Here is a 62,576-nt window from a genome sequence, read left to right as displayed (position 1 = left end):
AACCTGACTCTCAGTTGCTGTTTAGGAAAGTTCTAAAGTGCTTTGTGTCCTTGACCCAGGTGACTGACCAGCCTGCAGGGCTGGGGGAGCTGGGTACAAGTGTAAATACACTTTCAATGCAGTGACTTATCAAGCAGTAGGATTGACATAAGAGAAGCTGTTGTTCCATGAAACACAGTAAAAGCAGGGTGGAAATACATCAGGTGTTTTCAAAGCAGTATTTCCCAAGGGGAATCCTGGTCCAGCAGTGAATCACAGAAGTAGGTTGGAAAGCACTGGACAGTGAAGTTTCCCTCCTAAACAAAGGAGGGCAGGGAAAGGCAGCCCTTTTGTGCATCTGGAAATTATCCTAGGCCCCAGTTCAGAGTTTAACTGTGGAATGTTTGATATTGATGAACTTCAGATTTGTGACTTAGATAAAAATTATATTCACAGAATCCCAGAATATCCTGAGCTGAAGGGATCCCCAAGGATCACCCAGCCCAACCCTGGCCCTGCCCAGACACCCCAACAATCCCACCCTGGGCACCCCTGGGAACTCCTGGACCTCGGGGCCGTGCCCATTCCCTGGGCAGCCTGGGCAGTGCCACCACCCTCTGGGGAAGAAGGGAAGGACTTTTTCCTGATCTCCAGCCTAAGCCATCCATGGCCCAGCTCCAGCCCTTCCCTGGATGCTGTCCCTGGCCAGGGAGCAGAGATCAGAGCTTGTCCCAGTCTGGAATTTCAGGAGGCCCTTGGAGTGAGCTGTTTTCCTTCCAAACCGAGCAGGATTTTGGTCTCTGTTCTGCCTGTGTCTGGCCTCCTGCCCAAATTCAGCATCTCTGTGTACACAAATACTCATCCTCTGGGCATTGCTCCTCGTGCACCTGCCAGCAGCACTCTTCCCTCTGCCTTAGCAGGTGAGCTGATCTAATGATACAGGAGCACCTGGTTCCCAACCCTGCAAATTCAGGGCTTTCTGGCAAATAGCACTTCATTTAGGTAATGACACTCTTACAGCTCAACAATGATGGCTTTGTGTCCTTCAGACTTATTCAAATATCTCTGCAACCTTATTCAATGACTACACCTTGTCATTCAGACCCCAACAGAGGAGTTTAACATTTTGCTAAAGGAAGCTTTCTCTGTGCTTTGGTTGATTTGCCCAGGAGGTGGAAGTGCAACTATTTTGATAGAGCTGGACTGTGTACTAGGATGAACACATATTTTCATGAAATCTCTCAAATGTCATTTTAAAAGTCATTGAGTGTGCTCTACAACAAAGCAGGCAGAATTACAGAGCAGAATGCCTTTTGTGAATGCTATTGTAAATGTGTCACAGCTCATTCTGGCTTTTGCATGTGGGCTTATCTTCAAATAGCATCCTGCTGTTATGATTAGTGATTGCTATCGTGAATAAAATCTCTTTGGTTTCTGCAACAAAATAAACCACTTTATATATAGAACCCACTGTTGAATAGGACCCTAAATATTTATTTTCCCATTCTTATTGCCAAATAATCTTCAAGGTGAAGCCTCTTGTCTAATGAAACAATGTCAGCAGTAAAACCAGGACTTGAGGCAGTCATGGTCTAGAAAGAGCAGGCAGCAGCAGAAAGCAAGCTCTTAATGTTACCTGTCTAAATGAAACATCCTTGGAACCCTGTGAGCTTGGAATCAGGCAATTGTGTTTTACTGGGACGAGCTTTGTGGTGTCCCAGTGTCCACCAGCATCACCTCCTGCTCCAGGTAATTGGTAACCCCATGGGAAGTGCCCTGTGTCACCTGCTGCGCTTCCGCAGAACTTTCAGTCTTGCCACTTTCTAACTTTCAGTCTTGCCACTTTCTAAATTATTCGTGTCAACTTTGAGGCTTTTGTATTGGTAGAGCACTCACAAAAATGTTTCTTCATGTGATTTGGCATATACAATACTGTATTACATGATACAGTATTGTATTATTATATATCATAAGCTATATGGCAGGGATTTGGATTAGAGGATCTTTAAAGGTCCTTTCCAACCCACACTCTTCTCTGGTTCTATGATTCTGTAAAATATGAATAATCTAGTTGTACAGCTCACATCTTTCCAAATTAAATTCTGCAAGAGAAAGCAAAGCTTTTTGCCTCTTAGACTCACTAGATTAAGACTTTTTAGGCTTGTGGAGGATTGGATGGAATAGTTCCAGTTAAGACTAACAAGCCAAAATTTAGAAATAGCTGGAGCTAACCTTTGATGAGAGAGGAAAGAAAGAGTCTCCTAAAGCAAGTTCCTAAAGAATTCTCATTTACGTAGAAGTACATGAGAAGGCAAAAATCTCTGAAAGTGAAATAAATTCAGGGCTTCTGAGAAGAAGCCCCAGAAGCACAGCACTGGAGGTGTTGGGCAATGCATGAAAATGAGATACAGAGAAGTAGGAGACAACTTTCACTACATCAGTGTGTTTGCATAACACAGTGAGACTGGCAAAGGGAATTATGCCTTCATTTCCCAGTTTTATGAGAGCCTGCATGTGTGGAATAAAGCTCTGGGAGAAGACAGCAAGGAGAGAAAGGAAGGTTTCCTGTGAGTAATCTAACTTAAAAATTGGAAGTTGTCTTAAATTGTGCATCATCTTTCAGGGTGAATGGTGAATCTTTGTGTCAGCCAGTTTGTTTTGCTGCTGGAATCTGACCATAAAGTTCTTAGACACAAGGTCTGCAGTACTGTGTGTTCAGTTGTGCTTCAGGAGTTCTCTTATCATTATGAATGTCTCTCATTCCATCTGCCTGAACAGATAGGGCTGTGCTAAGTCTGTTATTAATTTTTTAGGTTGTTTCATTCCAGATGAATAAAATATTTAAATTGAATATTTTTTCCCAGCACCTGCAGCTGCTCAAAACCCCAGCACATTATGCAGTTGAATTTAAGCAATAAAGACTACTAACTTAAAACACTTTCGGTGCCAGTGAGCTTTAGGAATGTTGTCTGTGAGAACTGGTAACTGCTAAGTCACTCTTCTTTGAATACTTCAGATCCACAGATACATTGATGTACCTCTTGTGAGTGACTAAATGATCTATTTATATTAATTTGCTTATCATCTTGATTAGCCTGTTGTTCAGGCTTCTAACTGAGCAGACTTTCCATTGGTTTAGTGTCTGCACTCTCAGATAATCTCCTTTTTGCTCAGTCACTGCTGCTGTCCACAGCCAGGCTGGGCAGGGCTTGGAGCCACCTCAAGGTGTCCAGGATGAGCTTTGGGGTCTCTTCCTATGACACGGTTGAGAGAGAAACGGAACCAGAAACAAATTTCAAAAGATGGCCTCACAAATAAGACTAGATACTTTGGAGAAGTAGAACTATGAAAGATACATTGCAGTGAGACCTACAAATAGTAATTTTAAATAATTGATTTTAAGGCACTTAAAACATAGTGTAGCAAAAGCTAATAAGCCAAAAAAATACTTATAATACATTATAATTAGAAATAGTTAGCTTCTAATTGTAGTAGTGTGAATTATAACATCTGTATTGTCTCACCCCTCAGATAAGACTAAAAATAAAATAAAAGCTTTTAAAACACCTCTCAGTTACCCCATCTCTGAGTCAGAAAATACCTTAATCCAACATCTTCCAACCCAAACCCTTCCGGCCCTCCAAGGTTCCATGACTCTGCTTGCTGGCTGAAAACATCAGTAGCAGGAATTCAAGTGTTACACTCCCAAGCTAGCACAGCCCTTGCAGAAAGCTGCACCTGCTTTCCAGGGATGGATTTATGGGGAGCTGCATCTCCAGAGCCTGCAACTCCTCACGTACTAATTCTCCTGAATAAAGTTTTACTCTGGTGGTGTGGGGTTGGGGTTTTTTGGGGGGTTGTGGTGTTTTTTTGTTTGTTTGGAGTTTTTGTTTTGTTTTTTTGGTGTTGGTTTTGGTTTTGTTGTTTGGTTTTTTGGGGGTTTTTTGTGGTTTTTTTTTTTTTTTCCCCCAGCATATCTTGATTAGTGTGACTGTGTAAATCTGTGGGTACATTTGGTGACTCAGTGCCATTACATGGATTTACATGTGCAAGGAGACAAGTTTGCTGCTGGCATCATGGGGCCTTGATTGCCTGCAGCTGTGGAATTTGCATGTGCCTTGGATCCTGGTCACTGGTAAAAATGCAGAAGCATTTATTCAAAGTTCATAAATAGCTTCTCATTTTAAATTTAATAGGAATTTAAACATGAAACCATGAGAATTCATTTCACTAGTGTCCAAAGAGAGCTTAGAGCCTTGTCTCAGGCATTAAAGCAGGTTTTGTTTGCTCCTGATATCCTTTCACTTGGCTTACCAAGCTTGTAACACAGTTTATCTTGCACTACTACAATGGGTGAATTTTGCAGAAATGTATCCCCAAGAAGAACAATTCGATTTACCTCATGATCCCTCCTGGAACTGGTTCTTTCTCCCTCCTTTTTCACTATGTTTTGCTTTACAGACCATCATATCTCTACTGTTTTATACGATTATTTGCCCTCCCCATAAAATAAACATCAACATTTGCATATTCTGTAAGTTACATTTTATGAAACAGCAAAACCTCTAAAGCTTCCCAGCTGAGGACCTGCTTGTTTGGATTTTATGTGTGGAGCAGAAAGGAGGGAAGGAGAGGTTGTTTTGGAGCCCACAGCACTATTTCAGTGCTTGATATAGAACACTAAAGTATTTTGAACTCTATTGTTGAGAATCCCCGTGTGATATAAATCAGAATTATTATCCTTATCTCATCACTGGGAAGGTTGCAGCACACAGAGAAATGATTTGTCCAAGGCCCCTGTCAGGGCAGAGGCAGGGCTGAAAATAGAACCTGTGTTAGAGCAGAGCTCAGTGACACCACCAGCAGGAGAAGGAATGCACACGGGGAATGCTGGCAGAGGGGGGAGTCACACAGGGATGCACTGGGATCAGCTCTGGGCAGCTCCCTGAGGTGCCCTGCTGGCTTCCCATGGAAAAGAATTCACCTGCACTGCTGAAATGTGGCCAGAGCCACTGGGGAAACTCATTACCAGTCAGTGGTCAATAAACCACTTTCAAACTTTAAAAAACCCAAAACAAACAAAAACAACAACTTCTTCTTCTTCTTCTTCTTCTTCTTCTTCTTCTTCTTCTTCTTCTTCTTCTTCTTCTTCTTCTTCTTCTTCTTCTTCTTCTTCTTCTTCTTCTTCTCCTTCTCCTTCTCCTTCTCCTTCTCCTTCTCCTTCTCCTTCTCCTTCTCCTTCTCCTTCTCCTTCTTCTATTACTATTATTACTATAACAGATAAAACACCAATTTCCACATGGAACTGCCAAAGTTCAGCTCCAGGAGCAGCTCTGGAGCTCTGGCACTGCCATGCTCACTGTGCCTGGCTATATAACAACAACAACAATACTACTACTACTACTAATAATAATAATGGTGGTGATGATGATGATGATAATAATTTAATTTTTTTCCCCCTAGCTCATCTGAACATTTGAACACACTTCCAGGAGCCAGGCAAAATCCCCTTTCCTGCTGCTGAGCTGTGCAGCAGAAAAGCCCTGCAGAACCTGCTGGGTTCTGTGCCCTGCCCAGTGCCAGCCCAGCCTGCAGAGCCCTGGCACTCCCAGGGTGCTTCATTCACTGCAGCCCAGCCAGGCACAGCGAGCAGGGCAGTGCCAGGGCTCCAGAGCTGCTCCTGGGGCTGAACTTTGGCAGTCCCATCTGGAAGTTGGTGTTTATCTGTTCTTATTTCTTTCACATGTACCAGTGTGTCACTGTTCATCCAGTGCAGCTCATTACCCATGGAAGTGGAAATCTGATTCCACTGGGTACACTGCAGCAGCAGCAGCAGTGTTATGTATTTCAAGTGAAAATATGTTCCTAAATCTGATGTTTGACAGCTTTTCACAATGATATTGAAGTATTGAGCCATTAAAGCATCACAACTTCTTATCTGGAATAAACTGGTATATGTGTTTACTTTCTGCTGGCTTCTTCCCCATTTATTTAGATTTAGAAACCAAAAATGTTGTGCCTGATTTATCCAAGAACTTAAATATATATCTAAAATTATGCCTGGTTAATTAGTTCCATTTAAAGTTTTTCTGCTCAAATGCATAAGCTTTTCAGCATGCTGCTGTTATGTACTAGATCAGGGCTTTGGGAAGAGAAGGAGATCCATGAAAAAATGCTTTAATTGCCTAAAATTTTAGTCTGTAATTCAAAAGCCTCCTGCTATGTTTAAAGCCCAAACAACAAATGTTTTTTTTTCTAATAATTAGTTGATTTGTACATATTCCTGAAGGATATTGAGATGTTTAATCCAGCAGAAAATTGCTATCTGGTGGACTACAGGGAAAAAGCAGGACAAAATTTTGTTATTATTATTTTTTAAAAATGTAGGCAATTATAATTAGGCAAGAATAAAGCAATATAGTTAAATAATGAGAGAAGCAGAGCTACACAAACCTCAGTGTGTAGCTAGTACTGAAGTCATCATTGAAAACTGAGCATTCCTCCTGTGGCCAGTAAAATAATTCATTGAAATGGCATTTTTTATGATTTAAGCCGTGAGAAGAGGCATTGCCTGGTTGTGGGGTGGTGGGCAGGTCCTTCAGGCTGGCTCTGAGCTGCAGGGGTCTGCAGGGAATGAATTCCTGGGCAGTGGAGGAGGGATGGGAGGAGATGAGCCCTGGGGATCCCTGCCCTGAGCAGAGGCTGCTCCCGCGGGATGGAGCCCAGAAGGGACAATTGCAGGGCTGGTGCATGGCACTGCAGCTCCTGCCCACACCCCTGTGCCCAGCAGGAGCTGCCTTCCAGATGGAGATCACGGCAGGCCAGGGCACAGCCCAGAAAATGCCAGCAAGCAGCACTTACATAACAGCTCTCTGCCCCAGCATCTGTCCCTGCTGCAGCCCGCCGGGAGCCAGGACAGGGGGGGAGTTGGTGCTTTGTCTGTGCACCTTTTTTCCCCATTTGGATCAGAGGATAGCACTAGAGCAGTAAAAAAAAAAAAAAAAAAAAAAAAAAAAAAAAAAAAAAAGGCAAAACATAGATAAATCCTGGAGTGGTAGCAATGTACAGATTTCAGCAGCCTTGTCTGCAGAACAAAGTGTCTGCCCAGAGGGAAGAGAAGGAATTTAAAAGGATCCCCAGTGTGTGGTGGAGTAGGGTTAATGTTAGCAATAAATTTAATGAGGATGTAATTGGTGTGTTTCCCCCAGTTTGGTTTATGTCAAGAAGGAGATCCAGGTAAACTCTTTACTGCTGTTCAGGGTTTAGTGCCCAGGATCACTGCATTTCCAGCCTGTGCCACATGCTGGGTGCACAGGCCGGTGCTGGAGGTGCCAGCTCTCCCCACAGAACCAGGGTGACAGTGGCAAGGAAGAGGAGGAGGAAGTTGGGCTCTGATTTCACTGCTGAAAACAACAGTTTTTCCAACAGACAACAAACCCACATCAGCTGTCCTTTGGTAAAATTCTTGTGGAGGTTAATCTGACTTGGAATGCAGAATTCTGTCCAGAATTTGCATTATTCAGGGTTGGTTTCTGATGTCCCTCCTGCCAAAAGGGAAGTGAGAGCTGCTGTCCCTCTCAGGGAGAGCAGTGTCACCTGTGCTGCTCTCAGGGCTGTGGTGATTCTGTGCTGGGCCACGGGCATTCCTCAGCTTGGCTGCCAGCTCAGGGACCTGGGTCTGACCCGATGTGACACAAAATCCCATCCCTGGAGCTCCCGCAACTCTTGCTGACAAACCCCCAGCAGCAAGGTGGGTGTCTGGTTGTGCAAAAAACAGTGTGACCCAGCAGACTCCTCTCAGCTGCACCATAAATCTGTGTCACACAGAGCAGTCTGCAGGCAGCAGGGGACATGCTGCAAACACACGAGCAGCATCGAGCTCCAGAGCCTGACTGTGCCCTGCAGACACTGCCAGCAGCTCCAGCCCGGGTTGTTATTGTTAGATTGGGAGTTGTTATCTCTGCTAACCTTGGAAATAATTCCAGCACTGGGGAGAGCTGCTGAAAAGGACCCTGACAGAAAATATTTGCTTCCCACATGGATATTGTAAATACTAAGGCACAGATAAAGTAACCTTAAACGAAGGGTAAAAGTCTGGCTCATTGTAAGTCAGTGATAAAACCTCCAGGTTGGAATCTCACAAAATAAGTTTTAGGGCACTGCATAGAAATGATAATATGAAGAGAAAACAATTTTTAAAAAATAAATGAAATTCTGGAGCAGTTGATGAAAAGTGTTTCAAACTAAATGCTGTGACCTTGAGACACAAAATAGTTAAATATCCCATTTCCAGAAATACTCTCAGAGGTCAGTCTCAGGCTGCAGGGACATAGGCCATGTTCTCTGGTCTAGAACACATGGCATAGCTGGATATTGAATTTGGCAAACTGGGGAGGTGCAAAATGCCATCCCAGCAAGCAGAGTCCACGTGGATGCAGAAATTGCTACCCAGTCTCTGGCAGTGATGCAGAGGAAGCTGATGAGCCTGTCCTGTTCCCCTTACAGAGAGAAGACAGCTGGGATCCTCCTTGGAAAGAGCGAAGGACTCCTTGGAAAGAGGGAAGGGCTGGTTTTACCCAGCTGTATTCACAGGCAGCACCCGAATGTCTGGAGAGAGCTTTTGTTCAGGAGGCTCAGCCTTGTGAGATCCAGAGGAAGCTCTCCTTTGGTGCCCCCCATCAGCTGGGCTTAGCAAGACAAGACACAAGTGACTGCTTTGCAAACACAATCACCTGCAGGGTGTTGTTAACTTTGGGGTTTTTTTGGTTTTTTTTTCTCTGCTGGCAAAGGTACAAGCCCTTGGGGACAACTTGCTGGTCTGCGATTTGCACTGAGGACATTTCCCTGCGTGCCACTCCAGCCCACAGTGACAGTCCCACTGTCAGGAATGCTCATGGTTGCTGTGCTGTGCCCTGTGCCAGTACATCCTGGTGCTGTGCTAATCAGCCCTGAGCATTACAGAAATATCCCCTGCCTCTTCCTGATCACTGCTCAGAGCTGCTCTGTGAGCATGCAAGGAACAAATAATTTTAATTACAAGGTATTTAGAAAGCTAGTAGGATGAATTGGTATTTGTTGTTCTTTGAACTTTAGAATTATTCTGCTAATAAGTGCATTGAATCTTTTTTAAGGTTAGAGAAAGTTCAGACTGTGCAGATGCATCTGGAGTGCCAACACCCAGCCCACAGAGTGCCAGCACCCTCAGTGACACTCTGGGCACTCTGCTGAAAGCTTCCAGACCTGGGGACTGCAAAACAGCCAGGTGGTGCTCATTGCATCAGGGCTCTATTTATATGAAAGCTGTTCCTTACAGGAGAGGAAGGACTTATGTCTTCTTCAGGATGTTAAAGCCAAAGGATGTGTCAGCACTCTCTGATCTCCATGGGGCTGCTACATCAAGTTCTGCTGTGAATGGCCTTTTCTCTACTTATTTAGGATTAATGTAATATAACTTTCATTAGTTTTCCTGTTTGATTTGCATTTATCTTCCTTTTCATCAATGGTGAATTTCTGCTAGGGGTTCCATAATCATAATTTTGGTTCATCTAGGTTGGACTGTATCTGGAGCTGGAAGTGCTAAAGGTTGGAGTTGATCATCTTAGAGAGCTTTTCCAGCCTTAATGCTTCTATGATTCTATAAACATTAGGGCTGTAGAGACCACGAATGATCATTTAGTTCTGCTTGCCATGCAGAGGAGGATAAGGTAAAGCTAGACTGCTCTTTAGAGAGCTTTATTTAAGCTGACTCTTAAAACGAGTGTGGGGTTAGCCACTGGTGGAGCAGTCCCAGGCAGCAGCATGTGTGATGGGTGTCCCAGATTTCCTGGGACCTTGAAGTGTCCCTGGCTTGCTTAGCTCATGGTTAGACAGGAGGGGAACAGAGGTGGGTTTTCTGCTTTTGGAGGGGATGGGGCTGGTCTTGAATCCACCTTGTGTTTTCTTCTGTGGTACAAAACTCTCGCCCTGTTCTTTTGAGTTCTTCTAAGCCTTCTGATGTTTACATTCTTGTAACAAACTTTCTCGTGCACTTTTCTGTAAATACTTATTGGTTTGCATTCTTTTCTGGAGGAGGAGAAATTTGATGGACTGTTGGTTTGTCCAGTGTCATTGGAGAGGTGGCACTTTCACCCTCCAATCCACTGTCACTTTTGGAAATCTGTAAATGTTGGAGTCAGAATTAAACAACCCTCTTTTTTGCCTTGGAGAGTCCAGTGTCTGCCTCTTTCTGTTTCGTGTCCTAGAGTGACACAAAACTCTCGTGTAGAACAGTCAATACTGCATTTACTGAAGTGCTTGGAAAACCTGACTTTGGTGTTCTTGGCCCTTTCAGCACAGCCCAAGCTCTTTCCTTGGTTAGGATTCCCAGCAGTGAATGTTTTCAGCCACAGCCAAGCCCGAGATGCCGTGCTCCAAACGGCGCCCTACCTCCACAAAGTAAACATGGAATAATTGCTTCCTATGTCATGTGTATGGATCTCCTCTTAACACAGTCTGCCATCAGATGCTTTACTCTGAGCTGCCAGAAACCGGATCTATTTTTCCCCACAGTGTTCTGTGAGCACTTACTCATAATTTGGTATTTCCCATTTGCAATATTTTTTTTTGTGGTGAGTTTTATTTTAGTAACATTAAAGCATCTATAATGCATGAAGTAAAATGCAGTTTTCTCATTAATATCTCAGTGAAAAGAGCTAGGAAGGAAAGTGATGAGGGTAGGTGACTAGAAATCAAGGTGTTTCTCTGACAGAGCTTATTTTTTTTTTTGGGAATCAGTGAGGGAATTCCTCAGCAATCAAGACTGGAACTGGCAATCCATGAGCTTTGTCCCTCTGCTCCTGTCCTACCACTGTTCCCACAAAGCTCAGGCAGAGCCTTGAAAGAGCTGGGGTTTGTTCAGTGGAGCTCCCTCACTCACAGAATCCCAGCCTGTTTTGGGCTGGGAGGGATCTCAGAGCCCATCCAGTGCCAGCCCTGCCATGGCAGGGACACCTCCCACTGCCCCAGGCTGCTCCAGCCCCAGTGTCCAGCCTGGCCTGGGGCAGAAAATCCCTTCACATTTTAATTTTATTGTAGTTAACAGCACACCACTGACATTTCCATAACATGACATTTCCAAGTCCATGTCTGGACTTGTCACATAAAGCCCAGTGCTGTGGGAAGATCCTGGATGTCTCCTTGTTCAGGTACAATGTGCATAAACCCTGCTCATGCACTGAAACATCTCTTATAAATTATTAACCTTTCACAGCTCTTACCTTGCTGCTCTTAGAGCAGAGTGTTTCTGAGCTTTGGCACCAAGAGCCTGGGATTTGTTTTTACAGTTGAGATTTGGGAAGTGAAAGAGCCACACTTCCCTGTCCACTGTGAAGGAGTGAACAGAACAGAATAAACAGGTTTTCTGAGGTAGAAGTAGGTTTCATGTTCTGATCTGCACCTGAAACTTATTATATCATTATCTATAATAATCTATATTTCACATGCATACAATAATAATTATAATATATTTGTAACACACAATTCTACACAGGTCGGCACACAACATCAACCTCTTGGCCTCAGTTAGCTGTAGTCCTGTCCAAAACTGCTGGAATTCTAATTAATTTCTCACTGAAATCAATGGAAATGTTTTCATTGATTCTGATTGAGCTGTTTCAAGTGAAAGCATCATCCTGTCCGTGCTCATTTGCAGATGTTTATCCAGACATTTCCTTAACGTAGTTTTCTGGGGTCTTATATTTCCTCTGTTTTGATTTTGGGTGTAAATGTTGTGCGCTTTGGTTTTGATTAATTTTTTGGTATGTGTCAGAATTGTGGAAGTTTCTTCCTAACCTCACTTTCCTAATGATAAACACTGGAAGGAGATCAAACCAGCCCTGTATCTTTAGAATGTATGGCCTGCCTTGATAGCAGCCTATCAGAGAATGTCAAGAACATAAAAAATTACAGCACTGCTCTCCTGCACGTCAAGCAGCTCGCTGGGAAATGAAGAGCCAAGAGGAATTTAAATGCAGTCCCTCAGTGAGCAGCTGAGGCAGAGTGTTGGGAGGGAGGGGAATCCATCCCGACTGGGAGAATCCTCCTCAGTGGGAACTGCTGATTCACAGGCAGGCAGCAGACAGCTGCCAGGGTTTGAGGCACCAGCTGTGCCCAGCTGTTAATGGCTGCCCAGCTGGCACTGAGGGCTGCCCGGGCTGGCAGGGGTGCCCGGGCTGCACTGCTGGCACTCCCAGCACAGCCAGCACTGCTGCTGCTTGGGCTGAGCATTCAGCACCCCCCTGGGGCTGTGGGTCTGTCTGCCACCCTGCTGGCAGAAACCAGCACCAGCCAGAGAGCAGCAGGGCCTGGCAGCTTCTGACAGTGCTGCAGCACCAGTGACAGCTCATTCCTGCAGCGTGGCCTGCAGTGGGGTTTTCCAGATAAACACGGCTGCATCCAAGTTGGGACATCAGGGTCTGCAGTCCAGGGACCAGTGGTGCCTCCCCATTTTAATGTGGCCCTACAGCATGGAAAAGCAAAACGGACCCTTCCCAAAAGCAGGACCTCAAGCCAAAGGTCAGTTCTTTCAAATGACCAAAAATATCCCATCCCAAATGCATCAGTGAGTGTGGGGTCATGACAGTGACATACAGGTGACAGGCAGGACTCTTTCAGATGAAATGGGATAACAAAGAAAGGCATTAAATTGTTCTGCCTTCAGACGGGAGTTCTGGTAGAAGTTTTAATAAAACACCTGTCCCATGAGGCACTCAAGCTCTTCTTTAGGCATTGAGTCTTAAGGAGCAAATTGAAGAAAAGATTCCTGTTACAAAGAAGAACATCCAGAGGAGGCTGAATGCCAGGGAAACAGAGCATCCAGCCTTTGTGACCTGCTCTGCAGCCCTGCTAACATCAGAGGGGCCAGGGACACTTGGAAATGATGGTACAAGCTATAAATATTCCACCTGCTTCCCTGAGTCTTCTAAAACTGTAATTCCTGCCTTGGGCTGCTCATCTGCTTCAGAAAGCAGGAGTCAGTCGTAAACACCAGCCACTTGCCAGAAAGCATCTTGACTGTGGGAGGAACAAATGAGACAGACTTTAGCAGCTATTGTCCCTGGGTTTTTGTGTCTGCCACTGTGACACTTGATTTGCAGCTTGGGAACTTTGCTGTGGTGACAAAAGTCTGCCTGTAATGAGGAGGAGCTGGGAGTTTTTCATCGGTTATTCTCTGCTGAGAGCTGGCAGCTGGTCTTGCTGCTCCCTCGCTGTGCAGAGCCAAGGCAGAGCTGAAACCGTGCCAGGTCCTGGCTTTGTTTTGTGGTGCCTTTTCCCCTGCAGGTACTCTGCTGAGCTCATTTTAAACTATCCTTTGTATTATATTAAAAATAAGCTGGAGTTGTGGAGATTCTTCCAAACGTCATCTCCCGAGCGCCAGATTTCAGTATAGTTTGTTTGATGTAGAAAAGATCCAAAGCCAGCCCAGAAACAAACTGGGAGGTTGTTCCCAAATCCTCTGTCCCATGAGCATTCCGTGTGGAACCTGCTCTTCTCCCTTCCCTGGGACCCTCAGGGGGGCTGAGGTTTTTGGCTGTCCTGAGCAAATGCAGCTTCATGGGGGATGTGCCTGTGCCCTGTGACAAAGTGAATTTGGATTTTAAATGTGGCACCTTCCTGCTCCTGGCATGCCTCAAAGGGAGCTTTTCAGCCATGGAATGAGGCAGCACCTTCCAGTCACTGTGGGCCAAGTAGAAAACTCTCAGTTTTCTGGAGGGTTTGCACATGCGTTTTTTATTTTGTCTCTCTGAAAATTGTTATTTATTTTGTCCTCCGTTTCAAAGAGCTGCGTGGGTGACACCAGATGAGGAGACTGAGAGGGGCCCTCAGCCCTGGGTGTCCCTGTCTGCAGGGAGGGCTCTCAGCAGGGTCCAGGCAGTGGAGGCAGAATTTGGAGCCAATGCTCCTGTCAAAGAGCAAAAGAGCAGCTGTCTGGGTGAGACAAAGTTTGAGGATATATTATCTTAAATTGTTTAAAAATATATATTCTCTTAAAAGAGAATATATATTTGAAATATATATATTATCTGATATATATTATATTATCTTATCTTGCCATTATATTAATTCTATTCTATTATATTAATTCTATTCTGTTCTATTCTATTCTATTCTATTCTATTCTATTCTATTCTATTCTATTCTATTCTATTCATCTTTTAAGAATATATATGATTCTTAAAATATATATTCTCTTTAAAAAGGATATAATCTCTTAAATTAACCCTCAATTCTTCTTTTTTTGGTCTAGACCAGAAGCGTTTTGGTCTAGGACCAGAGCTAATTCCAGAAGCTGTTATCCCCTTGGACTTCCCTGGGGATGGGAAAAAGAGGAAATTTAAAAAGAGATCAGGGAGAGGCCCCTGGATGTGCAGGAGCTGTGGAACTGCAGTCAGGCATGGGGAGCCCATGGAAGGGAAAGTTGTATAAAGAGAAAACAGGCAGAAAACTCTGCTGTGCTTTGTTTTGACTCATTATGGGAAAAGATAAACAGCAGGATGGAAATGAGAGACCACAAAAATCTTTATTTTAATATGAGTATTGGAATCTGTGTTCAGGATGTATAAGGATAAATTCATTTAGTGCCAGTGATTACATAGGAAATGGAGGATCACTTAACTATTTTAAAGTTCAGGATGTTGTTAAAGAGAGGAAAAGGAAAGTTCTCTCCTCTCCTTGGAGTTTTTATTTTACGAGGTGGGAGGACAATAATGTAAATAAAGATTTTCTTGGAGACAGACTCTTTCTAAGGTGCTTTATGTTAAACTGAATTGTATTTAGTAACTTCAGGTATATAAAGGAATATAAAATTTAAATGAAACATTAATATAACAGGCTTTTGCCACCAGAGGCTTTGCACCATAAAAAGTGCAAAGGTTAATGGCATGAGAAACAAAGGGCTTCACATCCTGATCAAGCCAAACCCTCTCCAGTCTGTTTCCTGCTCTCCATGGGGCACCAGCACGTGTGATCTGCCAAGGTTATGGCCTTTGTTCTTTATTACCCCTTGTGATAAAAATATTCCACTGCTCTTGGGGATGCCAAGCTCCTGGTGAAGGCTCTGGGAATGTTTGGCACCCAAGTTCCAGTGTCGTTGTTTGCTCTATTACACTGGAATTAAAATCCAAAATATCAGAAGTAAACTACAGTGTACTTCTAACACAAGTGGTCAGGAACCATGAACAATAAAAGAATACAATTGGTAATGGTAAACTGAGCACTCTGGGTGATTTGTTTCTAAAAAATCAGGTTCTGCTTGACTGCCAAAGCAGGGAGATTAACCTACGTGGTACAACAAGGGTTTAGTTGACCATAGGAATTTCTTTGACAATTCTACATGAATAACATAAGTCACTGGTGGTAAAAATATATTCCGAAACAACTTTTTTTTTGTTTTCTGCTTTAATTCATTAAATAATGCCATAAATCAGTGTGAAAAATCTGAAGGCATCTGATTCATGTTTAAAGAAAGAACACTTTCTTTAAAGAAAGAACTCTCTTCAGAAAGTAGGGGAAACTAAGGGTACTTGTGTGAAGAAATAGTTAACTTTTGTCAGGCACTTTCTGTCAAAAGATTTACAATTTCCCAGAAGAAATGGAGTCAGGGAAATGAAGTGTGCCAGATGTCTCAGTCACTGAGTGACAAAATCAAAGCCACTTTTAGCATGTAGTACCTGAGAGTAGGGCTGCAGATGATTATAAATACATGGATAAGTCCAAATTACCTTTCGACTACTACACTTGACTATTCAAGAATATTCTATTATTAATTCTCTATAAGCCAGTAATTAAACTGATTCTTCTTTACTATTCCTTCAAGGTATTCCAGTTCTTGGCTTCCTGAGGTGCCTGTGGATAACCCTTTGGTCTGCCCAGCAGAAATCTGAATGCTGATGAGGGTTCATGTTTTGGGAGAGAGCGCCAGCCATGGGGGGCGTGCACTGGAAACCTCTCCAGGTGAGTTTGTGTTGCAGTGAGGAATGAACACATTCCTAGAGTTCCTCTGCATGACAGCAATCAGTTGTCAGTTTTTCCTGATTTTTTGGGTGAAGCATAGAGAACCAGGGACAAAGCACAGCATTCTGAGAGCCTCCAGGAGGTGACAGTGAGGGGAAGAGGAATCACTGGTGCAAAGCACCCTCAGTGTCTGCAGCTCCATGGCCCAAAAGAAGGGATTTCAGGTTACTTTCCTGCCCCCTTCCCCTCTGAGGTTTGCATACTCTTAAACTGTGGGGGTATTGATGCTTTAATAATGTTCTCTGTCAGATTTCTTTCTGGAGGGCATCACTCTGTCTCTGTGGTTTTCTCTGAGCTTATGGCAGCTCTCCATGACAGAAACTTCCTTTTGTGCCATCTGGGCACCACAGCAAATCCTCTGCAAGGAACAGTCCCAGGCATGGGGCTCCATGGATAGGGAAAAATAACTGCAATAAAGGTGGAGTGGATACAGATCCAGCCAGTGCCCACTGGGGTGGGGCTGTGGGCTCCTCTCAGCACACAGCAGGTGCCAGGCTGCAGGCACTGGGAAGGTGAAGGGAAGGTCTGTGAAATGCTGCTCTTAATTCAAACAGACCTTCTGAAGGCTCTCTCCAGCCTTCCAGAGGAGGAAGGAGATCCACTCTGGGGACAGGGGGAACAGATGCTGGGTGCAGGTAAAATCTGAGCAGCTCCTGAAAGCTCCACCAGCACAAATCAATTCCCACCCAACCTCTGCATCCCTTCTCCTTCTTTGCACTGCTCTGTTCTTTCACAAAAATATTATTGCATTGAAAGCAGAACAAGGCAGGGGACAGAAATACCTTGGCTCCAGCACAGAGAAGACAGATTTGCTCTACAAGCTTTGTCACCTGGAAAAATTTGCAGTTTCCTTCGATAACAAATAACACATGGAGCAACAGGAAATCTGCCAAGCATGGCAGAGGCTGTAAGTCACCACTAACAGGGACACTTCATCAGTGGCAAGTCACGAAGAGAAGGAAACACAGCCACTGTGGCCCCACTGCCTGAGAAGTCAAAGCTTGAGGGACACTTGGAACCCACACAATTCATTAAGATTGAGAGCAATGTGAGACAGCCAGCAACAGCTGAGGCGATGAACGCCAGGTTATTCCAAGGCAGGGCCAGGAGAGCCTGAACAAAGCAGCCAGAATTCTCTGCCCAGTTTGGGAGTCATGCTCACAGTGCTTGTCAGCCCGTCGTGGGTACCACCAGAGCTCCTGCAGACAGTGGGGAGCACTGCAGAGCAGGTGGTGGGAAGGCAGCTGGTGAGATGGGGAGCAAAAGGCAATCCAGCACTGGCAAACTGGGAATTTCTTGGCTCTTAGGGTGATTACTGGGGCTTAGAGCAGCAGTGGTATCAGGATGGAGTTGCTGCACTGGACCCATTTAGAGAGATCTTTAAGTTGGAAAGAACTGGAAATTCATAATTACTTTGGCTTTATCCAGAAGTGTAATGTGTTTAATTCTTTCCGAGTGCTGGACCAGGCAGTCAGTAATTACACTAATAGTGTTATCTCCCTTATTAAAGAATGTCTTATCTGAGTAGTATTGCTAATTTATATGCATCTGGTATAATTTGAGCTTTCAAGACTTTTTATGATCATATATATGGTTTTGTCTTTCTTTTCATTCTTCCTGACTCCTTAGACATAATGTCTTTTTTGGTTGACAAAATGCCATTTCTATCTCTAGGTTTAAACTGGCTTTTAGCAACAAGGGTAAGTTTTAATTCTAGCAGGACTGACCCAAGAGTTCTGGCCCTCCCCTTATCTCTGCTAGCAAGGCTGAGGCTGCTCCAGCTGTAAAATATCCTCACGTGGTGCTCCCAATATTCCACTTCAGGCATGCAGGCAAACAGTGGTTTCCATATAAGCTGTTCCAAGTTTGCTTCGAATCTTAATATTTCTCAGACTATTTTTTAAACAAAGGAACTGTTGTGACAGCTTGTACTAAGCTATCTACAAAAAGCTATTTCTCTTTCTCTTGAGTTTGCACTTGAATTTCCTTGTTGTGCTGCTTTGTGACACGTTTGGGTTTAATGATGACACCATGAACTTGTCACCTTTTTTCCAAGAATTTTTCCTTTGTAGCTTTTTGAGTGCATTTGCTGAACTGTGAGATTGAAATTTAAATTACTTCAATGCCTTTTATAACCCTTGTAAGAATGAATTATATTTCTTAATTATCTTCTCCAGTATTTAGGCATTTCACATATTGGGAAACAGTTTCTTCAAAAATATAGTCTTGATTATACAATACACTTGGTGTTTCTTTCTCTGCAGGAATTTAATTTTTATTGAAGTCATTAAAACTATTAATTTTTGGTTGCAAAAGCTACACTTGGGCCTCCCAGAAAAGCAAGACACCCGTCTCCAGGGAATTAGAGGTGACATCTCTCATTTGCCTGTTTTCCCATGGGCTCTGGCCACCCTTTGGGTGCCAGGGGACACTGGCACAGCCTAATCCCAACACCTTTCCTTTGAAGGTATTACTTAAATCATTGTAAACAATGTAAACCATTGTAAGCAATGATTGTATCCATTAACAATTCCTCTTAATCTGCCGGATTCTCTCCAGGAGTGAGGCTGTGTACTCAAAATGCTGCAGCACATCCCCATTCCCATGGCAGCCTGCTTGCACTGGCCTGATTATTCTTTACTTGCAGCTTTTAGAGAAATGTGTTACTCCAGTGAGTATCTCCAATTTTCTCAAGTGAGATCTGTCTTTTACTGTGAGAATTTAGATAAACATTCACTGAGTAATGAAGTACCCACAATTTTCACTGGAGCAAAAGGACTACATTTAGTCATAATTATGCAGTACTCTGGGCTATGTGCAAGATCCTGATTCAGTTCAGAGCGTGAATTAAAGTGGCATCTTTTGCTTTAAAAAGAATTGACCCAAATTCCAGATCATTCCTTGGGAATGCCCCCATTCCCTCCCATCCCATTCACCATGAAGAATATTGAAGTCAGAGTTTCATCCTGCTGAAGGGAAGAAGAGGGGAAATGTTTAGGATCAGAGGAAATTTAAAGGATTTGGAGCCAGAGAAGGGGCACATTTCCCATCAGCTCAACAGAAAATTCTGATAGAAATTGCTGAAGTAAAAAATGTCAGGGACCTTTGGGGCTGGCCAAGACCAGCAGAGGAAGGGCAGCAAGTGCAGCACCACAGATCTGAGGGGGTTTCCAGAATTTCTAAACCCAAATAGTGTTAATGAAAAGCCTCCACGTGGAGGGCTCAGGCACAGCTCTGCAGGAGCCCCCTCCTTGTGCAGCAGGGAGCAGGAGCCAGCCTGGCACTGCCACAGCCCTGGGGACATCCAGGAGAGCTGCCCCTGCCCGGGGGCTCTGCTGAGCTCCAGCTCCAGGCTCCGGGAGGGAAATGACATTTGCTTCACTTGCTCATCCCTCGGGAAGCCCTGGGGACTTGACCTCAGGCACCCGAGGCCCAGCACATCCTTCCTCTGCAGATACTGGGCTCCAAACCTTCTGCAGAGACAGGGAGGACAGCAACATTCCATCTTCTTCTGTAAAAAACAGGAAAAGTGGGCTTCCCTCTGCTGTACCAAGGGTTTCTTGTCCTGAGGGCAGGAATTAGCTTTTCTGCGTCTGGTTTTGCCTCTTACACAACTGCAAATCCTGGGGAGGCTGAGTTACATCTCTAGAGAAAGGACTAATAAAAATGTGGGTTTACTTTTAACAGATAGCAGTAGTTTCACTTTTCCTGGGATGCTGATAGCCTGTCAGTGGAAAATGTAGGCTTGGACAGTCTGGGTATGATTTATCTTCCTATGAAACCTGGCATGAATTTCCCAAACACTTCTAGTTCATGATAACACATCTTCTATTTCACTTCCTTCCATTGTTAGACAGAAAACATCACCTGATGAGTGGCCACAAAACACAGCATGAAGAGTCTCCAACCCAACTTTTACTACGCACAAGTGAAAACAACAAGAGGTTTATGAGCTGGCCCATATTGAAAATATTAATTTTACCTGTGTTCCTCAAATAAATGGCACTGAAACCACCACCTTCAGCCTTGACATGTACCCTTCTTAATGCTCTTCAGGATCTGCAATCACCAAGTGTTCCCTCAGCTCTGACAGCTAAAAGGTTTTAAACAAGAGAATAACAAACATTGAAGAATTAATCATTCTGTTTAATTAATTGAGAACTTACCACCACTGTATTAAAAAAAAATACGAAAAAACCCCAACAACCAAGTATCTGAATCCCAGCATTTTGATTGCCACAGGAATGATTATAATGACCTAGAAATTCTAAAGTTTTGAGGACAGAGCAGGAGTGTATTCTTAAAAAGCAGCTTCCATCTGCTGTGTGTGGTAGTTGCTACAGACTGCACACAAAGGCCTCAAACACCAACTCACTAACCAACCAAAGAATATAAACTAATCTGCATAAATGAAAAGAAATTCAGTGATGCCTCGTTCATTCCAAGTTCCTGGGTGTAACAAATTTTCTCCACATTTGCAGAGCTCAAACCCTTTTTTATTTATCTTACTTTCATTCAGCCAATCATAAAAGCTGGGATGATACAAGACAATAAAATGTACAAGCAAGGTGGAAGGCAGGTATTCCCTGAGCTAACATTTGGAGATCCTGGCTGAAGAGGGCTGCAGGAGCAGGGTGTGTCACTATCTTAGCAAAGGAAGTTGGTTTTGGCAGCAGCTGTTGGACTCTGAGGAGGCTGATGATGACATTCTGCTCTTGAATAGAGAAAGCATACAGAACCAGCAGGTTGAATTACCCTATTTCTGTTAAAAGGAAGGTTATGGAAATATTCCTGTTACAGCATTTCCAGTGGCCATCTCTGCAGGGAGGGAGCAAAGCTGGTTCAGAGTGCTTGGAAAGAGGAGCTGAGAAACCCAGAGCCTGCCTGGGATCCATTAAAAGAAACATGAGCCCAGCCACTGAGCCCTGTCTCAGGCAAAGCTCTGCCTGCAGCCACAGAACTTGGTAAAAATGGGAAATTGTAGTGCCAGGTCTAATAGTGCTTGTTATATTATCTACTACATTAAATCCCTGACAAATATTTAATGGGATTAAATCTGTCTTCTGCTCTAGATTTATACAGCACTGCCAGGGCATAAACTTCATTAAACTCTGTGTAACAGATATTTGAATCCTAACTAGAAGTCTCATTTTCCAACATCACATCAGTTTTAGCTTCTGTATTTTATCCCTATTCAGTCATCACTTCCCATTAATTTATGTTTTTACTCACTTCCCTTGGCTTTAGCTGCTTCTCAGGTACTTATTTCAGCAGCCCTGTGCTCAGGTCCCAGCCCCATGCTTTGTTCCAGGACTCACTCTGTGCCTAGCAAGGAGCTGGTTTTCCTCAGTAAATGTTAAAATCAATGAGTCCTGACAGATTCAGTGCAAAAGGGAACTGTGCTTCTCAGGATTATATTCATGGAACACAGATCTCTGTGTATGAGTTTATGGTAAGTGCAAACAGATTTTCCTGTAAAGCTCAGAAATAAGAAGGAAAACTTATCTCCACTTCCTTTCTGCTTTAGTCAGCAGCATCCAGCATTAATCATGAAAAGACACATGCCTCCCTTCTCTCTGTTTCGTTCTACTGAATTAATAGATGCACCTATTATGGTTCTTGCCTAAGTGCAAGCAGACAAGGTGCCCTCCCTCCCCTGGGCCACGCTGGAGCCCAGCTCCTCTGCAGGTGCATGGTGATCGTGTGGCTTTTTGCAAGCAGCTGTTCCCTCCTCTGCCGTGGTGCCTCGAGCCAGGAAGGGAGCGCTGAGCTTGTGCTCAGGAGCTGGATGCAAATATTCAACAGATGCTTCAGCACTCTGGAGCCAAACTGGCAGTTGTGCAGCACTGGTAAAAACATGCCTGGGAAAATCGATGCATAATTAATGGATTTGCTCGCTCAAAACTTCAGTGCTGATTGCAACAGCCCCCAGTCACGTAGATTTTTTGCTACCAGCTGTGGCTTAAATGAAATTAGTTTGGCCCATGTGAATATATATTATTTGCAGTCAGGTCAGGTGCTGTGCTGTGGATTCATCTCCTGCAATCCCCTCATTCATTGCACCCTGAACTGAAGGAAAGTTTTTCCCTCTTATGGTGAATTTTTCTTTCTTTCTTTCACCCAGCCCTCTCTCAGCTCCTTTTATCTTCCAGTTTCATCCTCACATTTAGATGAATTTTTGCTGTAGCTCCTTCACTGGCTGGAAGTTACTGGAGATGTAAAAGCACAGTAAAAGCTCAGTGATGACCCTGAGATGTGACCATATAGGAACTCACTCTGTAACCACTAAATAATCACAATAACTGCATATATCAACATATGGCAATAGAAATGTGACATTTCCATCTTTTTCCATGGTTCACAGCACCTTTTCTTTTTAATTTAAGTGCAGAGCATAAGCTTCAAACACACCAGGCTGCACAACATTTGTACTGATGCTGCCAAGCCACCCTCTAAAATATTTTATGAACCATGAGAACATTTTAATCTGTTGCATTTCCTTAATTAAGACAGTTTTACTGCTGCCTGGAACAGAGGTGTTACATTAGCTGAGGATCTCTGCACTGGGTAAATGATGGCATCTGTCTTCTAAATAGAAGTTTGCATTAGGCATTGAGGAATGAACTGCTGTGTATTTAATTCAAATGGATGATCAGAGTTTTTTGAAAATTAATATCTACCTTTCTAGGAGATTTCCATTATGTTAAATTACGTTTTTAAAAGCCCATTGCATGAGTAATGGTAGTGCATATCAGTTCATAACATTAGCATTTCCTGCCACAATGGAGCCCTTGGAAACGTCCACTGAAAAAACACAGATTGTTTAAGATTTACTGCTTTGTTGAAATTCTAAGAAATGCTGCTCAGGTGGAAATATTTTTTACCTTGATGTGGCAAACTGCACAATACAACAAATTCATTTGCTGTGATTGTATATACCAGTGGTGAGTTAGGTCAAATTATTCATATATGTCACATATATAAAATTTAATGACTCTCAGAATCTTGCATTTTCCCATAATAAACACATAAATATTAAACATTCCCACCCTAAGACTGCTTACAACAGGTAGAGGAATTGTTCTGCAGAAAACCACAGTTTCATGCTTTTATAAAGGTGTAAGAGCTCTTATATGGATGATTTTAAAAATAAGAATGAAGAGGTGATTTCCAACCCCCTGGAATTGCTATGGATATAGCAGTGTATCCATACAGCAGATATTGGGGCTGAGGAAGGGTCAGGTTTGGAACTATTTATAGCAGAACTGAGAACTCTTAGCTGACAGACAGCTTACAAAGCCCAATCATTGATGATTTCAGCCCTGACAGAAGTGTGTGTGCCCTGGAGCAGCTCCTGCAGGACAGGATCAGCAGGGACATGGCCAAAATGTTGTGTTAAAAACCAGTGGCTTCATCACAGAAAAGGTCAGTTTTGGGAGGGCTTGGAGGTGTTCAGGTGCTGAGGACAAGCAGAGGCAGCAGAAGGGAAAGTCCTGAGCCTTTAATCAGTGCTGGGGAGTGCAGGAAGAGCCGGGGCTGCTGAACTCTGCACCAACAGCTCTGTGTGCTCCAAGCACCCCCTGGGAGCCCTTCAGAGGAATGGATGTGTCCCTGGCAGCAGCACAGCAGAGCTGGGACACAGCTGCACACCTGGGCTGCAGGAGAAGGCTCCTGCTCTCAGGAATGGCAGGTGAGGGGATACAGCCAGAGAATTCTCTCTGCACAGGAACAGTTTAATGTCTCTGATCTTGTAGGATGTCAGGCCTGAAGCTTCAGATTCTCACCTAGGGAAATCTTTCTAAACTTTCAAGTTTAAAAAAAACTTTCAAAGGAAAGCCTCAGTGGCTTAAATTGCTTAAAATGCTGGAATTTCCTTGTGTTGTCCTAATCTTTACACCTTGTTCTTTTCTCTGGCATGGGAGTTTCACTCTTCCTGCCCTCTCCTTCAGTATTAGTGCTGGTGCTCATTGTCATGGACAATTCTCTCTCAAGGCATTCTCATCAGGGCTGTGCAAATCCTGTATTTCCTGCAGCATTATGACTTTCTCAGCTCAGAAAATAAGCACAAGATTTCACATGAGTTATGGCTTTACCTCATTATGGGAGTGGACCGAACCCACCAACAAGTGGGTGTGGCACTTCTTTGTGTGATTTAGTGGCCATGGAATACCCAGTGGAAGGTTGGACATGATGGCCTTGGAGGTCCTTTCCAGCCTTACTGACTCCACGGTTCCATGACTGGGATTTGAGTGGAGGAAGCTGTAGCACCAAGAGAGCCGAGGCTGGGTGGGTGCAGGAGCAGGATTGGGATGGGTTCCAGTGCCACCTCCCTGCCCCAGGCGTGCCTCCAGCAGTGGGATGCTGCCCTTGGAGCAGCCTGTTGGCTCTGCCAGGGTGCCCAGGGATGGGGAGTTGAGCCAGGAGGGCTCAAGGATATTTTCTGTGCCAGGTGCCCCACAAGCAGACCCTCCCCAGCCCCAGCCCTCTGTAACTCACCTGTGGTACCTGTTGGCACTTACGTGTGAGTGATTCAGCTCAGTGTGCTCTCCTCCCTCTCACTTGTCACTGCATTGAAATTGGACATTCTGCATGTGGAAATTACAGGTTTCTGCCTCTGAGGGTGATTCACAGAACAACACAACAGGCACTCGTTGAGGCATCCAGGGATGACTTCATCCCTTGCTGTTGTTTCAGCAGCTGAAAGAGGCTTTATCTAGGAGGGTTTCTCATCCTTTACACAGATTGTTTTTTATCCTTTACATCACACTTGCCCATGATAATAATTTTTTGATTGTTTCGAATCCATAAAAGCATGGGACTAAGAAATAGTTCGCACCTTCAATTTTCCACCAAATGCTGGAGGTCACTTCTATTTCCTTTGATGTTCTTGGGCCAGACACAAATGTTCTGAACCAGTTTTGCTTTGTACCATGGTGTGGAAAGCTGGAAGTTAATATCACCTAGGGATGGGCCAGGCACACAGCTGACAGACTGGGATACAACTGCACATTGTCCTGAGCAGCTGGGAACAGAATCCCAGGATGGGCATGGCTGGAAGGGGTGACCTGGTCCCTCCAGTGACAAACTGGTGGGGTGGGGTGAATCTCTGGTGTGGCTGGACATGTTGGGTCAGCCCTGGGAACTCAGGTGGCTTCAGAGGACCAAGCCCAGGGCTGTCACCCCTGTGCAGTGCAGGGAGGGACACAGGGCAGGTGACACAGCTTGGTGTGACACAGCTTTGTGTGACACCAGAATCCACTCTGCCTGAGAAAAAGCTGCTTGATGAAATGGGCTGAACGCTGGCTCTGCAGACAGAAATGTTTCCAGCCAGAATAGGAGGTTTTCAACACAAAATGAGGTTATCTTCTCAATGGGGTGTTGTTTAGTGACCCAAAGTGCTTTGCTGGGATGATTTTGGGGGTGTTTGTGTACCAAGGGAGCTCTGACAGGACTGAGGCAGCTCCTCTGGAGAGCTGTAACCCAGCAGCAAACACTGCTCCTTAGTCAGCACCTCTGCCTCAAGAGCTGACTTCCAGAGACGGGGAGAAAGCAAATCCTCCTGATTATCCAGTGCTCTCCTCCTGAAGGCATCTGGGAACAGAGGAAAGGCTGCCACACAGCCCCAGCCTAAGCACCCCTCAGTGTTAAGAAAAGATCATGGGACATGTGTCTTAGATCCACCTCACTGACACCACCCCAAATTTACCTGGCTGCAAGAAACTCTATTGCCAGATATGCACAGGCACAGGCAAAATACCCCAGGAAAACATTCCCAGGGAAAAAAAGTCTTACATTTACCTTGAGAGGGTGGATCTCAAATAGCTCTCCCAAAGGATTTTTTACCTTTTCATTATTGCAAAGCAATGATGGTTCAAGCATGACATTTATTAAAGTCTTGGCTCCCAAACCTGAAGGTTTTGGGTATCTGTAAAAAGCTGTGGGTACCAAATGAGCCTCTCCACAGCACTGAGCAGTGCAATAGAGTCCTGGGTGTTTTCCAGGACTCACTTTTCCTTTAGTGAGGAAAAGATGCTCCTCCCTGCAAGAAGGCCTTGAGGAGTCCATTAGCAAAACTCCCTGAATGGGGACAGCTCAGGGACAGGGACAGGAAGGGAAACAATTTTAATTTTTAATATAAAATAGAAAATTATTACATTCTAATATCTGTTCTGACATTCATCTTGGGATGACAGCCATGGAACAAGTTATATTTTCCCTCCGAATTTGTGGGAATTTTTCCAGCCTAGAGTGTGTTACAGCGCATATCTCCTTAAGGGAAGTGCAGGGTTAGAGCCCTGTGCATTCTGCTGGGAATTTACCCCTAGATCATTCCCTACCAGCTTTTGTGCAGATTCAGTGTGCTGCTGCCACCAGATGGCCCTTATGGTGGATTCTGTTGGGAAAATCAGTGCAGGAGCTCTCCAAGGCAGAGCATTAAAATCAATTTAAAGGCAGAACACTGTTTACAAACAAGGATTTTGCATAACAAGGGCCTGCTTTCTTTGCCAGTTGGATGCTGTGAGAGCTGATATGCAGCATTTCACCAAGCAGCACATTCCCTGTCATCAGCTGAGAAGGAATGCTATGGGTGTGCAGACCTTGTCAAGAATTCTTCCTAATTCTGCACCAAACAGAGCAAAATGAAGAGCAGAGTGTCTGAATTACAGTTTTACCGACCTTGAGTTCACAAGGTTCTGTAACTGCTCTGAAGTGCAATCTTGATGAATAATGTCATCAGCACCTTTCTGATGCAAAATAAAAGGGAAAATTTAAAATTAAAAAAAAAAGTGGGAAAAGGGGAGAAGGGAAAGAAGAAGGAAGGGAAGCGGGGGGAGAGGGGAAGAAAGGAAGGAAAAAGAGAAAATAAAGGAGAAAAAAAAATCTCCTGTCAGGTTACAGCTGTGGCTGCAGCAAGCAGAATGAGGCTTTGGCTGTTTCACTTCTGAGTTTGAATATGACAGAGACACATCCCTTTTCTCAGGAGCTCTCTGAAATGGGAATGAACACCCAGGCAAAGGCCTGTGTGATTTCCTGAGTTCTGCTTTTGCTTTGGAGCCTGTTTGTTTTGGGTAAATGCTCCATGCTTGCCCTTGTAGCAAGTGTGGCAAACGCAGTGGCAGAAATTCTGGGAGATTAAAGGGGAAAAAAACCAACAGACAATAACAGAAGCCAAAAAGGAATGAGTTGAAACCTGCTCCCAGTCGTAGCTGCACCTTTTTGAAAGCCCTTTTTGTTTCCAAGGATGCGTTTATTTCATTCGACATCAGAAATTCCTCGAGATCTATTTCAACTGTCAGCTTATAGCCAGCATCAAACACAGAAATGACACAGAGATGACTTTTTGACAGCCAGTTTTTGAGAAAATGTAGCTGCAAAGTGAATTTTTTGCAATGTGAAAGTCTTTCCAGGCCACGCATTGAAGTAATGGCAGAACTATGTTCCTCAACAGATCTGAGTAATACAAACACAATTATGAGATCTTCTCTTTACATTCCTTCCTGGAAAATATCCTTTTCAGGTGAAAGGCAGAGCCAAATATTAATAATGCATCTTTTTCATGTACTAACTCAGCAAGTAAATGCAGTGAGAGACTTTAAATTGCAGGATCACTGACAGGCAAAACTGAGTTCCCAGTTCCCAGCTCTGCCACAGAATTCCACAAAGATAGGTTTCAAGATCACTCACCCCAAAGTATTTGATTAGTGCCACTTGTGTGCTTCAGTAAAGAGCTACTCACATGAATTAATTCAAGATACAGAGGATACTTCTTGATTACATGGGGCAGTGGAACACAGAGCTCAGTACACTGAAAGGCTTTATATGGGGATCAGGATTAGCTTTTCCTAATGGGAATGGATCAGATTTATCACATAATTTAAACTGCACCTTCTCTGCTAAGAAGGCATTTCTGAAGCTAGAAATTCACTTTGTTGTCCACACAGAGAAAAGAAAGCGAGCAGCTTGAGCAGCTCGAGGATCAAAACTCTTAGGAAGGAAACTGAATCAATACCCATTCAGAAAAGTGGGGTAGGGGTTTTAAAAGCTCAGGCACCTCTTCAGTCCAAGCCCTCCCCGTGGGTTGAGCCCTGGGGTGTCACAAACACGGAGGCCCCACACGTGAAGGGAGCAATCTCCCACAGGTCAGATCCTGCAGATTTTGCTGGGGTTTGGTCCTGGCTGAAAGCACAGATGGATCCCATTTCCCTCTTCTCCAATATCTGGGTCCTTATGGACCCTTGCTGCCCTGGATTTTGCAAACACACATTTCCACAGCTCCTGCCTGACTTGGATGGAGGACAGTCCCAGGCCCTGCGTTTCTGCGCACTGGTCCCACGGTGTGTGGCCTCTCAGGGATCTTCCCCAGGGCTGCCAGAGCAGCACAAACCCCGCAGAGCCAGCAGCTGAGGAGCCTGAGCACGGCAGCTTGTCTCTGTGGGATTGCTGCTTCTTGGGGAACCTGCTGGGGCGAGCTCCCTCAGAAGCTGGGGCTCAGGAGAGCCCTCAGCAGTTTGTCACCAGCTCCCAGTTAGCCCATTCTGTGTTTTTAACAAGTCTAAAACCCTCAGTCCCTGCCGAGGGACTGGGAATAAGCTGCATTTGTCATTTGTACTAAGGACTTGTTTGATCTGGAGTTCCTCCTTGTGTTCTCAGGGCCTGCCCAAGGGGAAGACTCTAAAGAGCTGATTAACACTTTGCTGCTCTCAGGGCTGGTTCAGATCATTATTCTCCTCTGGATAAATTACACAGATTAATTCTGACAAAAGAACACGCATAAAGAGACTTATAAAAAATGTAGCCCCTTTCTTTCTGTGCTGCATTTCCAGAACTTACATCTCCATCTCTTCTTTGTAGCAGCAGTGCTTTCCCTTTTCACTTTTCCTTTTGAGTAGAATTCCAATTCATCTTTAGAGTGAATCAAGTTGCTTTTGCCTGCAGCTACTCATTGGCAGGGTCAGTTCTGGAAGATCCTCTGTCTTAGAAAAGCTCTTCCCTCTGCCAGTCTGTAATCCCCCACCAAAGTGTTCACTGAGCACTTTGCTGCCACGCTGCTTTGTCATTCGCTGTGTATGTTAACTTTCAGGCTGTGGTAGAGTCTCCTCTTGAGAGAACCCCAAAGCTTCCAAAAGCAAGTACTTTTTAATTTTTTTTCTTTTTTTTCTCTTTTTTTTAAGCATTTCAGCTGGAAAAGCTTCCAGAAGTTACTGCATTTCTAAAGACAGTGGGATCAATGCTTTTCAGGAGTCCCGATCCAAGTGAAACCTCGACTCACAGCAAGAGCTTTGTTTGTGTGACCAACTACCAAGAGGCTGGGGCTGCACCACGTCCACACGAGCATTTTAATTGTGAGCTCTTAATGGTAACAGGAAATGTGCAACAAAAGCTACACACTCCATAAGGCCAGCAGCCCCTTGGGCTGCATTCCCCCACTGTTCACAGCGTTCCGCTGCCCTTGCTCATGCATGGCCAGAAAAAAGGCAATATTTGGCAATCAGGAGGTGGCAAATCCATTTTTTTCATGTAAGCTTGGAAAGAAATAGCTGTGTCACCCTTCAACATTCCACAACTGAGCAGAGCTTAACTCCTGGCTCTGGGGCTCCCCAGGCAGCTGCAGCACCAGGGAAGGAGCGAGGCTGGAGCTGCACACACCAGCTCAGCTCTAAGGGACCTGCTGGGGCTCCCAGGCTGAAATTGTAAATATAGACTGCTCCTAATGATCCCGCACCTCCCACCCCCTCCATGAGCCTCTCAACAGCATGAAAGAGAGGGATAAAAAAGGGATAAGGAAAGGTTGAGCCTGCCTGACCTCAGCGTTTTCTTGTTCAGCTTTTCATTTCCTGATTTGGAATCTTTACCTGAGACACCTTGAGGTTTAGTGCTGTTTCTTTGGGCAAGAAGCAATTGGAATTGATTTGTCCATTTTGTGATGTGCTTTTCTTTTTTGGAAAAGGATAGAAGAGTTTCCAGTCTGAATTTGCAAATCTATTTTTAAGCCTTGCTGCAAATAAAATGAAAGAACTTAAATTTCCCTCAGCTGTTGTCAGCGATAAAGCTGGGGGGTGATTTTTCCTCCCTTTGTACAAATGAAATGTTATTTCTCCTTCTCTTCACACGTGTATATTTATATATAGAGTGATATATTATGGTTTTCTTTCAAGAACAAAAGGATATGGTGGAAATCTGAACAACTGCAGATTGATAAAAACAGTGAGTCAGAGCAAACCTGGGCTGCTCTAATTGCACTGGCACAAATATACTTTAATGACCACAGGATCAAAAATACACCCCTTTAATCATTGCACAACTTTATTAGCTCATGCCCTGTTTTAGTTAATGACTGCCTGAATTAACATTGCCCTTTTCTACCTGCTATGATACACTAAAATGTTGTGGTTTTGTGAGCTGATCTCATCAGCAGATAGTGCAGCTGTCCTGGGGGTGCTGCACAATTGGAAAAATTGATAAAATGCTCCACATCACCATTTAAACCATAGAAATATATCCAATAAAAGGTGGTCTGGGTGCAGGAAAGGTGGGGAACCCAAGCCTGCAGAATTTATAAGCTGCTGCAATTCATGTGAAATGAGTAAAATAGGATATTTTTCCTTCAAGTTTTGTTGATGACAAAGACATGCACAGTATGGTGTGCCCTGCTTTCAAACTGTGATTTTATCCATTGGATTCAGATGGAATGAACAGGATACATACTGGAACTATGATTAGATACTGATTTTTCAGGATGTCTCACTTTTTTAAAATTATTTTTTATTTAAACTTCTCTTGGAAGGCAGAATTATTTTATTATTTTCCTAATGTAAAAAATATTACTGTGCCATTCAAGTGACTTTCTGCTCCTGGCATTCTTGGAAGCAACATGCCAGTTACAGATGTGAAAAGAGAACAAGAAATTAATGACAAAAATCCTTGGTTTTTACCAGTGGAGGTGTCCCACTTAAAATGCCAGTGGCAGAACTTGGACAACACTCTCAGGGATGCACAGGGTGGGATTGTTGGGGAGTCTGTGCAGAGCCAGGACTGAACTGTGGCTCCCTCCCAGCTCAGGAGATTATCTGAAATATCCTATGATTCTATGAAAAGAAATCCGTATTTCTGAAGACTTTGTACTTTATCACAGTTGCTTAGTCTGACCTTTCTCTAATTTCTGTTCCCATGGATGTTTAAAAAATAATGGAATATGATCTGATTTTCATGTTTCCTCATAATCTTATTCTGAAAAGCAGCATTTGCTGAAATTTGCCAAGATAATTCAGTCTAAGCATGGATATGGTAAGCATGGAAAAACTGACTCTGACCAATTAAAGCACAGAAAAATATTAGAATGGAAATGTATGGAATCGAGAGGAAATAAAACATCTTAAAATGGAAAATAGTGGGCGACTTTGGCAGCCTAGGTAATTAATCATTTAAATAGTGTTTTAAAACAAAACCCAGCAAAACATACATGAAAACCTCTGACAGTTTTCCATAACCAAGTTTGTTTATCAAGATTTTGTACAGAAATGACTTGATGAAAAGTCATTTGGGTTTGGGTTTTTATTTTCTACTGAAATGCTGCTATTTGATATTTTATTGCTTTATAAGCTCACACACACTGCAGTGAAATCATGGAACCACAAGGAGTGGAGACAAGACATGGAATCAGCTCTTTTAGCACTGTTACTTCTCCTTGCTTTCAGGGAGTTTCTGAAGCTGTAATTTTGGGAGAGGTTTATTTGTTTCCTTTCCTCTTTCAGGATTCATCTTCCTACCCTGATGCCAAGGTTGTGGTTTTTGTCCCTGTGCTTTTCACCCTCATGAGATGGGGCATGTTTTCTTCTGGTATTTTTCTGCTCTTGCCCCAGGTACTTGGTACCACAGCAAGAATTCTTCTCCTCCAGTCACAGTTTATCACACAACTTAAAATATGATGTGTTCATAAAAGGTGTCCTTGATTCCAGCTCTGGTTTGGCTTCAAGCACCAAGAAAAATTTTCTGCACCATTTATAAAATAACTTCTTCAATTAACGCCGTACTCCAAATTTCATTATATTTATTGCTAAACTAGAGTTATAAGTCCCATTTAGTTCCTTTTATAAAATTACTTCCCAATTTCACAGCAGAATCTGTTCTGTTCTTGTTTGATTTCCCTCTGGAGAGCCCCAGAGCCCCGAGTATCAGCCAGGTCCCCAGCACTGTGTGAGCCCTGCCCTTGGTGTCACTGCCACCCTGCCACTTGCCACTCCCCAGGGACAGCTGGGACCATTCCAGCACACCCCTTCCTTTAAAACCCAGCACTGAGTTTTCTCCTTTCCCCAAAGAAGCAAAGTATTCCTTGCTAATCTGTCCCTTTTATATCAGGGATGTATTTATATTGTTATTATTTATCCCTGTTAAATGATCACTTTTATGTTTGAGTTGTTTGATACCTTACATTAACAGTGCTTTTTTTTTTCCAGGACACAAGGACACAGTCCTTTCCCAAGGACTGTGCACAAGAGGACACGTTTGGTTTTTCCTGCTAGCATTCCCTGATATCACTTACCAAAACAAGATAGGGAAGCAGAAATCACAGAAACCAACAAAAGCACAAAGGAAATCTTTTATCAAAGGCTCATTAGAATGAAGGCTTGGTTAAAGCTGTGTCCTTAGATGGATTAGTTCTGGACCACACTTTGCAGGCAAACCTCCAGATTCAGCTACAGAACCTGGAGGAGCCAATTTATAATTTCTTTCATAAATCAAAAGGCAATTCCTACAAACACTAATGATCAGTCCACTCAGGATCAGACCTAGAAAATTAAAATTGAACTTTCTACTGCCTTGTGGAGATACCTTAAAATATGGCCTGTAATTTTACCATGCTTAGCTTGGGATATTTCAAATGCTTTAGGAGCTGGTCAGGGTGAGAACAGCCTAATTTTCCAAGTGCCATCCAAGCCAGACAGGCACTGTGGGGTGGAGCAAGCCAGGAGGCTCCTGAGAGTGGGCCAGGTATTCTCCCTTTTTAGAGGAGGGGTTGATGTACATAGATCAAGCCTAAATGCACTCCGTTTAACTAAGAAAAAAGTGTAATATGATAGTATTTTACAAGAGATTATAATGAAAAGGATTTGTTGGAGCAAAAGGCATGAGGAAGTTTCATGCCTTTAAGAAGAAATCAAATAAACTGTTAAGAGAAATAAGATATCGGGTCTTAAAAGTGGGTTATGTTTAACCAGGAGAGGGAAAAAAACAGAAACATCACTGTTCCTAAAAGATTTCAGGTCTTGATGGCTGTGCTTTCTCCTTTTCCTTATTTAATCCCTCAGGTCTCATCTCCCAGGCATCACTGGATTATGGGGGCCGTGGTCCCGGTGAGCAGTGGAATTCCCATTTCCTTCTTTTCCCCAGGAACCCCCAAAGAGTGCAGCAAATGGGCCCCCCAGAATGTTGGTTTTCCTGGTGTTATCCAGCTGATCCATGGAGAGGAGCAGGCACTGCTGGGTGTGTGGAGAGCACTCGGAATGAGAGCAGGAGTTTTGTCCTGCCTTGGGACACCAGGAGGGGACACTCATGTTAAATACAGGGTGTGAAATACACGTCTCTGAAAGAGGAGACATTGGGATGAGATGTTAGGAAGGAATTCCTGGCTGTGAGGGTGGGCAGGCCCTGGCACAGGGTGCCCAGAGCAGCTGGGGCTGCCCCTGGATCCCTGGATGTGCCCAAGGCCAGGCTGGATGGGGCTTGGACCCACCTAGGACAGGGGAAGGTGTCCCTGCCATGGCAGAGGTGGCACTGGAAGGGCTTTGAGGTGTCCCTGCAACCTCATCCATTAGTGAGTTCTGTGACCTACATATAAATTCTAACAACAGGATAAACTTGAACAGCAGGGTAAAATTCCTCAGTGTCTGAACACAGCAGCAGAACCAAGTGAGGCAGAGATTTAAGGGGGCTGGGAGGGAACTAGGAGAGAAATGCACCCAAGAAAGAAGAGGCTTCGAAGAGAATTTAAAAGAGAGAGATGGAGGGCAGAGTTAAGATTGAGCACAAATCACTGCATGACTTCTGGATTTTTTTATTTTTTTTTAATATTACACTGACCTAATTAATTTTACATAGAAAAATATGTATCACAGGCTTTTTCCTGGTCTTATCTTCCTTTGCAAAAAAAAATTATTTCAGCTGTTTGCTCACCCATGGCATTATTAGCCACACCAAACCATTTATGAAACAGTGGCATTTCGTGCTCAGCCTTTACACAGGACTGTAAATTTAACTTGGACAAACCATCCAAGTTGGGCAGCAAGTGCAAGAGCCAGGCTCTCAGAACAGGACAGGCAAACACAGAACAGGGAGGGACTCCCAAGGATCCCCCAGCCCTGCACAGACACCCCAACAATCCCACCCTGGGCATCCCTGAGAGCCTTGTCCAAACCTTCCTCCAGCTCTGACAGGTCAAGGACCAGGATTGTGCCTGATCTCTGGTGGGCATCAAACAGCACAAGAGCCTGTGAGCACCGGGGATGTGACTCTGAGTCTGGACCAGACTCTGAACACTCAGAAAGGATCCTCTGCAGGGCACTGATTTGCCAAAAACCACAAAAACTTGAGACACTTTAAGGTTTTTCCAAAGGGTAATGGGGTGTTTTAGCAGGGAAGTTTGACTGGATAACCTCCAGAGGTCCCTTCCAGCCCCAACCTCTCTGTGATTTCTCTCTTGCCAATAATAAATGAGTAAGAGAACCCTACTTACTGAATGAGCAACGTTCCCTTTCATATTTAAATCTTCCCTGGCACTTTCCCAGGCAAGAATTAACCATGTGCTGCTTATGGAAAGGGACTGTCTGAGGTAGGATGTTAGCAAGTAATAAGAATGTTATTTTGGTGATTTTCATATTTTAAAAGGTTAGGCATGATGTCACTTAATTTTCTAACTGAGCAAATCTGAACAAGCTGGGGCTGCTTTTACAATCTGTGTCTCCTCAGATAGAGATTGAATATATTATTGATTCTATGAATATGCTTATCTTCTAAGTTTACCCCTCCTTGTCAATTCACGGAGCCTGGTGGAGCATACAGGCTTTTGGAGGGGCACAGACGATCCCTGAGGCACAGAGTCCTCCTCCCTCTTTCAGCGCTGAGCAGCAGCAACATCCAGAGCACACCAGGAGCACGCTGCGGGCTCCAGGCGCCAGCCCCAGGGCGCATCTCAGGGGTTCACCTATTTTTCAGGCTAATTCATGGTTTGCTGTGGAGAGGGCTCCCAGCAGGTTTGATTTGCTCCACGTCCTCTGTGGGAAAGCAGGTGAGGGTGGTGGGACCCCCCGGGAAAGCCCCCAAGCCCGGCAGAGCAGCCGGTCCCTGCCGGAGCCACCGCCCCTGCCGAGCCTGGCACAGCTTTCCGGGGACGGAGCCTTTTCCCTGCAACCGGGACAAGAAAGCAGGAAACTCTCAGCCTGAACGCGGCTCCTGCCTCCCTCAGCAGTGCTCACGGGTCCTGCGAACTCGGGAATTTCTGCCTAAAAAAGGCGCTTCAAACAGATCTCGCTGCAGGAGCTGTGCTGCTCCACTTCCACAGTCCTTGCTGTGAAACGCTTAATACGCTTTTATTGTCTGCACTTACTTTAACGAGTTTTGAGTGCCTTACTTTGCATTTTATTTTGCATATAAGAAGCAAGCACACTTGCTTTATTTATTGATTTAACCCCTGACAAACACTCTGGCTGCCTGCTACCGAGCAGGTTGCCTCAGTGAGATACCGTGACAAGCATTTCTTTCCACACAGAGCACAGTAAACTGCACCTTAGCAAATACATTCTGAACGAACAGTATTCAGGAAAGAAATATTTTCAAGAATTCTAATGAAAAATACTCATCAAGTTCCTGAGAAGGAGGCTTGGTCTCTTCGGAGAGCAGCTAAAGACGTGTCTGTGAAGTCAGGATCTCCACTAGGGCTGGAAATTGGTCTTTCATGCTTCAGCCACCTCGACAGCCACAGCAGCCCTCCGCTGCACTCGTGTCACAGCAAAAGTAAGTTTTGCCAGGAAGTTATTTCTGCCTAAAGCCGGAGTGCCCCTGGGAGCTGCCCGAAGGGTCTGGCTGCGGCTGCAGCCTCCCCGCACGCCCCTTTCCCCCTAGTGACTGCGAGAGGCAGGGGACAGGGACAGGAGCTGGGACAGCCAGCCTGTGCTTGGCAGCTCCGTTCCCAGCCCTGCCGCTCCTGAAGCAAAGGCGCATCCTGGCACAGGTGAGGAGGAGCTGGCTCCACCACGAAGGGTAGGGGCGTCAGTGACAGCAAACAACTAAGAAAATGTTATTTATTGTAAGCTTGAAAAGTGGAAAAATGGAGAGAAGAGGTAGAAAAATTAGGAAAAAAAAAAAAAAAGGAGACATAAAGAGGAAGGGAGGAGAAAAATCACGTCTTCAGCTTCCTATCTTCTTCCTGCAGTATCTCCCCGTTTCCCTTTCCTACTCCCGGTTCTCACAAGCATTCTCAACATACACTTGGGATGATACAGGACCCAAAACCTGAGCAACTTTTCTCGGCTTGATGCAGCCTTAGCGGGAAGCAGCGTTTCACCAACAGAGGTTTTAACGCCAGGGATGCTGACGGGAGAGGCGGAGGGCTCTGATACCCGACTTGGGGCGTGCTGCTGGGGCGCCCGGCTCGGGGCCACCCCCGCCACGGGAGCCCGCTCCCCAGATGTGGCACGGACAGCTGTGGTCCCGCAGGCCGGCTCCCCGCCCGCCTCCGCGCAGCGCGCTGCTCCCCGCGCCGCCCCGGGGCCCCGCTCCCGAGAGCGCTCCCGCACCGCTCCCGGGGCTCTCCCGGGGCTCTCCCGCCGCGGGAACGGGGCCGGAGCTGCGCCGGGATGGGGAGCGGGGATGGGATGCGGGATTGGGATGCGGGATGGGATGCGGGGATGGGATGCGGGCATGGGATGCGGGGATGGGATGCAGAGCTGGGGATGCGGTGCGCGGGTGAGGCGCTCGCCGAGCCCCCGCCGGCCCCCCGGAGGAGCGGCCGCCGTTACTTAAGCGCATCCCGGCGGCGGCGGGGGAGGCGGGAGCGGCGGGCCCGGCGCAGGGACGGCCCGCGCCCCTGCCCGTGCCCGGCTCCGAGCGCGGCGGGGGCGCGGGCGCTGCCAGGCGACGGGCGAGCCGGGCTGCGGCGCGGGCAGGGCGGGACGGGCGCGGGGACAGCGCCGTGCGGCGGGGCCGGGGCGGCTCCGGGCGGCTCCGGCGGCGGCTCCGGCTCCCCCGGCCGGCGGCCCTGCCCTCGCTCGGCGGCGGGGGCCGAGCGGCAGCAATGGCGGCGCGGGGCCGCCGCCCGCCCGGGCAGCCGCGGCTCTAGGAGGGGACGCGCGGGGCCGCGGGGCGCCGCTTCCCGCCGGGATATTTATTCCTGCCCTCTCGCTTAAGTTGCCAGCGGAGCGCGCTGGCCGGCGCCTGCCCCCCCCGCGCCGCGGAGGTGCGGGGCGGCCATGGAGAGCCCCGCCGAGAACCCCAGCAAGGCGGCCGAGTACCTGAAGGAGCTGAACAAGATTATCGAGACGCAGCAGGAGCTGCTGGAGAAGCAGAAGCGGCGGATAGACGAGCTGGAGCAGCAAGTGGCCAAGTTGTACCACGAAAATGCCTGCCTGCAGGACGAGCATCACCGGCACCTGGCCACATGCCGGCTCCAGCAGGGCGTCCCCCCCGCGCCCCCGGGGGTGCTGAGCGCCATCCAGGAGAACGCCAGGCACGAGAAGTAAGCGCTGTCCGCCTTTCTTTGCCCCCTTTTTCGCGCAGGGGGTTTCCCTAGCGGGGGTTTCCCTTCTCTTTCCCCTCCTGCCTTCGGCCGCCCGAAGCTGGCAGCAGCGGGACTCCCTGCGGGGTGTGCCCCGGGCGGCTCGGGGGACAGCCGCGGGCTGCGCAGCGGCGGCCCCAGTCTCCTCGGTGCCCGTGTCTCACTCGCTCCCTGGCCGGGGTCCCGGGGGGTTTCGAGCCGGGGGGATGCCCCGGCTGCCCACGGCGCTCGGGGGATGCCCCGGGCCGAGCCGCGGTACCGGGGCGCCGGGAGCAGCGGGGCGAGCCCTGCCCTTCTCCCCGCAGCGGGGCTATCCGCCTGGGGAGCCGCCCGGCCCCGGGAGGTGCCCGCGGCGCTCCCGAGGAGCGGCCCTTGGCTCCGGCCGCTATCGAAAGTGACCCGGCCCGGGGTCAGTAAACATTGGCCGCTCGCCACCGGCCGGCTGGCCCGGGCCAGCGCCAGCTCGCCCCGTTCGGGCCGCCTTCGCTCGCGGCAGCTATTCCAGCCTCTCTAAGCTGTAATTAATCGTCTGCGTTTCCCCCGCGCTGCGAAAAGCCGCTTAGTTGCGCGGTTCCGAAGCAGCAGGGATTCGGGAATAGCAAGAACTGCGGTCGGCGCTTTCCCGGCGTATTTTTACTTCTGGGAAAGTATTTAAGGCTTGGCTTTCCCGGAGCGGAGTGGGAAAAGCATGCATGGGATTACGAGCCCACTTCGCTGCTTGACACAGCACAATGGGCTGTTTGTGACCCGCCGCGCTCGAATTCCTCGGGTCTATAAATACAGAGGCGGCGGCTCCCGGCCGCGGGGTGCCGGGGATGCCCGGGGTGCCCGGGGTGCCGGTCCCGCTGCGGGAGCGCCGCTCGGGAGCTGCCGGGCTCGGGCAGCCCCGCTGGGCTCGGCAGCATCGCCCTCGGAGAGCGGGCAGGGATGTCCCGGGAGCTCCCGCTGCTGCCGTGCTCGGAGCCGGCGGCGATGCTGCTCCGAAGCAGCCTCAGTGCTGCTGTGGAGGCTTCAGAAGGGTCGCTGGTGGCTCGGTGTCCCCTTTGCCTGCTCCTGCTCCTTGCCCCTGGCTTCCCTGCCCCTGGAAGGGAAGTGGCTCTGCCTCCTCAGCGCCCTTCTTGCTTCAGCGTTAACTGGGCTTCTTTTTCTGCGATGTAGTTTAGTCTTTTTGATAAACAGAGATGTCTCTCTGAAAGTAAATAGCTCCTTTAATAAACTGGAGAGCATGTTGTCACTTATCAATCAATCAATCCCTTAAGGAAAAAGAGCTGTTTCCAGAAAACATGGAATATTTACACTAATCCCATCTTGTGCCTCCCTGTCCAGTACCCGAGGATTTCTGTGGCTGTGCTTGTAGTACAACATGTCAACTCAGCTATCTTGTCCCATTTGTCTCTTGTAAACGACATTACCAAAAATTGTACAAATGGCTTGCCTTGTTTGATAATATTTCTCCTCTGCAGCCCAGGACTCATTTGCAGAGCCCTCCTTGGGCAGGCAGCTCTGGGGACTCGGAGGCTTTTAAGTCTCTTAAGTGGATTTGATGCTGGGATCAGAATTAATCTGGGATATTTATGGCAGAGTTGTATTGCTTTGAGGCATAGCCCGGGGGCTTAGAGGGGGAGCTGGGAGCCAGCCCTTGGCCCACGTGCCTGCCTGGGGAGCTTCAGGGCCACCTTCAGCTGAGCAGGGCTGCTGTCCCCTCTCCTCCAAAATTGTTCTCCTGTGGGAGGGAGCCCCTTCTCTTCTGCAGGTGGCCCTGCCTGCCTGGCTGTATCACACCGGGCACGGGGGCTGTGGCTGCTGAGGCCCCGTGCTGCCCAGAGCAGGGGCAGGAGCCACCCAGGGCATCTGTTTGTTCTTGGCTGGATGCAAAAGATGGAGGAAGTCTCCAACTTAGAAAATAGAAAATAATACCCTTGTTTTAAAGGCTTCTCCCAGTTCCCTCAGCTCCCTGGCAGCCCAACCTGCAGGTTCCAGAGGTCTGGAGCATTGCTCTCAGGAGCTCAGCCTCACTTTCCTAATTGTCCCATTCACCTCAGGGATGTGTGGGTGGGGCATGAGGATCCCTTGTTTGCTGAAACTCAGTGTCAGGTGCCAGTGATGCTGAAATGGGCAGTGACCACTGCTCTTCCTGACACTTTTGTACTGCAAAGCTAAAAATAATGGAATCATTTCTGAGGGAAACTGGGCTTCTCTTAGTCAGATACACCAGGGCTTTTAGAAGTTGTCTTGTACCTTGATTTGAACAACTTTTCTAAACTGCTTAGACTCCTGTCCTGCAGCAGCTTCACCTGTGTGAGGTGGCTGTGGCTCCCTGGCAGGGGTCCCATAATGCCAGATGTGGTTAACTTGTATAAAAGGAAGTATGCAAAAGTTATATGAGATTATAGGGCTATGGTTAGGTCTTAATACTTAATAAAAGATAGTAAAGAAACCTGACAAGCAAAACAACAAAATCCCCACAAGTCCTAAAAGTTTTCAGTTCTTACAATGGAAGGAATATACAGGTGAAGACCATTTAAATAATTTAGAAAAGCTGGTGTAGTTCTAGAAATTCTGTAGTTTGTGAGGAGGGGAACTGTTTATGAGCCCTGAGACAGATTTCTGGAAGAAAGAAACTCAGTCCAATAATATGTATAGAAATATATAAAAATAACCTGGTTTATGCACTTCCAGAAAATCCCAGAGTGGGAAAAATGTTTCTTTTGTGCCAGTTGCTGATGGAAGAGGGGAGGGAGGAGCAGAGGGCTGGGTGAGCAGGTGCAGGTGTGCTGCTTGTCCTACAAGGACAGACCAAAAAAGGTTTGGGGGCGGTCTCACTAATTTTACAATGATTTGCTGAGAGCAAATCAACATTAAAGTGCACCGGTGGAAGTGAGAGTAGTTGATAACAAGGTTTTGTTAGGTGTGATGAATCAGCATAAGGAAGATAACAATAGGTGTTTAACTCATTAAGGTGTTTAACTCTGAGTTGCATAAGACTAATGTTGAGTGAATCCATTTCATTTAACGTTTGGGAAGCAGCAAGAGCCTCTAGAGATCCTTGGTGTAATTGGATAATGCACTTTTTTTTTGGGGGGGGGGGTGTAAACCCAAATGCACTGCGTTTTCTCACATCTGTTCAAGGATAGTTTTGTGTGTCTGAGAACTCAGCACTGGCCCCTCGCAGCTTAGGGAGGGATGCTTGTGCTCATCCTAATCAAGTTAAAAACTGTGCTGCTTTTCCACGGAGAGGCTGAGCAGGAGGCAGAGCAGAGCTGCCTGCTAAGACAGAGCAGTCGGAAGGGGCTGTGTTTGCAGCTCGGTCTGACTCCTGCACCCGGCCTGGCTGACTTGTTTTTGAGTGAATCCGGGGCTGGTTTTGTTCCCTGGGCCATGGCAGCCCCGGGTCGGAGCTGTAAGACACCCCCAGAGTCTGGGGGGCTGGGCTCGGAGTGCGGGGCCAGCGTTGTTGCTCTGGTGACAGTCACATGTGGAGGCTGCCTTGTGCCCTACATAGGCGAGCTTGTGACTTGGCCTGTGGCTGCTGCAGCCCCAGCAGCAGCCCAGACAGTGCATCAGTGTAGGGACCGGCAGGGCTTGTTTTCTCTGCCTCCAGAGATGTCCTCTGCTAAGACAGGCTGTCCAAATGACGTAAATCCCATCTCCCTGCCTGCGCCGGCTCCAGCAGCGGCTTGTTTGTGTTCTGTGTGCTCGAGTGCAGGGACCCAGCAGCTGCTCCAGCAGCTCCTGCTTGGGAGCTTCTGCCTCCTTGGCAGCAGGGATGGAGGTGAAGCGCTGCTGCTGGGTCCTGTTTCTCCAGCAGCTGCTGGGGAAGGGTGGTTTGTGGCTGGAAGTCTGCAGTTCTTACCAGGGACGCGCCCGTCCTGGTTATCTGGCTCAGCATGAGAAATGCATCCATGGGGGAAGCACAGGTTGTGCCCAGGGTGAGCAGGTTATTCCTGCAGTGTGCTGGGTGTGCTGTCAGCTCTGTAGCAGGTAGGGATGATGCAATTCCAGCTTTGAGCAGAAACTTGCACCTTCAAATAACTTAAAAGAATCCTGTTCGCTTCATTTTCAATCCATAACTGGAACAGTGTGACTGCTGAGCCCTGAGAGTGAGGGTTTCACACTGAAGGGAGTGCTTTTGTTTTTGAAGCCCTCATTTTGGGGTCATTATTGTGATTTGGACAGCAGCACAGGGGTGAGCATCCCTTAGAACAGGCATTTGTGGTGCTGGCAGACTGCAGGAAATCAATAGCGTGAGGATGTGTAAGAAGATGTGAACTCGCTAACTAAACTCAGCTAAATTATTTTGGATCTCTGAAATATTGGCAAATTCTGGTACTTAATATCTGCTAAACATTAAGCTAAATGATAACACATAAAGACAAATTCATTTGAAAGCTGATGTGTGCTGTATAATCAATAAACCAAGGCAGGGAGGGGGGTGCCAGGAGCACAGGGATGACAGAGCAGAGTGCTGCTATCAATAAAGTTCCTAGGATTTCAGAGGGGGGAGGGAGAACATGGTCCAGAAAGAGAACAGCAGAAATAAGTGTTGTTTTGGGAGAGAAAAAGCAGAAAGTAACCCATCCTGTGACACAATAGCTTTAAAGATGGTTTCGAAACTTGAGGTAAATATGTCCCATTTAGAGCAGAGCAGTGCTAAAGAATTACCAGGACTTGCTGGATGTGGAATCCTCCTCTGATGAAGCTTTTTATTGTGCTGACACAGAGCACAGCTTTTGAGCTTCCCAACTTTGCAGTTGTGTTCTCAACTTTAAGAACAAAGTGCGTTTTCGTGCTCCTTGCTGCTTTGATAGCTTTCCTTAGGAATTTACTCTCAAGGAAACTGAAAAACACTTCCAGAGATGAACTTCTGGAAAAGATCTGGAAATGTGCATGGGTGCTGGGGCCTGGTGAGCCAGCGAGAGCTGCTGTGATTTCTCAGGGCCAGGTCTGAACATCCCTTCCCTCTCTCCCCAGCCCTCCCTCCAGGCCAGCCTGGATCTCCTGCTCTGTGCACACACGGGTGTGGAGCTCACAGCAGGACACTGCTGGCTGTCCCCACCCAAGGGGGGCAAGGGAAGGCTTCTCCTGGTCTGCAGTGCCAGTCTTTGCTGGGTTTGGCCAGAAAGCACAGCAGCCAGAGGAGCAGGATGGCCCCTGTGGAAGGAGGCTCCCACTGCAGCACCTCGGGCTGTCCTTGGCAGGTTTGGGTTGATGCATCAGCCAATGCTTTTGGGGTCAGCCCTAAAAGTCAGTGTTGCTTCTGAGGACCTGAGCTTCCTGCTGGGTGAGGGATGCTGAGCTTTGCCCACTCCAAGTGACAAACCTTTGGGAGGAGCTGAAGAACAGACATGCACATTTTTGAGCCTGGCAGCCTCCTTGCCCTGGTTATTTGCTTAGGAGGACAAGGCTCCTTCAGTCCTTAGGGAAGGTGTGTTCTGGCAAAAAAATCAGTTGCAGCTTTTTTGAAAACCTGAAGCAAAATACAGCACGCCCAAAGAAGTGTCTTCAGGAAGAGCTGATTTGAGGGCAGATCACAGAAGCTCTGAAAGAAAAAGAGCCAGGCATTTCAAGGTGTTTTCCTACAGCATACTGATAGGGGACTAAATTATTAACATTGAAATAGTAAATTCTTAAATCCTCCTTGCAAGCAGCATCTCAAAAAGCTTCATTTGATTTTTTAGACCCAGCAGAAGTAGCTGGCTGTTGGTGTGCTGGTCAGTGGGGCTGAGCTGAGCCCAGTGTCTCGTGCCCAGAGTGGGTGCAGAGGCTGTGCCTTCCTCCAGGGATTTCTTAAGGGCAGGAGGAGCAGCCCCTGTTTGACACAGTCTGGTGGCTGTGGTGTGCTGCAGACCCACAGAGCATCCCAGTGCACTGAATTTCCCTGGATTTCATGGCTCAGCTGGTGCTGCCATCCCCAGTGTGGGCAGAGCTGCCCCAGAGCAGGCAGCCTGTGCCTGGTGGGTCTGTTCCATGTGCTCTGCCCCAGGCTCCTGCGTGCAGGTGCAGCGAGGTCATCCCATGCCAGCCCCAAGGAGGTGTGTGGGAAGCTGCTTAGGTAAGTGGATTTTGCAGGTCAGAAGTAATTCCTGATGTGCAGCCCACACTTGCATTATTCTAATTTGATCCCATCATTCCGACTCAGACCCTCTCTATTATGTTAATTGCACCTTTTTTTGGTGTGTTTTGCAGCCTGCAGATACTTTCAGGCTGTACCTGCCAGCACTCCTGCCTTTCATCTTAGCTCAGCGAGCCCGTGAATGAGGTTGTCATAATTCCTCTCTGCCCGTGAACCTGCCTAATTGCACTGTTTTTCTCAGCAGAATTGTAGAATTGGAAATGGAGACAGTGTGAGCAGGCTGTGGTGCAGCAGAGCAGTGTGGTTTGAAGAGATGGATGTGATGGTGCATCCTGCTGGCTGCCTGTCCCTGAGCTGCTCTTTTCCCCACTTTCCTTGCTAGGAATTCCTCTCCAGATCCTTCATAGCATTTCTTAAAAATACTGGAATTCTCAGCTGTTGTAGCTACTGTGCTGCAGTGGGAGAGATGCTGGTTTTGCTGTCCAGAAATGTGGGTAGGAGTTGTTGCTTTAATGGTCATTGAGGGCAGGAGCAGGAGGTGTCACTCAGTCCCTCCTGCTGACCTGTTCTCTGCCCTTGGCACAAGGAGCAGGGGCACTGATGGCTCTTTTACAGCTGGGCAAGTCAGAGTTAATGATCTTCTCTTAATGGGCTGCTCAGCTGGGCTGAGAAATGGTTGTGTTAAACAGCACACTTGAGACAAATAAGGCTCTTAAAATCCTGGGTGCCCTCGTGGCTCTAAACCAACTTGTTTGAGTTTAATGATGTTGTTTGTGTGGTTTGTGGCAGGAAAAACTAATAATGTTAAAATCAGAGAATGAATCCCAGGCTGGTTTGGGTTGGAAGGCACCATAAATCATCTCATTCCACCCCTGCCATGGCAGGGACACCTCCCACTGTCCCAGGCTGCTCCAAACTGTGTCCAGCCTGGCCTTGGGCACTGCCAGGGATCCAGGGGCAGCCCCAGCTGCTCTGGGCACCTGTGCCAGGGTCTCACCACCCTCACAGGGAACAGTTCCTAATTCCCAATATCCCATCCCTCTGGCAGTGGGAGCCATTCCCTGTGTCCTGTCCCTCCATGCCTTGTCCCCAGTCCCTCTCCAGCTCTCCTGGAGCCCCTTTAGGCACTGGCAGGGGCTCTGAGGTCTCCCTGGAGCCTTCTCCTCTCCAGGTGAGCACCCCAGCTCTGCCAGCCTGGCTCCAGAGCTGAGTCTGCTGCGAAGTGGCCAAAATATTTGAAGAGGGTGAAGCGCTGCAGAACAGAGCAGTTTTCCCAGCAGAACCTGGATCCCCGACCCGCAAGTTATTTTCCCGGCTGTTGTGTCCTGTCGGGTGTGACGCTGTGACCCCGGGGGAGCCTCCATCCCTGCCCATCCCGGTCCCCATCCCCATCCCGGTCCCGGCCGTGCTCCCTCTGCTGGCTCCGCTCTCGCTGCTCAGCTGCAGAGCCACATCTGGAGCGTGGGACTGTCTCTAATGGCAACATCTCCGCTCCTCCTGCGTCTCCCCAGACGTCGGAAGGGCTGCTGCGAGCGCAGCTGAAGATTCATGAGCGAAGTTTTGTCTTGAAGTGCCGAGGGAAACTTTCTTTTCAAGTGGTGCCGTTTTAAAACGAAATAAATTATTCTGCTGCGAGGTATCTGAGTAGACTGAGTGCTACTGCTGTGCTAGATAAGAAAGATGCTGCTACTGAGTAGCTCTCTATAGCGACTGATTGAAATATAATATACATTATTTGCATGTTAATAAGATTTCTAGTCAGACTTCCCCAGCAAACACAAGTGGAGACAAAGGCATGCATGTCATACATCTCTAACTGCAGCACAGCAATTCAGATTTACTAAGTGTGAATTCACTTCTATCTGTAATGAGGCAAAGAAAGCAGCAGGGGAAGGTGGGGAAGCAATCTCCTGGCCTTCTTCAGGGTTTGGGATGCAGCTGGAAGTTTGTCAGGGTTTTCCATCTTTGCTGGATTTCTCCTGGCTCACAATGACTGCAGGTGACTTGGGAGCTCTTAATTTCTCCTTTTGGGCATAGAGCTATGGGAGAAGCACAGGGAGATTGTCCTCAGACAGGGATTCTGCTGGGGAATCTGAAGCCCTGGTGGAGTTAAATCTGGCCATGGACATCAAGGACAACAAGAAAGGCTTCTACAGGAATGTCAGTGATAAAAGGAAGAGTTGGGAAAATGTGGGCCCTGTGCAGAAGGAAGCACACCTGGAGACTGGGACAAGGAGGGGGCTGAGGCCACCCAGCTCTTCTGTAACCAGAGAATCATCTCTGAAGCTCTGACTGCATCTCCACGAGCTGAGCAGCTGTTGATAATCACTGAGATAAGGAGGGGCACCTTCATTAGGGAGGTGTCAGTGGGGACCTGAGTGCCTGCAGGTGTGTCCCAGAGGAGCTGGTGGGAGCTCAGTGCTCAGGGGAATGCTGGGGCTGGCAGAGCTGAGCAGCAGATTTGGGCCAGCAGACCTCAGTGCCTCGCTGGGGCTGGTTACAGGTAAAAAATGGGACACTTTAATATGGGTAAATACTTTAACACGAGTAGATATTTTAATGTGAGGTCGGCAGGACCTCTCTTTGCCTGACTGGTCCAGGCTGCCTCAGTTTCAGAGGTTCACTGCCACAACATTTTGTTTTTCTGTGAATGTAATGGTTCTCGGCTCACACGTGAGGAATGTAAAATCTTGTTTGTTTGTCTTCTGTGTGCTATTAATGGTCCTGGAAATACAGGAAAATGTCAGGGATTCATGTGAGTCATTCCAGACAAACGATTGGCTTCCAGTTCAGGTCCCATCAATCTGCAGCCTTGATCTCTTGGTATGGTTTTCCGAATTTAGAAAGTTATATTTCACTAGAATTAAGGTGATTTTTTGTTTTTTGACAAGTGATAAGAAAGCAAACCCACTTGTAATGGATTGTGCTAGACAGCAATATTCTTTTAGCATGGTTTCTTGGGCAGTGAGCCTTTGGGTGCACCCAGAGCTGTTTGTGAGGTCTGCTCTGGGGATGCTCTCCTTGGTGCTGTGCTGGAGCTGGTGCTCAGAGCAGGGAATTGAAGGGGAAGGTCCATGGCAGGGCAGGGGATGTGAGCTGCCTTGAGTCCTGTGCCAGGGGAGATGCAGCTGGGACCTTGAGCTGTGCTGGCTTTGGAGGGACCTCGGGGGACTGCAGAGCCCTGAGCCATCCTTCTGCCAGGGAATTCAGAGAGGAGCAGGCTCAGAAACATTCTACCTCATGGTCCTGTGTTCCCCTCATGGCTTCCTTGTGAGGCAGGCAGGTGTTCCTGTGGAAATTTAAGCATTGCTATTCAAACCCAAAGCACCCTGACAGATCATGATTTTAAATTCTTGGCTCGAGTGCCTGGATCCAGTGGCACCATGAGCCAGGGTGAGTGTGCTCTGTGTTCCAGGCTGCCTTTTTCCAGCTCATGCTGTGGTGTCCTTCGTGAGCAGGTTGGGCTGATTGTGTGGAAAGTCCTTGTAGTGACAGCAAAGAAATTCACAGTTGTGGGAATATCCCCTGGGGGTTTTATTTGCTGCTGGGAGTTCTGATTAATGGCTCTGTGTTGTAGAGAATAGGTGAATTTTGACTTTTCCTTGCATTCCATCTTCCTGTGTAGCCTGTGGCAGAAGAAGAATTTGATTTTGGCTTCAGGCTGGAGAAGCTGAGTGCACTCCAAAGAAATCTGCTTTAGTCTGTTCATCTTGCCTGGCTCTTTGCTTCACCTAGGCAAGACTGTGGGTGGGCATTCTCAAACTCTCAGTATGACTCTTGGTAAAATTCACTGCTAAAGTCAAACCCTCTGTCCTGATCTCTGTAAAGGCAAAAATAGCCTCTATCATCTTGTATCTCAATTCATGCACTTAACTTGGGTGTGTAATGCCACGGAGGTGAGCAGCCTCTAATTACAGGAAGGTAAAGTGGGGATGTCTGACCCTTCCTGGAGGATTTTCCTCTTCATTTAGCACAGCCTTTCCTGGTGCTGATCTCCCTGAGTGAGACCCAAAGAGTGAGGTCCTGCTGTGCAAGGGGGGCTGGGAGCTCATGCAAATGAACCAGCTAGATTTGAATAAGGAAAAAAAAAATCTGCATTCAGCTTTCAGGCTTGGTTCTATTTTAAGCTTTTAATTGAGTCCACCACTTCTTGAGTGCTTGAGGTTGTCAAGGGTTGAGAGAATGACTTTGTCTTTCAGGAAGGGAGGAAGCTGACTTTATTCCAGGTTTGCTGAGGTTGTGACACCAGTGCTACACAGAGTTAGTGCTGACATGGAGCACTCCCCTGGCCTGGTGGGCTGTGTTTGGGCTGTGCCAGTCAAGTGTTTGGAGATGAAAGTGCCAGGTGTGGATGGGAGGAGAATCAGGGGTAAAGGAACTTACCTGTGACCTTTTTTCCAAATGGCTTGGGAGGAAAACTTTGAAGGCAGTGATCTGAGACTGTGCATGGAATTCAATAGCTGCTCCTGGCTTGCATTGCAAAGGAATTCTAAAAGGGTGATAAAAACTACTTCACATAAGGTAGGAGAAACCTCTTGAATCAAAGGTCAAGAGTTCCTCCTGCTCATATTTATTTCAAGTGGCATGTAGCTTGCCATGCCCATGCCAGGCTCCTGTGACCGTGCCCTGCTGTAGATGGAGCTCACCTTAGTGCTGATTTAATATTTAATCAGAGCCTGATGTGCAGGTGACTGCAACTGAAGGAGAGAGGCAGGGAAATTAATTTCTGCTCCTGCTTTCCCCAGTTGCCAGGGTTGTGCCTTACAAATTTCCTGGCCTTTGGTGCTTAAAAAAGAGAGTGGTTGGGCTTGGATCTAGATTCTGTGTTGAGCAGCACAGGTTGCTTTTATTCCTAAAAAGGAGATTTGCTGAAATCTCTTCAGGGCACTGTGGTTAAATGGGGTTTTGGTTGTGCACGAGTGCTGCAGCAGTGCAGTCCTGTGCTGCATTAACATGGGGGGTGGCTGCAGCCCCAGGGGATCACTGCAGGCTGTGCTCTCTGTGGAGTGTCCCTGTGTCCCCCTGGACCTGCTGATGTTCCTGGGCAGGGCTGTGGGAGCTCTGGGGCTGCAGAGGTGAGCTCAGGAGCAGCTCAGAGTGTGAGCACACATCCCTCAGTGGGGTGTGCTGGAGCCTGGGCAGGGCTCAGGGCTGTCCAGGGGGATCAGTGACACCTCAGGGTCTGCAGGGGGACTTCATGCCTTAGAGGAAGGAAAAAGTCTTTGGAAAAGTAGAGAGAACATCGTGGTTTGCATGGTTTTTCCTACTCTCTGCTCTCCTTCAATGTAGTGACAACTTTAGGGTGGTAGAAATGTGCCTGTCTTGGAACTCGTCACTGAGAGCCACCTGCTGCTATTGGTGCTCCAAAATAGATACCAGGCTCTCAACTCACAGGGTATTTTTATGTGCTGGGAGTGATTTTTTTTCCCCCCTTCCTTACCTGCCTTTTTTCCACCCATCTGACAACTTCCTCCGGCGATCTGATCTCCACCCAAGTGCATCTGATGAGAGCAGCTCCTGCTCAGGGGGATGAGGGTTCTCTGCCCTCTCTCCCGCTTGCTCTGAAAGCAAGAAAGGATAATGCTTTAAAACACATTGCAGAGTTATGTAACTCCTTGAGGAAAGTGCTTCCCAGCACTGAGCTCTCCTTATTATGTAATGTGATACATCACCAGAACTTGCTGACATAAGCCATGATCTTCACCTCCACTTGCTCGTGAAAAACCTGTTATTTCCCTGACCCCACTTGGCTCTGAGGACTGTGGGCACTTTTAGGACCTCGTTGGAGTATTTTACTCTGGAGTAGGGAAAGCTGCTGGCAAATCAGGTGCCAGTCTGAGCTGCCTGCTGAGGGAGTGCTCTGTGTGGTCTGTGTCTGTAGCTTTGCTCCTCTGACACTGCTCTTGTTTTAAGTGACTTTTTGCATCTAAACAGGTGCTTCCCAGGCTTTGAGCAAGGAGCAGAGGTGGTTTCTGTGTGGCATGGCATGACCCTCTCAGGCTGTTTGAATCAAGAGCTGTGAGTGAAGGAAATCATTGAACATCTCTGAATGAGATGAAGAAGTCCTGTTCCAGCTAATGGGATTTAATTGGGAATATACTCCACTCATGCTAACAATGCAATGAACCTTGGCATCACCAGCTGTGAAAAAAGCCGCTCACTTGTTTTAAAATTTTAAAAGTTTAATAGTAATAAAATAGTTATAAGAATAGTAATAAAAATTAGAGCAATAATAATTTGGACAGTCAGAGTTAGGACAAAAAAGGACAATTAAAAAAAACAAAGAATTATGGACGTCCAGATGCTTTTTTCCTCAAAAAAGCACATCCTCTAACAAAGGATTGACCCTTAAAAGCAACAGCCTGTTGCATATTCATATATTTCATACATGATGCAAATATTCTTTTCAAACAAAGGGTGTTTTCTGGTTATTGTCAATGTCCTCCCTCGTCTTGTAAATCAGTTGTCTTGGTCCCTCAAAGTCTGGTTCTTCCCGATAAGGAGGCAATAATTATTCTCTTGGATTTTTGGTGTCTTGTTGCTGTTATCTCTCCTTGAGCTAGTTAGAAAAAGTATCTTGCATCGCATAGTTTCTGTAGCCTAAAACTATATTCACCACACTGCTTAAAAAGATTAGTACAGCACTACAAAAAAGGATTAATACAACATAACTTTCCAACGTAACACATATAGTATTCATTTTAACCTTTGCAAAAAGCCAATCATATAATATGCATTTTTCACACCAACATACTTGACTAACCTTACAAAGGTACCTGGCAAAGGTCACCGGAGCTTTGCTTAATGGTTCAGCTCGTGCAGGTCTGGAACTTGGTCAGTCTTTGTGCATTTTGCTGATTTATGCTCTGGTGTTCTGTCTAGGAATAGATTGTGTGAAGTGGCTGTTCAGCAGCCTGCTGTTGTATAATAAATGCCATGGAACTGGTGTGACAGGCTCTGTGATTTTGGGGTCCTCAGAAGACTGACCAGTAATCACAGCTGGCTCTGTTTTCCCCAGGGACAGTTATGGACTGGAACAAGCTTAACACTCAAAGCTTTTTGAGCCAAACCCTTCAAGCTTTCTTTTAAAACCCTTACAAAAGGACCTAGAAAGAGCATTTAGAGACAAATAGCCAATTTGTAAGCCATCGTGCTCCTTGGTAGCTGAAATGCCAACAAAATATCTCAAAATGATGTCACCTGCTCAACTGAGCACAGGATTTCCACTTTGCTGCCTGTGCTGAGTGGTTCTTTGGGCTGCTGGAGTTAACTGGGCAGGAGTCCCAGGAGGCAGGAGCTGCTGCTGGTAGGAATCTCCTGACTGCCACAGATCTGCTCCTTCCCAAAGGATGGGACTCTGCCAGGAAGTCTGCCTGAATAACTCATGTCCACTACACATCACCTTCACCAACTGGAATATTTTCTGTAAGGCAGGGAAAGTAACAGGAGAGACTCAAGTGTGCTGCTTCTTGACTTTCTGCCAGCTGCTCAGGGAGTGAGTTTTACTAGAATTCTTGGTCAGAATCAACACATCTTTCTTTAACTGAAGCAGGTTGCTTTTATTTCTGAAAAGCGATGTCAGTGTGGGGTAGCTTGATCTCCATGTGCTCAGTTCCTGGGAGATGGAGAACTCAAATCCCTAATTAGCTGTCTGTTTGAAAGAAGTCAGACTTCTGAGTTGCAATAATAGTATTGTCTGGGATGTGGAAACAGCCAAAATCAACAACAGGGCCTGGGGATGGGGAAGCTTGGGATGCTGTCAAAGCTGGTAAGTTCTCTTCTCTCTTGGCTAATTCTGTGTTGGATCTGAAGTGTGGAGGTGCTGGTGCTCTGCCCATGCACTTGAGAAGGTGTGAATAAAGAAGGGTTGAATGCCTGAGCTGCTGCTCTGCAGCTCCAGACTTCTTGGGGGATAACTGGAATGGGAAGTCTTGTAAAGAACACAGGATGGGAGAGCTGGGAGGGCTCACCTGGAGAGGAGAAAGTTCCAGGGAGAGCTCAGACTCCCTGCCAGGGCCTAAAGGGGCTCCAGAAGAGCTGGAGAGGGACTGGGGACAAGGGATGGAGGGACAGGACACAGGGAATGGCTTCCAGTGCCAGAGGGCAGGGATGGATGGGATATGGGGAAGGGATTGTTCCCTGTGAGGGTGGGCAGGCCCTAGCACAGGTGCCCAGAAAAGCAAGTTGTTCTGTTATTCCTCAGTGTTAAAAAAAATCCTGTCTCAAAATACCCCATCCCCTACCAGAGCAGGTAGCAGGCTAAATTATTTATATGCTGAATTTATGATCTCCCCTTGCATGGCAGCATTTGGAGAACAAGTGACTTTGCTCTTGTTGTGAGTTTCTCTTTCTAGTGACCAACCCCTTTCTCTGCTAGAAAGGCTGAGGCTCTTGCTGTAAACCCTGGTGCTCTTGGGGCATTTCCTCATTTAGAGCAGAGCCCTTCTCCCTGTTCAGCTGGAGAGCAGAGCTTTGGGAAGATTCCTGCCGTCCTTGCTCAGCTCCTCTAGAAGCACTACTGATACCTCTCCCAGATTCAACGTTGGCTTTGCTGAGCTTTCCTAACCTCCAGGAGTTTATATTTGGGGTCCATCTGTTAGCTTGGCCTCACATGACAATTCTGTACAGGCTTTTCACTTCCTTCATAGGGATGTGAGTTCTTTACATTTATTTTCAAACTTAACACCAATGTCTAATTCTTCTGATGTCTCACTACCCACGGAGCTGCAGATATTTTTATTTACTTGTGACCAGTAACCCACTGGTGAGCATCGAAGTCCACATTGAAGGCTTCCTCTTGGTAGGACAGGATTACAAACAGCAGAAGGCAGCTGCACAGCACCAGCTCATTAACCATTAATTATGGTATTCCTGTGTAAAACACTTGCTTTAGGGCTTGCTGCTTCGGTAGCTCTGGGAGAAGGCTGCTGCTGAGGTGGCTGGGTTATGCTCTGCACCTCTGACAATGTGATTTTTCATGCTGCAGACTGAGCTGAAGGAATACATCACTGCAGCCTTACTTAAGGCAACTGAAAAACCCAGCCCTGCTCACTCACTTCCTTTGATAGCAAGAAAAAAAAAAATCCTGTTTCCCTTCATGAAAGTAGTGTGGACAATAATTTATACTTTGGAAAACCTGCCTTCCCATTATGTGCTAGTTTTTCTTAAAAAGCCCAATAAACACAAAAAAACCCCAAACCAACTAAAAAGCCCCAAAGCAAACAAGCAAACAAAAAAAACCCCAAACAACCCAACCCTCAAACTCAAAAATCTCAGATTCTGGTGGTTTTTCACACCTTGTGCTTTATTTTACCTTAATCAACCAAAGGTGGCAGAACAGCCATTGACATCCTTTTGTCCTTCCTCACCCAACACAATATTCTGTGGTGGTTGCACAATTTGAGTTTGTGCTAAATATAGCATGGGGGGTGCTGAAGGAGGAAATCAGGTGTGTCTGCCTTGGACACCTCTCCCTGCTCCCAATTCTCCTGGAGCATTCATTTCCCATCTCATCCCTCTGCACTCCCTGTGCTGCCTGGGGAAGCTCATTCTGATCAAGGTGAGGTTGAAAAATGAGCTCGAAGTGTTTTGGCTGCCTGGGAGCATCCTCACTGCAATTCTGGATGTTTCTGGCTGTGTTGTTTCTCTGCTGCCTTTTTGTGCTGGGATGTGAAGCCTGCCTGGATCAGAGGCAGGAGGGGTGGGGATGCCCCAGCTGCTCTTTTTCCACTCAAGGAAATGGACTTTTAGAGCTTTGCAAACAAGAGTGATATGGCACAACTTACGAGTTGAGGCAGTGAAAATGAGCTGCAGTGAGATTTCATGTTGATTTTTTTTTTAATCTATTTTAATGTATGTCTACAGTGTATTTGACTAAGCAGTCCATTGGACCTTGCATTTTTTAGGAATTATCCAAATACAGTTTTACTTTAGAAAGCCTTTAACAGCCTTCTACACAGCAGCCACATTATATTTACCAGCTGGATTTTCTTCTGCTTTTGGGTATTTAATTACTTCAAGTTGAAGGTTGGTTTTTTTGTGGTTTTTTTTGTGTTTGGTTTTTTTTTTTTTTTTTTTTTTCCTTGGAGAACAATTTACAACACATATTTACAGTGAGTTCAGGTACACTGGCAGCTCTGTGTTTTTAGAATTGTATTTTCTTGATGTTTCCTTTATTTTGATGATACTTATTTTGAAATCTGGTGAGATCCAGCAAGGGGACAGACTTCTTTGAGTGGAGCTACCTGCAGTTGTGGGGAGCTGCTGTTCTAATTCAGAAGTTTTTGCTGCCATACAACACTTAAAGCACACAATGAATTTAAAGGAAATTCACAACTGGGTTATTCTGAGAAAAATCTTAGCACTGCACTAGAAAAGAGCACAGCACAAAGTTTGCTGTTACTTGGACTTAATGACTTAAAAAAGAACTAAAAAAACCCTACCTCCCAACAAAGCAAAATGAATTGCTGTCTGATCTCTTGTTTATAATTAAGTAAATGGATCAACCTGAAGCACTAAGAAGCATGGCAGGTTTAGCCAGGGCTCTGTGGCCAGTGCTGCTGACAAAGCATCAGGATATTCATTAAATTGCTGAGCCTGTATTTCCTTTGTTGCTCGAGCTGCCAGCAGAATTCCTGAGTAGCCACGAGTGGCTGGTTTGACTTGCAGCGCTCTGTGCTGTCACAGGAGTGCTGGAGATGGCAGATTTGGCCCTGATCCATGGGAGGCAGCTGGGAGGGTCTGTGCCACACTCTGAGGGAGTTCTGCCATTCACATCTCGGGAGTGCTGCTGAAATTCCAGCTCCATGACGTCGGCGTAGAGAACCTACTTATAGCACCAGTGCTGGCTGCTGGAACCATCTGCTGCTGGATCCTGGCATTAATGAAGAACTTGTTCTTTATGTAAGAAAGGGAAGAAAATCCTCCCGGAACAGCCAGCCTGGAAAGCACAGGACTTCCCCCTCTTGCCTCTCCTCCCTCCCAAAAAGGGATTCAGAGAACCCAAGTGTACATGCCACGTGAAACGCAATTAAAAGGGGTTTGTGACTTGAGTCTCATCTTGCTTTGGAACACATCCTCTGGTATTTTTAATCCCAAGTCAAAACTACTACTGGGTTCCTGCCACCAGTGCTGGAAAGGATGTTCTGAGGAGAGGATCAGGAGTGGGCTCCAGGCTTTGTTTACATCTGGTTTTGTGCCCACCCCAGTGAAAGATGAGGCTATTGGAAAGCCTGCTCACTTTCTGAGAGGTGCTGATGCCTTAAGTTTTAGCTTTCATATTTTCCAGATTCTGTCCTGCATTAGGGTGTAACTCTGAACTTCATATAAATTGTTAGCAAGTTCTCCTCACAGCTCAGTCACACAAAACAATCCTTTTCCAGCCCCAGAACCAAGGACACCATTACAGCTTTGGGCCCAAAAAGTGCAGACAACAAGGAATTGAGGAGAGCAATCTGGGAGGGTGGGACTGCATAACCTGGAGCTGGAATTGGACCAAAACTTATAAAAGTGTGAAAACTCGTGACCCATCATCCATCTCAAGTGTAGCCACAGCCAGGCTCTTGCACTGCCCAAGGTGCATCCTTTGAAGGCCTTTTAATGAATCCCTGCTTTCTTCCTTAGCACTGGCCAGCCTCTCCAGGCATCAGTGGGGTGCAGCCCTGCCTTCAGCTGAGGGATGGCTCTGAATGTCAATCATTAGCTGAGGCTGTTGCTCTTGTTCTGGTTCCCATTGCCTCCCTCAAACACCTGGAGCACACGAGCAGCTGTTCTCGTTATTTCTGCCTCTCAGGACTCAGGAAGGGATCACCTTTCTGCACTGAAATTCTGGGCTTGCTTTATAGACTCATACAAGCACTGGGCCAGGTAACATCTGTTTGTCCAAACAAATAACGTGAGGACACTTGGTTCTAATTCTTAATTTCTTCTGATTCTGTTAGATGTAAACTTGGTTTTCAAAGGTTTCCCTCATACCATGTTCTTCAGGTCATCTTTCTCTGATCTTTTTGAAATTGTCATGCACTGATGCCTCTTCTCAGGTTTGGCTGTGTTCTTACAAGTGTAACGTGTTATAAAAACCACGTGTGGTAGATCAAGGGAATAAATATGATATCAAATAAATATAGTAGCTTTTATTTGTAGATGTTGACTTAGCTTTATTTGGAAGAGATTACAGTTCTCTTACCCCAGCAAAATTGAAATACAGTGTTGATATTGAACTAATGATTCTTATCTGTGTGTTCTGGTAGATTATGAGCTGCTTTTATGTGCCTTTTATAGACCCCGCTCCTGCTTCCAGATCGTGTGTTTCAGGGCCATGAAGTGTAACCTGACGTGGTAAATCAGCTTAGCTCTGGTCTGGCTTGCACAACACGGGATGAGGATGGATTTCAAATTTAATAATGTTGAATGACATCAAGTCCTAGCAAGCTCCTGACTGTCACTCCTTGCAAATGGCTTTATTTGGCTTGTAATTGATGCTTGAGGTAATTAGTGCACACTGCAGGGTGTTATCTGAATTCTCAGGGTTGATCAGCAGGCTGAGTGTCAGCAGTGTGGAAGCACATCTTGGTTCAGAAGCATGAAAAGGACATTTTGGAGCCTGGCACTAATGGGTTCTTCACACAAACCTGCACAGATTTGCTTGGAATTTTAGGAGTAGTGTCATGATTGGCTTTTCTGTCCCTTACCAGAGCTGCAGACGGGAAATGGGGAGCTGTTTTTCAGTAACAGAGCAGGGGTTTATCCTTAATGTAGGAGCCTGTGTAGCTGTGCTGGAATCTCACAATGGATGTTTGCAAATTACCCAGCTTTAACACTTGCCTAGGAAATGTGTTTAGGAACCCACTTTGTCTTTGAAACTGGGATGGTGTTTGAATAATTTAATACACTCTGAAATAGAAAACTGAGGCTGCTCTGCTCTGCTGGAGGGGCTTTCCTGGGGAGTAAAATGCTGAAAAGATGGGGCTGACCTCACAACTCTTCCGTATTTCTTTTAGAGCTGTGAAGATAACTGCTTAGGGCTTTAAAGGAGCTGGGGCTTCTGAATTGCAGGCTGTAAGTTCAAGTGTGGCTTGTTAGGAATAAATGCTCCCGTGCAGTTCCTTTAACAGTTTGATACTAAGTGTTCAGTTTCTGTCCTGCCAAATTCGTTTGAAGCTCAGCATCAGGCACTGCTAAGCTTTGCTAATCCTTCAGAAACATTTAAACTGCACACAGGTAGTTAATGAAGTCAGTGGGACTACTGGAAGCACTGCATTTAAGGGTTCTGCTGAATTAGGATGTGCATTTTCCAGGGATAACCAAGAAATGCCCCGTTCATCTGCCTGAGGGCTCTGCACCATTATTGTCCTTCCCGTGCAGAGCACTCAGCAGACACGAAGCATGCTGGTGCACTCTAGAACTGAAGGAGAAAAGATAATAAACCAATTGTAAAAAGCTTCAAATCTCTGCATTCTGTTCCAAATGCATCTCTCCAGCCTCTGGCTGAATCTTCTGTGGAGGGAAGCCAGGCTGTGGCCAGGAGGGAGCCAGGGCCAGCTGTCAGGAGGAGAAGCTGGCATCTGGGAAGTGTTTTACAATAATTGTGTGGGGAGCGTGCAGGAGAGGCTCTCCTGACTGCCCTGTCCATAGATGTCCTTTCAGCACATCGTGGAATTAGTGAAATGAGATAGATACACACTGTAGTCATAGGAAGCACAAGTTAAGGACTGGGGAAGGAAGAGGGTAAAAGATTGTTATGCAGAGGAAATGGGAATGCTTGTCAAATCTGACAATATTGAATATTTGAACTTCCATGTACTGCAGGCATGGTTTAGAATCCCAGCCCTGCTGAGAGGATCTTTCAGGCTGGGTTTTTGATATATTTTGCTGTGGCACACACTACATTTTCATGCTTCTCTGGGGGAAAATGTTTGGCTTGCAGTGCAATGCTGCAAGTGAGAGACTCGCCCCTGTTTTTATTTGTGAAGGAGAATATTTTGCTGAAGTCTTTGCCAAAACCCTGCCGTGTTCAGGGCAGGAGTGTGGGGACAGGGGCTCAGTTTAATGGATTTCTAGGGAAGCTACTGATTTCCTCACTGCAGAGCTCAGGTTTAACAGATAGGGCTCTTAAATTTCAGCACAATTGATCAGTTCAGCAGAAGCACTGGGGTTAGTGCAGTTTTTAAAAATCAGTAAATCCTCACCAGCAGCATGAGCAACAGCAGCATTTACAGCTGAAGTACAAATAACTCCTTAATGGGACAGCATTGAATTATCATTTTTTATTTGCTGAGATAGACTTTTATTAAATAGTCAGCTTAATAAAGTGAGTTCATCTGTTCTGTATCAGATGCCAATGTTCAGCTTGTGATATCTTTTTGTCACCTCTCTTCCCAGGGCCCCACCCCAGGGTATAAATCTCACTCAGCAGGCTTTGGAGCAGCCCTGGAATGCCCTGGCTCAGGTGATCTCCAAGCAGTTTATGACCTAAGCATTATCCAGGTTGCAGCAGTGGATGTTTGCAGGGCTCCCAGGGGCAGTGACGTGATGAGCTCTTGTGTTATGTCACCATGACCCATTTCTGGGTTCCCTCAGCTCACCAGCAGCTCCCAGGGCACCACTGCAAGGTTATTTAAATACCATCATTTGCAACCTGTGCAAAGCTCTGCATCGGGTGAGAATAATTAAATGGCTATAACTGTGATTCAAGTGGAACTAGGGCAATTTAAATTGATTTGATGGTGGTTAAGACTGAACTTTCTGTGGCACTTTGGGCACTCCTGTTGTAATTACACTTTGAAGGGGCCGTGTGTCCATCTCCAGCTGTTACTCACCTTGTCACAGGGCTGTGCCCACATGAGGTGTGACTGATCCCATTTCACAGCTGTGTCTGGGGGTGGATGCCCAAGGAGCTGTGGCTGTACCTGTGTGTGCCCAGTGTGAGGGCTGAGCCAGGACAGGGCTTTAAGGGCTGTGCTTAAGCTGTGCCTGGATGAGCAGTAACACAGCCTTGGGAGGGGAGGGTAGAAGTCTGCCCAGTAGCTGACAACAAATCTACCTTCTCTTCCCAAAAAATGTAAGGGTTATATTTTATTTAAATTTTTATTTTGGTGGTAGTGGGAGTTTAAAGAAACTGAAAGAGGGAAACCTAAAAGCAACCTTGTCAAACTGTCAGCTTTGCTACATTAAACCAGACTCTCATTTCTAAGCTTGTAGATGAACTTCTCAGCTGTCCTCAGGAAAAGAACAGCTTTGAGTATGTTTGTGGCTGTAGCCTGCCTGAAGATAAAGGTGAGCTAAAGAGGATGTGGAACTGGCAGTGCTGGCTTCATGGCTGGACTCAATGATCTCAGAGGGCTTTTCCAGCCTTAGCCATTCTACAATTCTTTTTTTCCCTCCTTCACTTATTAAAATAAAAAAAAACATAACCTGAACACTCTCTCAGCATAAAATTCTGTTTAATCTTTAAACCCATGCATAAATTGTTTTTCTTTGTAAGAAATCCCTGATAACACCAGATTAGCAGGGCTGTTTCTCTGCTTTGTTCCTCCACTTGTTCCATAGGACACACTGGTATTCCTGAGCAAAACTAGTGTCACAATATGGATTCTTAGGGTGATGGAAAAAAAAAATTATTTTTGTGTTACAAATGGCTGTGATTTTTCTATATACTTGTATAATTATAGCTGAAGTTATTGTATAAAGTGGGATTTGCTTTTTAAGCTGAAAATTGGATGCATTTGGAAACAATTTAAAATTTCTTAATATAATCCAATTTTATTTATGCAGGTATAGTTTAAATGGCACTTGGAGTAACAGTAGGTGCTGTATCTCCTTTGATTCTTTGTAGCAGGAAAATTGTACCTCACTGAGGTGTTGTCTAAGAACAAGCGGAAGAGATTTGAGTCCAGGATGTGCTTTTATATCCCTTTCAGTCGTGGTGCTGTGTGGAAGTCCCTTAGGTGAAGGTTTTCCTCATCTAGGACCCCATCACCATAAGAACAAAGTGCCATTGGAATATCCTTCTGGAAGGAAGAGACACTTTAAGGAATTCTGTTTCTGCCTTAGCTTGTGGGAGAAACACCTCAAAGTGTTTTTGAATCAATGCCTGGGAGGCAGGAGAAAGGGAAAGGAACTGGGAAGGACATTTAGGATGGGAGCTTAGGCACATCTAGAATCCACTGGTTCTGTGGCTCACTTTTACCCCTCTGCAGTGAGTTTGGTGCCTTGGCACAGAGGGTTTGAGAGCTGTCTGTGCTGGAGGAGGGCTCTGGGCTTTGTGGTTTTATTTACAAAAAAAAAAAAAAAAAAAAAAAAAAAAAAGTCCCATGGGGCTGAGGCTGGAGCCAAGCAGAAAGGTGTGGAAGGAGCCATGTCCCAGCAGTCCTGTGCTCCCCTTGGCATGCCTTTTGTAGCTGCAGTGTGCTTGGAGCCCTGGGTTTTGTGCTTTTCTGAACCCTAACCCTAGGTGGAGCAGGGAAAACAAAGCCTGGCTCAGCTGCTCTGAGCAGCTCCTGCAGGGGAGCATTTCCTGCAGAACAGGCTGGGGATAATGGGCCTGCCATGAGAGATCTTTCCCTTTCCCCTCTTCCCTTTTCTTTCCTCCCTTCCATCACTCTGCTTCAGCAGGAAAACAGGAGTTACACTGAAAGACTGGGCTGAGAGACTGACCACAGCTACACCAGCCAAACTGTGTTTGGGTGGTACCTGAGTTTGGGTCCCTCTCAGTACAAGCAGGTGAAATCCTCTGCTCCAGTTCTGGTGCTGGGGGGCTGAGGGAACACCAGTCTGCACCCTGAATTCAGCATCAGCTGTTCAGAACAATTCCTGTGAGTTCTCCATCCTGGTGCTGCTTTGGGTACAGCTGTGGGAAGGGCAGCCCTGGTGCCTCTTCAGCAGCTGGACCTGGAACTGCAGCTTTAGCTCAATTTTGAGTAATCTGTTGGATTTACAAGCAAAGACCCCAATCATGGATGTGTTTTTCATGCCTGAGTGTGTTCAGTTGTGATGCCCCAGATGGGTAAAGGCAGCACCCAGTGATGGAGTGTGTGGAATGGAGCTCACAGTTCCATCCCTTCTCCTGCAGCAGCATTCCCTCAGGCTCTGTGTCTTTTTCTGAAGAAGGAAGTGAATTGTGTGCAGGATTTTGGTTATGAAACTCATGGAAAGCCATATGTGTGTACTGTTCACCACAAAAAGGGGATGTAAGCACCCTGGTTTAACTTTAGACAGTGCCTTAGTGTTCACCTTCCCTCTCCCTCTTGCCTTTCCTCTCATGCTCCTGGGGTGAACAGAATATAACACAGAATCACAAAATCATGGAAATGTTTGGGTTGTGAAGGACCTAAAAGATGACCCAGGTACAATCCACCTTCCACTGTCCCAGGGTGCTCCAAGCCCCAGTGTCCAACCTGGCCTTGGGCACTGCCAGAGCTGCTCTGGGCACCCTGTGCCAGGGCCCGCCCACCCTCACAGGGAGGAATTTCTTCCTAATACCCCATCTAAACTGACTTCTAAAGTTCAAAGCCCTTCTCCTTGTTCTAGCACTTATAACACAGCACTGGCCTGGCCATTTCAGAAGAAGCTTTGGCTTTAAAAATCCAACCTTAGAATCCTGCCTCTTTACCTGGTACTTGGAGTTACCTCTTGCAGCGTGTACTTTTTATCTTCATTCTCCTTGAAATCAGAGGAAAAATTAATTTTCTTCATCCTCCTTTGAGGAATCTCCATTTGCCAGCTGGTGCCAGCATTGAGTTCTGCTGGGTCATTCAGCAATTCCCAGTGTTCCCATGGAATAATCCATTCCCCTTGGAAGGCTCTGCTTTGAAAGGCTTGTCTGTGTATTTAGCAGTACATGCCTTGTGCCTTGAGCTTGTCCTAACAGCTCTGGTTGGTGCTGAAATAGCAATGTCAAAACTCCAGATCAGAGCTCTTCACTGGGACAGGAGTTTAGGTGACAAAAATTTCCACCCTGAGCTGCAAACTCTTCCCTGGGGGACAGCATTACCCTCCCTGTGGCCAGGCACCTGCTCCCATGAATGCCTGGGTGGGAACAGAGGCAATTAAGCAGTCACTCATTAAAAGCACTAGTTTGGTTTTTCCTGCTGCCTGGGCAGAGTTTTCCCTGTGGCAGTGTCTGGAGTTCCTGTGTGGAGGCTGGAGCAGCTCAGAGCTGGATTAACTTCAAACCTAAAAATAGCCCGCAAGCAAAAACGCCTTTTCCTCCAGCAAATTGTGGATTCTGGAGGGAGGACAGAGGAAAACTCAGCTGGGCTGCCTCCTCTGGAGTCCTGGCAGAAAACAATGGAGCAGAGTCCAGACAACCTTGTGTAGGTGGGATTCCTGCAGCTGTCACTGCACAGAAAATAGGCTTTTAATCTGATTGAACTGATATTAAATACTACACAAAATTCTGCTGCTTCTGAAGAGTTTTGGGTTTTTCTCCTCAGCCTTCTAAGCTTGCATTTGAGACCATTACATCATAATATTTTATAACCTGGATGATTATGAATTACCTGAGTTAACTTTATTCCCCAATCCTTCTGTTCCATGTCAGGATATGTAATAATCCCCTTTGTGCAGGTGCTCTCTGGTATTGATCAGGTGCTGTTCAGTAGCTAAACAGGCTGGCCAGGTTCTGGCCTTACATGTAGCAGGAAGGAGTAGCAGTGACCTGCTCAAATACTGACTCTTTTTATTCTGAAGTGAAAAAGCAAGACTAACTTG

General features: G+C 46.4%; 1 protein-coding gene and 1 long non-coding RNA gene across 12 annotated transcripts in view; both read left to right on the top strand.

The window, feature by feature from the left end:
• The first annotated feature begins 2,008 nt into the window (after positions 1–2,008).
• On the top strand, positions 2,009–31,744 carry LOC135307731 (uncharacterized). Its single transcript, XR_010368397.1, has 3 exons — positions 2,009–2,546; positions 15,833–15,969; positions 29,202–31,744. It is a non-coding gene; the product is annotated as an uncharacterized LOC135307731 (long non-coding RNA).
• A 5,222-nt stretch (positions 31,745–36,966) lies between these two features.
• Positions 36,967–62,576, top strand: part of IQSEC1 (IQ motif and Sec7 domain ArfGEF 1) — a 281,322-nt gene continuing 255,712 nt past the window's right edge. For 6 of the 11 annotated variants that reach the window (XM_064432147.1, XM_064432146.1, XM_064432144.1 and 3 more), the window contains exon 1: positions 36,970–37,756. In XM_064432147.1, the coding sequence (XP_064288217.1) occupies positions 37,491–37,756 (266 nt within the window). In that variant the 5' untranslated portion in view covers positions 36,970–37,490. Of the gene's footprint in view, positions 37,757–62,576 lie in introns of all 11 variants that reach the window. The other 5 variants (XM_064432143.1, XM_064432140.1, XM_064432139.1 and 2 more) reach the window with 4 other exon arrangements.

This window comes from Passer domesticus, chromosome 9 (genome assembly GCF_036417665.1).
Source record: "Passer domesticus isolate bPasDom1 chromosome 9, bPasDom1.hap1, whole genome shotgun sequence".
NCBI classification, from domain to species: domain Eukaryota; kingdom Metazoa; phylum Chordata; class Aves; order Passeriformes; family Passeridae; genus Passer; species Passer domesticus.
Note: the sequence above shows the minus strand (reverse complement) of the source record. Positions and strands in the feature narration are given on the sequence as shown.